The sequence below is a fragment of the Cygnus olor genome, chromosome Z, assembly GCF_009769625.2.
Source record: "Cygnus olor isolate bCygOlo1 chromosome Z, bCygOlo1.pri.v2, whole genome shotgun sequence".
Classification (NCBI taxonomy): Eukaryota; Metazoa; Chordata; class Aves; order Anseriformes; family Anatidae; genus Cygnus; species Cygnus olor.
The window spans coordinates 40709105-40781193 of NC_049198.1; the positions used below are offsets into that span (position 1 = coordinate 40709105).

General features: G+C 37.7%; 1 long non-coding RNA gene across 1 annotated transcript; it reads left to right on the forward strand.

The window, feature by feature from the left end:
* The first annotated feature begins 27575 nt into the window (after window positions 1-27575).
* Window positions 27576-56183, forward strand: LOC121062048. Its single transcript, XR_005815382.1, has 3 exons — window positions 27576-27703; window positions 29864-29933; window positions 56078-56183. It is a non-coding gene; the product is annotated as an uncharacterized LOC121062048 (long non-coding RNA).
* The last annotated feature ends 15906 nt before the right edge of the window (window positions 56184-72089 follow it).

A 72089-nucleotide genomic window follows, 5' to 3' on the forward strand; every position in this document is an offset into this window, starting at 1 on the left:
AGCAAGGCCTTTGACACGTTATTCTCCTGGAGAAACCGGCAGTCCCTGGATTGCACAGGTACACTTTTAGCTGGGTTAAAAACTGGCTGGATGGCTGGGCCCAGAGAGTGGTGGTGAATGGAGTGAAATCACCAATGGTGTCACCAGTGGTGTTCCTTAGGGGTCAGTGTTGGGCCCATCCTCTTCAATATCTTTATTGATGATTTGGATGAGGGAAGTGAGTGCACCCTCAGTAAGTTTGCAGATGACACCAAGCTGGGGCGAAGTGTCAATCTGCCGGAGGGTAGGAAGGCTCTGCAGAGGGTCCTGGACAGATTGGGTGGATGGGCAGAGGCCAGCGAGATGAGGTTCAACATGGCTAAGTGCTGGGTCCTGCACTTTGGCCACAACAACCCCATGCAATGCTACAGGTTTGGGGCAGAGTGGCTCAAAAGATGTTCAGAGGAAAAGGACCAGTGGGAGTTTGGCAATGCTCACCTGAACATGAGCTGGCAGTGTGCCCAGGTGGCCAACAAGGCCAACGGCATCCTGGCTTGTATCAGGAATAGTGTAGCCAGCAGGACCAGGGGGGTGATTTTCCCCTGTACTCAGCTCTGATGAGGCCACACCTCGAGTACTGTGTTCAGTTCTGGGCCCCTCACTACAAGAAAGACATTGAGGCCCTGGAGCATGTCCAGAGAAGGGCTACGAAGCTGGAGAAGGGCCTGGAACACAAGTCCTGTGAGAAACGGCTGAGGGAACTGGGGTTGTTTAGTCTGGGGAAGAGGAGGCTCAGGGGAGACCTTATTGCTCTGTACAACTACCTGAAAGGAAGTTGTGGAGAGCTGGGGGTCAGCCTCTTCTCACAGAAAACTAGCAATAGTTCTAGAGGGAATGGCCTCGAGTTGCACCAGGGGAGGTTCAGGTTGGAAATGAGGAGACGTTTCTTCTCAGAAAGAGTAGTCAGGCATTGGAACGGGTTGTCCAGGGAAGTGATGGAGTCAGTGTCTGTGGGGGTGTTTAAGGAAAGACTGAATGTGGTACTTAGGGACATTGTTTAGTGGGTGGCATTGATAGTAGGGTGATGGTTGGACCAGATGATATTGGAGGTCTTTTCCAACCTTAACGATTCTATGATTCTACAAATCTAGAGAACTAGATGTCATGTAAAAACACACTTAGCAAAACTCTGGAATTGCTGAGATGAATCCACCAACAAGAAAGAACCTTTTGCTGAAAGGTTCCAGGTAAAGTCAACAGAAATGATGTGGCAGAAACTTATCATGAAAATACATTGTTCTAAGAGTTGTCAGAACAGTAGGAGCAAACATTTTCGCACCACTAATGTCCTGTCTAAAACATTGTGTACCTTAAAAAACACCACTGCAAACAATAAAGGACAAATGGAACTCTTATACTGGTGTGTCCATATTTTAAACTAGTATGTGTGCCTAAGTAATCCCTACAGAAAGGCCAGGCAAATGAAAAGTTTCCTGACTTACATTTGTTGTGGTTTAACCCCACTGGCTAAGCACCACACAGCCATTTGCTCACCCTCCCCACTCCCTCTCTGGGATGGAGGAGGGAATCAGGAAAAAAAAGGAAGCCTGTGGATTGAGATAAAGACAGTTTATTAGGACAGAAAAGAAAAGAAAATAATAATAATGATAATAGTAATACTAATAATAATGTGTACGAAACAAGTGATGCACAATGCAATTGCTCATCACCCACTGACCCCAGCCTATCCCCAAGCATCCGCCCCCCCCCACCCTGGCTAGCCACCCCTATATATTGTTTAGCATGATGCCAGATGGTATGGAATACCCCTTTGGCCAGTTTGGGTCAGCTGTCCTGGGTCTGTCCCCTCCCAGCTCCTGCTGCACCCCTAGCCTGCCCGCTGGCAGGAGAGAGCAAGAAGCTGAAAAGTCCTTGGCTTGGTGTAAGCACTGCTCTGTAACAATTAAAACATCAGCATGTTATTAGCACTCTTCTCATCCTAATCCAAAACATAGCACCCTACCAGCTACTAGGAGGAAAATTAACTCTATCATAGCCGAAACCAGGACAACATTCCAGAGACTTCAGAAAATGTCTTGGCTACACCTTTATATTGAACTCATATTTTCGTTTTTCCTTTGAGTAAAAGTGTTGAGAGCTGTTTAAATGAAATGAACATTAATGGTTATGTTGGGGGACAGCGATTGTCCTTCATGTATTCCCACTTCCACCATGCTTAAAGACAGCTCAAAGGTCCTTTATTTTTGTTTGTGAGACAGTGTCCTGTTTGGCCTTGGAGAAATGCAGAACAAGAAGTAATGGCTACAGCCTGTAGCGATTTCAAACCAGAAGGAAGTCACACATTTCTAATAATGAGGGTGATTAATGATTTTGCCAAAACACAAGTTATGTTTCAGTTAGATGTAAATTAATGGGCTGAATGCATAAGTAACTAGATGGAATTTAAAACTGTGTGATGTACAGGAGGTGAGGTGAGATGAGATGATCTGGTGGTTCCTTCTGTCTGTGTTTCTTCAGAGACATAAAGCTAACAATTGGGGCATGACTTCTGAGATAATTTTGTGCTTCTTTCCTTGAACTCCTTTCTTCTCTGTCCATGGTGTCTTGCAAAATAACATCTCCCACTTTTTGCAATAATGGATTCCTCATCTGATTCTTTTCCCAAGGCATCACAACACTTGGAAGTGGGTGACATTTATTTTCCCTGCCTTCCTTCAAGGATCATGCCACATGCCAGCCAGTGCTAACCAATGATCCTGCCAAACTGCCTGTTACCACTTGTTGGCTTTCATAACACTGAACCAGATGTTCTAGCAGCAATGTATTGTCTCTCAGCATGCATCATTTCCTGAGACACTTAGCCAAGAAAGTTTAGGACATAAGTAGGTAGAAACCTACTGGCTGCTCCCCACTACTCTGTGATGTTTCATTAATTCCACAAAGATGACTGAGATCCTTGTGCCATGCAATGTTTAAAGCTTGCATTATTTTCAGGTCTAAGTGACCGAAAATTCAGGTGCCAGGAGTCAATTTCCAGCAAAAGAAGAGTAAATAATGTGGTTGTGTAGCACTGCAGTTGATTTCTTTGTATTAGGCAAGAAAATAGCAGGCAAAATTTATCTACTCCCATAAAAAATAAAATAATTAAAAAAAATGTAGCTCATTTATTGATGAAAAAGCCCAAAGGCATGATGGCTCTCAGAATTTGGGGCTCTGTCTACCTTCTGCTCTCAGATTCAAACTAGGATGAGATCATAAGAACAGCAAATTGAGTAAGAGAACGAAAAAGAAACTCTTGAGAGAAGGTATTGATGATTTTCTGGTCCAGATGCTTTAAGTTTTTGCAGAAGTCATCTTCTTTGGTCTGCAATTTTGAGTGAGATAAAAAGTTGTTTGATTTACAGTTCACCTTAATGAAAGCCAGATAATCTTTTCCCACAGCAATCAAGAGAGAAAGGAGAGCTTGAGAGGTGTACATTTTAGAGCAAAGCCTTCCATCAAGTTGGCAGGATATGTGTGTGAGCTGCTGGCCATATTGATATTTCATGCATTGTCAATGGATGAGGGACATCTTTATGAAGAATCTTTTTTCCTATTTGCCTTTGTTTATCAGTGTTCCATAGTCCCTTTAGGAAAGAGCTCTCATATCTACCTTTTTCCAGATATTTGCCTGAAGCTGATCAAAACTGGAATGGTAGTTCCCAGTTTCTCATGGAGTCTGTCCTTCCTTACACATGGCTCCAGTCCAGTGAAAATACTGCAGGAACATGTGTGATAGATGTCACTGAGCTAGCTCATTTGTTTGCGAAGACTGTTTCCATAGGGTCTTTCTCTATGCAGATCTGAAGATGCAGTCTGGTCCTGACTCTCTAGCTAGTCAGAATACAATTCTTCAAATTAATTGATCTCATTTCCTGCCAGGCTTCTGTGCTTATTAGCCAATGTGATGCCAGCTGTAGTTCCTTAAGTACATCAGAAACAAAGGGCTATTATTTCTGGCTAAATTCTGGTAGGCTCATTACCTTCTGCTTCTTTTAAAATTCCCTCTGCAATTATACTTGATAAGATTATTTGTCCTTTTTTTTTTTTTTTTTTTTTTTTTTTTTTTTTTTTTTTTTACCTTCCTTGCACTGGTTTATGTATAGCTGTGCTCTGTGTGTCATCTTCCACGCCAGAAGTGGCTGCATTTCAGCAACAAAGAAAGTCAGCTCTCTATTTTGTGGGGACTTATAAGTGGTTTTGAAATCATTTTGAGCTTTGCCTTTGAAGTTTGCCAGAATTATCATCATCCATATACAATCAATTTATAAGGTCTGCCCCATGTTTTGGACTGCTTGAATGAGAGGTGTTGTATAAAGGTCGTTAGTTGCAGATGGTGTTTCTGGAGGTGGCTGTGTAAGACATATAGAAGAGTGAGCCTTTTAGATGAGGGTAGCCAGCAGTCTCTTAGCTGACAAATTAACTTCTCCACCAAGAAGTCAGTACAGTGTGTCCCAAGAGAAGATATCCCTCCCTTGCAACACATGGATTTGTTTCCCCCTATTAAAAGATATTTTTAAGTAAAACATAATATAATGCCTGAATTAGATTTTGCAAGAATGAGGCACACCATGAGTAATCATATTGCTTCAGGCATGATGGATGCTGCTTTGTGCAACATTATTTTCTTGAGCTGCATGGACTGTGTACAGGAGCACAATGTAATCTATAATTGAACTAAACCATGTGAAAGGGTTTGTTACAAGGCTAATATGGTAATGAGTATAATGTAGGAATTTGCTAAATATATATATATATATATATATGAATATATTTATTGCCTTTTGGGTGGCTGGAGGATAAAAAAGGGGGGAGAAGAATCCTCATTAAGTGTGTTTTTGAGCTGGATAGTGTACCCTCACCCCTTTCTTTAGACAATTTCCGTGCTGTCAGATAGCAGTCTGCAGTTGTGGTGCTCGAGGTTGAACTGGCCGGAGCGACTGCTCGGGAGGCAGCAGAGGGCAGTGCAGAGCTAAGGCTGACACTGCAACCTGAACCGTGGCAGTAAATTTTCCTTGTTATTAAATAAAATCATAGGGCTAATTTAGCCTCAGAGGAAATTAAACTGCTAATTGCATGTATATAAACCACTGAAAATGGGCCCAGTTGTTGCACCAAAAGAAAAAAAAATGAAACCACCAAACTTTGTTGTTTGTATTTAAAATATGTAATTATGGTAACGGGCAGGACTTTGAGGAAATTTTGTAAGGGTTTTATTCACGTGCATGCCTGTGTGTGTGTATGTGCATGTGCGTGTGTGTTTATAAGATTGTGTGTCTGTATGAGAGAATAATCTAACCATTTCCACAGCCCATCTCCTGCTGAGTAAACAATAGTGCTTTTTTTCTCTTTCATTTATCCAAGCCAATGTCTTTATAAATGCTGGATAATATGCCCTTGGGTAACATAAGGGCAAAGCTCTAATTGAATCAGGTCAAGACTCCACACATTATCTCTGATAGCACTTTTTAAAATGTAGCTTCCTCTGTCAGATCATCTGCCTCTGAATCACTGTATTGGAGGTAATTCTGACGTTAAGAAATTAGCACTGGGGATCTTATAAATATACAGTTGGAAGAATTATTGGTTGGTGATGTCAAGCTTGCACTGATCTGTTAATAATCCTGATAGATGTTAAAAACCATCTCAGCAAGATCAGTTAGATGTCTTATGACTTCTAAATGTGTCTAAGCCATAAAGAAGGATAAACATCTAGTGTTTTAGATCACTGGAAAGTCTTTAGTAGCATGAAACGCCTATTCCCTTTGTATGTTTCTTCCTTTAAAATAATTGAAAACCACAGTCCAGAGGAACAGAACAGATAATGTTTTACTGCATGCTTCAGATTTAGCAGCCTGGATAAAAAGTTAGTCATTAAAAAACAATTGGGCATTCACCCGTGCATCAGTGTTGTGAAGTTTTGATAATTGGCACCTGCTTCCAAACAAAAATGATTGAAGATATCCTCCTCTCCTCACAGTGGCAGACGACTTTCAGCACTTACATTCTGATTTTCCTGTATGTCTCCATTAATGCCTCTGGCAGTTTCATGCCTGGAAAGATCTGCAGTTTGTATGTATAAGCAGAGCTGAAGACCCATACTGAAAATGCTTTAAAAATGTTAAAATACATTGTGTTTTCATGGACTAACCAATCCATTCTTTGGATGACCAATGTCATGCAGTTTAGTCACTCTAGGAACTAGAGACAAATCCCATCAGCACTGTAAAATCATCAGGATTATTTCTTAGATTAAAAGATTAACATTTAAGTCTTTTGCTCTCAGGTTGAGAAATTTTGTCATCTGAGAAAAAAAGAGAAAGAAAAATTGGCCTATGCCCAGACTGAATTCTGGAGGTACGTCTCTCACTTATATATATTTTTCAGTTTATTCGTCTAAGTCTTTTAAAGGTTTCTTGAAAAGATAATAATGATCCATTTTACTTATTCATCAAGAGCTTTGAACTGAAGGCTTTTTTCCAGAGTATATAGTTAGAGCATTAAGGGCAGTATGGGTAGAACAGCCAATCAGAGTAATGAGTCTCCACTGCTAGAGAAAGCGAGATTAATCTAAATCAAATACTTTCCACTATGGCAATTTTAACTAATTCCCTCATGAAAGTACAAGAGATATGTGAAACCCCTACAGTCAGCATAAACCTCCTGGTAGGGCTAGACAGGTAATACCTTTTAAGCTTGTTAATGTCTTATCCTGCTGGTTTCTACAACTTACTCAAAGAATAGCTGAGTACTTCTCAACCTGTCATTACAGAGGAAAGCAACTTTCAGCACGGAGGTGGAAAGAGCAATGCTGTGTTTTATATATCATGGTTTGATAATGCTGGCATGGCTGTTGCTGTCTGGACTGGTGTAATTAATACCCTTGTTAGTTTTCCCAATATATTTGTAATATTTAGATAGAAATACAGAAATACTCAGGGAAGAAATTCTAAAAAAAAAAAAAAAAATTATTTATTTATTCATCTATTTGTCAAAGGTTTCTGTTAAAGTTATCCAGGCTTAAAGTCGGGATATCTCTTCACAAAGGGATCTATATGTGCACCCAGCCTATGGAGTAAGGAGTGTTTTGTGTGAAGAAGATGGAAGTGCTACCTTGCAAACTGAGCTAATCCAGCTGCAGCTCATTCTATTTTTGCTGGAGGCACAATTTCTCTCTGGCTATGATAACGCTTTGCCATAACAAAATGCATACTTCTTCATTCTTTTAACAATCAGTATTTTATGAACTCTGTGCACTAGTCTCAGCAGATGCACAACAGCAACGGTTGAGCTGTAGTGATTTACATCAGCTGAGAATCTGTCTTTTTCCCTCTGAGGCTCCTCTGATCATTGTTAAATAAAGACTCAGATAGAAAACCTGTAATATTAACACACTGAAAAGTTTTTGCAAATCTGAACATTACGAATGAGGGAACAGGAGAGAAGAAAGTTTAAAGAATATACTCAGTATCATGCACCCAGCAAAATTAAGAACCTATGCTTGCTCTCACAATTTTCCCTATTGCAGAGAAAGTTAGTTGGGGTGCCTGTCCAGAAGAGACACAGGGAACATGAGAAACGAAATAAAAATAAAAGGTGCTGCTTTCACCTAGGTAGAAGCTTGTCGTCTGCATTGTTTTGTTGTAGTTGTTGCATTTTTTGGTTTGTTTGTTTTTTAAATTGGTTCGTCTCCTGTCCTGCCACAATAGAAGAACTCCCTGGTGGCTCTTCTGCTGTTTCTATGGTGTCTCTTTGCTAATAAAAGCTGCTGGGGCAATATATAGAGCCACCACAGAAGTGCACAAATACTTGTTTACATGTTGCTTCAGGTTTAAAAAGGAAATAGAGAAATTATTTGCTCCTATTAGCAATGAATGATGCTATCCCTAGGTTCTCTGGCTATGTTTTTATGGTACAAATGTAACTGGAGTAGAGCATTAAGGAGCTGTTTTTGTTTTTCTTGCTGTCTTTGCCAGAGAGTGTCTCATGCTCCAAAAGAAACTCTGTTACAGACACTTCGATAATAATAGTACAGAACTTCTGTGCTAAAAGAAAAGGTATTATTAAGCACCTAGCAATTTAGCAAAGTAAACTCTCAACTACTAGATAGTGTATCAGTGTTTTGCACAAGAAAAGATTAAGGCTTAAAATTGTGAGAGAATTTTTGTCTCTATCAACCTGCCTGATTCTTGCAAAAGTGTGAAATAAATTAATCTTTGCCTCTTGGAGGCCATGACTAGACAGTATGTATAGTGGGAACAATTCTAAGACTTTAACCTATTGATAAAAGTATATTCCAATGAATTAATGCCATATCTCCCTCCTTACTAAGTAAAAGTATTCATAAATATGTGAACATATTGGTACCATTTAAATACAACGTATTTTCTCAAATGTCCACCACTAATTTCTCCCTTTGCCTTATAAATGCTTTCAGGTATAGCCTGCTTAAAAAGTAGACATGGTTTTGAAACAGACTTAAACCAGAAGTTTAAATCGATAAACAATCTGGTTGAGAAAAGCTTCAGAGAAAATCTGAAGTTTATATGAAAGGAAGGTATCAACAACCAGGTACTGAAAATCTTCAAAATAATGTTGCTTCCTTGGGTAACCTGTGGTTTTGGATGATGAATTCCCTGGACTCAACATATTAATTCCTGTATGTATCTTGGTTTCTGGTCTCAGAGTTCTCTGAGAAAAACTGAATCCTTCCACTTAGCTGCTTGGTCCAGTCTGCTGTGAAATACCTTAAAAAACAATCAGTAACATTTTTTTCCTCCCAGCACCCTGGTACACTGGTGATCATGCCACGGTATTGCATAAGGAGAGTTGAGTTAGGTGGAGCTGCAGTATTCACTTCATACACCTCACCTATGTCGTGGTATCAACCTCCTTCATTCCTCTCAGGCTAGCTGAAGCGAACTATTATTTAGGAGCCCATAACACCTCATAAATGGCTCATTCAGTAAAAGGCTGAAATATGTTCTTCCAAACAGCTATGGGCAAATCACTACACAGGAGAGAAAGACCAGGACATATTCATGTGTATTTCATTTCAGTAAGAAACACAGGAAGAAAAATTAGGTGAATCCAAGTGGAAAAAGATAATTTAACATAAGAGGACATCTCCTTCTGCATGTCAGATAATATTGCAGGGTAAGAGAAACAAAAACTGTAAAACTATATGTCTTTTTGTACAGATAATGCTTATTTATGCTGTTAGACTACATGTAACTTTGCTAATGGAGAAAACTAGCTAATAGAAAAGACTCATAGCAAAATGACAAAAACTTTAGTTTGTATAAGGTCCATTGCAGAGAAAACATTACTTTCCATTTTTAATCACAGAATTCAGGATGAGTCAGAGTTAACTTATACAATGTTAAAGACTATGGAATAGATTAGTTTTACAGAAATATTTCAAGGTAGATGTAACATTTCTTGGAAAAAAAGACATATACAAAATAAATAAATTAATAAATAAATAATTACAGGTACCTATTCTGCCAAAAGGTGTTTGCAGGCTTGAGAAAGAAATTTGCATAGTTTACAATAATCGTCTTATAATCTGAATATTTTCAAAAAATAAAAATAAAAAATAACATCTTCCTATGACATCAGTATCAATCATTATCTTTTTTTATTTACCATAATAAAGCTACACCTATTTGTTATGTGGCATATAAAGGTGGCCAGCTGGGTCCTTCAGATTACTGATCCTTCAGACAATGTAGAAAGTGTGCTCTCAGGATATGTCCAAAGGTTCCTTAAACTGTATCAAAACTCTCATGCTTTCAATAGCAAAACATGAGAAACAGACTGATAAATTTGAGTCTGTGAGAGGGAATATAGGTCTCCAGTGAAATATTTATTTAATTCATTCAATTTTCTTACATTTGCCTATGAGCTATCTTCTGGTCAGGATTATATCTTTGCTAATTTGAAAACCCAGGAAGAAGGATTTCTTTCTTTTTACACCTGTGCAAACTCCTAAATATTTTGGCATCTATGATTTTCTGAGGTTTTACTGCATCCAAGACAATAGAGTACTGCATTCATCTTTAAGACAAACATCAATGACCTAGAATTTTATTGTTCGTTAGAATTCCTAAATGAAATCTCCATCTCACTGGTTGTGCTTGCCCTTTTTAGTTAGATAATTCTTGGGGACAGTTTTTGGAGAGTGAATTGTGAGCACAAATGCAGATACTGGTCTTGGGTTTTGCATTCCTGACCATATCTTCTGCTGAAACCTCATGAGGGGTTAGGTGACTGTTGGATTCTGCTTCCACTCTTCTGGACATTTTCCTCTCTGATATAACAGATAAAACCTCATGGTTGTATGATGGTAATTTCATATTCTGGTAATTTCAGATGATAAAATTAACCCCAAAGGCAGAAATGATACTGTAATATAATGTTAAGTAGGGTTAACCTGTATAAGGATGGAAAGATCATGTTTGCTTCTGAAACCTTACCAAGCGTGCACAGGTACAGCCATGTATATTCCAACAGCCTTTCAGCAGCCATGGCTTTTGTCCCAAGGGCAATGAAAACAGAGGCCCTGGCTGGCACCTAGTGTATGACAAAGAGAACAGCTTCCTCTTGTGTCTGCCCCTGCATGAGTGCTGCCCCGAGACCACTGGTCACCTACTTCCCAACTGTCTGAATCTACAGCCTGTTTCAGTGCCCATACATACTCTGTTCTCCAGACGCCCTCACCTCTCTGAGCCCAGAGAACAAATATCTATTGTATAGTGCAAAACTAAATTCCTGCAGTCAAGCATAAAAATATTTCCTATTATTGAGTGTAAGCAAACCATCTCACACTCAAAAAGGTGAGATTGGTGATAATGCGTAAGTTATGAAATCCATCCCATGCATGAAAGTACTAGAGAGGCTACTAAACCAGCAGAAAATATGAAATTATATTTAAATTTGATCAATGTTCATCATTTGTAAAGTATGATAAGTTAATTTCAAACTAATAAAGATGAGAGGTAGATTTCTCACATCTTGTTTACTGAGAAAAAAAGGAGAAAAAAGACCTTCCCCCAAATATTGTGAATCTTAGTTCCTATTCCTGTCACTAACATTGTCATTCCCAACACTGTATTTTACATCCACTGATGTTCTTTCTCTGTCCATCATGATCTAATTATTGTCAAGCCAAATGTCTCATGTTGGCCATTGATGAGGTGGAGGGTTTTTATCATCTCTAAGTTTTCTCCAGACTTAGAAACCATAGACAAGCTTGGATATCATAGAATCATACAACCATAGAATCATTAAGGTTGGAAGAGACCTTCAAGATCATCTGGTCTAACCATCACCCTTCTACCAATGTCACCCTCTAAACCATGTCCCTAAGTGCCAGGTCCAACGTTTCCTTGAACACCCACAGGGATGGTGACTCCACCACTTCCCTACCTCCATGGGCAACCTGTTCCAATGCCTGACTGCTCTTTCTGAGAAGAAATGTCTGCATTGTAAATGAGGGATCTGCATGTCTTTTTTGTTTTTGTGTTTGCTTTTTTTTTTCTTTTTGAGACATATGTGGCATAAACATGTCATTGTAGGCCATGACAAGTAATTTGATAGGCAACGTAAGCTGTAAAACTTAGGGCATCCCTGCATTGTACATGACGTAGCTGTGATCCTCTTAGGATTCTGGACATATGCCTCTAAGGTTAATGTAGTAGAGACGACCAAAGGTAGGCACAGTAATCAGGAGGCTGTAACACACAGGATAACCACAAAACAATAGAGATGAATAAAAAGGTATTTCAATACGAACATAAATTCAATTCTAGCTAGATCTGTTTGTAAATGAAAAATATGGTGTGGAAAAGATGACTTATGTAATAGTTTACTTTCTGAAGCCATGGAAATAGAGTTGTTTTTATTTCTATGTCACACACACCAGATTAAACCTTCCCTGTCACAGACTGATAAAAAATAGTATGAAGATGGATTACTGACTGCAATGATTGGGATGCACCTGGGCAGACAGAGAGAAATAAAGCATGCAAATTAAAATAAATAAATAAATAAAAATTAATCTCTATATATACATATATATTCCAAATACAGAATAAAACTATTCTTCAGGAAATTACCTAACTGAGATGTGAACTGTTTGATTCAGGAGAGAGGAAGAGAAAAGAGGATGGCTCTCTGTAGCCTGGGTCCATAGATGTGTCTGAAGCTTTGGAGTATTCAGGTATTCAGTGCTGTGGGGAATTGGGGATAACTGAGCCAAATTCCTCCCCCTTCATATTCTCAGCAAGGGAAGCAAGACTCAGGAACTGGGTGAGTGAAACTACCTGGAGAAAGATGGATGGATATGAAGGCAAGCTATCATTCTCTATATTCAGAAGATAAATTTGTATCTTTTGATCATAAAGTATAACTTTTGTTCTTTTTTTTTTTTTTCCACAGCAAATATATATACATATATCTATGAAAATCCAAAGCATGCAACTATTTTCAGTGTTCACAGGAGCAAATGTGTGAATTATAGTTTGTATTCTTTCACCATAACCTGGAAAATGTTGACTTTGGGGGAATATTTTCTCTTTTTATTTTCTCTGGCAAAAACCTTTCTAATTATGCTTTTTTCTAACTTCCCTGTCTGCATAGCTTCATATTCCAGAAAAGCAGTGTTTTGCCTACAGTTTTAAATTGCAGAAAATCTGTAGGTTTTTTTTTTTTTTTTTTTTTTTTGACAGAATTGTGGCTTAGAGAACTAAATTACTTTACTAAATTACTTTTCCTAAGGTTACATAAGAAGCCTTTGACAAAGCCAGAAACATAAATGACAGTTCATGAGTCTGTTCAGTGTCTCAACCACAGGACAATCCTTCCTGTCCCACATTGCATCTGTTAAAGAGTAGTAATTAATTGTAGTATCCTAGCTTACCAAAAGCACTAAATAAATAAATAAAAAGCATATTTCCTGAATGATTGAAATCCCAACTTTCAGTCTCAGTGGATAAATATGATGCGCATCACCTTACTCTGAGTAGTTTTATCAGGCATGATTGATTTGATAATAGGTGGGTTTCATTTTAATATCAGTGACAATGGAGGTAGAGGGGAATAAGAAAGTGGTACAGTATATCAGGTATTTAACAAAGACAGCCTGAAAATCAATAATAATCCTTCACTGGTGGCTGAAATTTTCAGACAACTTAAGCAGACGAATGGCATATAATGTCACTCAGTAGTATTAGTCTATTCATAGGCTCACTCTTCCGGTAAATGAGAACTGTTGTTGATTAAAAAGCCATTCTAGGAATGCCCACCAACATATTAAGTAGTTCTCATCTTCCCAACGGAGTGAAAGTATTCTTTATTATTATTATTATTATCATCATCATCATCATCATCATCATCATCATCACCATCCATTATTCTGCACTGTTGATCTCTATACACTTTGCTTTACCTTTCTAACTTCCAAGGATCACTCAGCATGAAATTTTGAATTCTATGTCCCACTGGTCCCATGTGACCATCAGTCTCTGCAGGTGGTGGACTGCTCAGGTGTCAAATCTTCCTCTTATCACAAGCTAGGCTCTACTCTGGGACATTATTTAAGGCATTTAGAGAGCCTCCATTGTAACATTTCATATTTCTGAGTGGAAGTGTTGTCTAAGGTATCCAATGAGGTAAAGGACAAATATTTTTCTCCTTTTGCACATGAAAAATTGAGACAAAGATCTACAGAGGGACTCACTCAAACACTTTTTTTGTCTCTTTTTACAATCCCAGTGAAAATGTCTGACACAAGAAAACCAGTGAAATTATATGTTTAAAAAAGGAGACACTTCCATCTAAAATCAAACACAAAGTATCAGAAATCTGTTCTGCTATTCTAGTAATAATTCAGGGTGTTTATAAGCTGCAAGTATGTTTTTAGTGTTTTGTTTTGAATACTGGAATGTGATCATAGAAGATAAAATTTCACAGAAGGAATTCCCAAATTGCAATTGGCTTTACTAATTACAAACAAGTTCCTCACCCAGGTTCAGGATGTCCTGGAACTATGAGAGCCATAAGCATTTTACAAGATGAAATTTAATCATTAAGCTCTTTGTCTATCAAGGGCATAAAAGCCATGCGTATTTTCATTAGCTTTATATAGTCTTGTTGATTTCAGTTAGATTGCTTGCACAAATGAAGTTACACAGAGTTGTAAGTTTTTGATGATCAGGACCACTGGGAAAAGACATGGCATATAGAATGCAATGGGAAACGTATAATGAGGCAAAGGTGAAGTTGGCAGTGTGTAATAACAATAGATGACAATAGATGTAGTTATGGACAAGTAGGTTGCAAGTTTCATTTTTCTCCAATAAATAACTATCCATCAATGATTTTTTTCCTAGCAGTCTGGCTGTTATCATTCAGGAACTCATTGAATAAAGTAGGTATTCCTGAATAGGTTAAAAAAAAATGTAGGTATCATTCATTTATATGAGTGAAGCATAAAACTCTGCAGAGATAGACAAAGAGAAAGAACAAAGTATTATTATGATGTCTGTAAATTGGAATGAAAGCAGGGATTGGGTAATGCAATTTGGATTGTTTCATATTTAATTAACTAACAGTTGATTGAAAAATTATGCCTGAGGTAAAATAGTACCAGGTATTCAACATCTCCAGTACTCTGACTACTTTTAGAATATCCTTGTCTGACTGAAGTCAGGAAATAAAAAGCAATGCTTTTGGATTATATTTTTTTCTGACACTCCTTTTTATTGATCATAGTTCATTATGAGATTTTTTTCTACTGTTCAAATTTGCTTGTCCACCTCCAATGTCGATTTGCTAGTTTCCCTTGTGATTTATCGATAGCAGCTGCCAGCCAGGAGGTTATTATAGTTCAAGTGGAATTAATGTGGCGAAGGAGGTCTATGGGCTCAATGAGCAGAAAGATAGGATTGACTTATTACCCAGGAGATGGTGGTCTCACCCCCATGCAATGAATTCAGAATCAAGTTGCTCTGACAGCAAAAGGCCAGATTAGTGCTACCTGTATTTTTCCTACCAGCTCTAAACCTTTCACAAACAATACATTCAGTATTACTGACTCAAGGGGAAAACAAAAAAAAGAGACTTCAACTGTTCATTGACCTGACCTCATCGTGTATAGAACAGGGTAAGAAAAAGACACTTATAACAACAGTATATTAAAAATGAAGTGTGCTGAAGGAAGTGCTGAAACGAGTCAGGTGTTTTGTGAACCACTGGCTTATTTTGTAGTTATATTGGGAGACAGGAGCAAAATCCAGATTGCTCATTAATTTTTATTTATTTATTTATTTATAAATAAACACAACAGGTCAAAATATAGTAAATCAGATTCAAACTGCAAGCAACATCATATGTGGCTTAACTCAACTGAATGTGGTTACCAATGATTTACAAATCTGAAACGTAATAAAAAAAAAATGTGTTTCTGATGAGTGTTGGAGACCATGCACGAAACAAAGACAAAACACCACAGAAAAAAATGATCAACAGTTTTTCGCCTCTGCACATGGGAAAGAGGTCCATGGCTCTTAAAAAATCTAAAAAGGATAGTTGCTCACATGCGGACAAGTTGTACTCTCACCTCCTTGCGAGAGGGGTGCTGGTAATTTGCATGCTGAAGATCCCAGGTGTCTGTCTTTCCTGCTGTTTAGAGGGAATGGTTTCTTCTTGTTGGCATTATCTTTCCTCTGTGCCTCTGAATGAACAAGCTTGGTGGTACTCAGGAAAACTGAGAGGTAGAAGGTGATAACCTATATCTTGGTTATGTGTAACTCAGATTCCTACCAACCCTCTGCAATGAGTACAAAACCAGTACTTGGAAAAGGAAACGCTTCTTTTATCTGTTTAGGATGTGTATGTGCTGCTGGCTGGCCAAATCGAAAGAGAAGGATTTTCCCCCAGAACATGACAGCATCTTTCTCTCTGTCCAGATGCCAATTTTCATGACACCTGTAGGATCAAGTACCTTGATACTCAAACCTGTTGACCAGTTTCAATTATATTTGACAGAAGAATATAAAAGTTATTAGAAAAGAGCAACTAGACGGGAGGACAGAGAGTAAAACTGAAAAATGTGGAATCCTAAAGAACGATACAATGTCTGCTGTAAGCACACATGAATTTTCAGGATATAAAAATAATTAAGCAAGGGCATAAATCAATAAGTTGACAATAAATACTGTGGTGGCTCTTTTTCTTTGAGAAATGAGGAATAGATGAGGCAGCATGAGTAGTAGTAGTAATCTACTCTCCTCTAGTTTTTTTCCTAAGAAAGGGATTATACTTCATTATGCAATTTCCAAACCATCACAAGCATAACAAATTACTCTCAGATAAAAATCTTCTCTCTATCATTAGAAGATTGAATCTGGGGAATTAAACTGATGAGCTTAATTGTAATCCACCTATCCCCCATTTCTGGGTCCTGGATAATTGGAATAACAAGGAGTTCAAACTCCTTCCCGTTTTCTCGAAAGCACAGAGAATAGATTGTCAGCAGGAAGGTATTCTGCTGTAAAAATCCAGTCTTAATCATTGAATCTGAATATCCACCCCACATTTTCACATAACAAAAATTAAGGGAAGTTGGAAAAAGTAGATTTTACCATTTCATTAATATTTGAACTGTGTTTATATACTGCTGTATTACCTGAGATGGGCATGGTAAAATAACAGAACAGTTCATTTTAATTTAAAAATAAAAATAAATAAAAAGGGAGGGAATAAAATCAGCTTATCCTGGACCTTAAAGTACTGGGAATCTTTCAAAGAATATCTGTTGATTGCCACTATGTGAGCCGCTCAGCTCAGCTCAGCTCAGCTCAGCTCAGCTATGTAGCTGTTAAAGTTTGACATGACTTCAGAGGAGTCTCAAGGAATAAGTTGTAGAACCAATTACTGGAAAACGAAAGAAAAGAGATGAAGATGAAAGTGAACTGACAATGATGGTAGTACATGTCACAAGGCATACTGTGATAAGAAATAAAAGAAACACTTATTTGAGAAATAATTGCAAGAAGAGTTGTATCAGAGTAAAATGGGGGTTATTTTATGAAGACTAGCAAAATTATGGTACAACTTCATAAAAAAGTGAGGTGTATCTGCATAACAACTTCTCTTATGTCCTGATTTAGGTAAATGCTAGTTGCAGTTGCAATGAATTAATAGTTAGTTATAGGAACAATAAGGTAACAGTCTTTTGGTATTGTGTGTTTCAAAAGAAACACCCTTTACCTCAAGATGGGCTGAAAAATCAGTCCAAGATAGTGGAGGACTTTTATCTGGCTGTTGTCACAAGGACTAATTCTTCACTAATGCATTTCTTGCACCATACATTCCCCAGCTGGCATGCTGTGGTTTCTGTTTACTTGATTCAGAAACAATTTTTATAATCCTACAGTCCTCATACATAATCCTGTTCTCAACTTAAGTGTTTCTTGATTGTATTGGATGTTATCACATCCTATTGATTGTCTGTGTATGCAGGTATCTCCAGCGGGTGTTCATCCTTTTGTAATTAACAGCTTATTTGGTACAATGGTTAATGGATGTCAGGAGGTGTGGTTTCTTTTGTCATTGGGTTTGGGTGGATTTTTGTCCCATGTAATATCACTCTTTTAATTAGTTCTAGATATTAGTATGTATTAACAATTTTGTCATATTCATCTATATTTCATGTTTGTATTTGATTAACTTTACTTAGGGTTATGATTTTTTTGAGATGTATTTTCTCTTCATTTTGGAAGAGTCATAAACCATTTCACTTATTTGGACATTCCTGGTTTGTTAAGGAACGCATGTTCTCTATTAGAATTCAATGTAAGATCTCAACCAAATTTCTCAAACTTTGAAAAACAACTAGTTTATTTATTTATTTATTTATTATTGTTATATTTATTTTGAAGCAACTGATTGGTTATGTTACGGCTATGTTAACTATGCACCTTCTCATGCTTGCACAGATTTTGCCTGGGCAAAATTCTCTTGCAGCTGATTTCAGATCCTGCCAATGGTTACAAAAATCTGTATCTACTAAGCTCAAAATACCACAGGCCTATTTTATTTATTTATTTATTTTTGGGTGGAAATCCAAGTGCAACCATGCTTTATTCATTAATTAATAAGAAAAATAATGGATATATCCTAAAACACCAAATGTTTTACCTGTAAAAAAAAAAAAAAAGTTAAAAAAAAAAAGAAATGTATTCTTTATTTATTTTTGGTTTTGACTTTTTAGGAAATGCCATCTAATACAGTTGAAAATAACTATGTTCTGTGAGAGCTAATATATTCCTTTTTATTATCATTATTATTTTATTACTTTTAATAGAAAATAAAATGTTATTTGGGACTCTCACAATCTCATGATTTTAGACCTGAAATCTTAAGAAAATTATCAAATATTTCAACGCTGACAATAAATTAATGAAATTTGGAAACATTGTGGAAACATACAATGGGCAAATTTTCCATGTTTTATCATCATTTCTACATTTGTTCACTTCTGAACAGCTGCCAGTGTCATAGGCAGACAAAGTGCTTTTCTTATTCACACAGGTCAAGTCTGTGGCTGGTGCAAATCAAAGTCAAACAAAAGGGCACTTTATACCAGTTTTATAATGTATTTGCAAATAAATACTGTTGATATCACTGGCATTGATTTAATTTTCTCAGTGTTTACAAGAAAACTTTTGTAAAAATATGGTAAAGTAAAAAATAAAGTTTTAGTCTTAGCTTCTGTAAGTTAAATTTTGAGAGTGCCACAAGAGAATAAATCACATCAGAATAGATTGATTTTCTTTGAAAATATCCCTGCAGAACATCAGGATGGGCCATAACACTGCTTGTATTCAAGTCATTGACATCAGTACGAAAAAGATCTTGTTCAAGAGGTTTTAAATATAATGATCATATTGTCAACCTTTTTAATGTAAATTTCATGACAAGTTGAGCTTTGCAGCAAATGCTGTCTTGTCAAATCCATTTCTTGAAATATATGTTAAGCAAATGCATTTTTGTTGTGTAGAAGGAGCATCCCAGGAATTAATGAAACTCTTCTTTCTCCGTTCCTTTTGATTTAAAGCACTAGCCTTTGCTGGTGCTGAAATGGTAACTGAAGAGTGTATTGCAGGTAATGGGTTAAATGATATAGGCTAGTAACATCCTGAAAAAGTTTGAATGTTATGATGTTTAACTCAGGAAGGCAAAGCACTGACCTCATGGCTTCATCCATCCACAGCAGCACAGGTTCAGAAATTCCTTTTGGTGAATAGTAAATTATATTCTGTCTAGATCTTGAGCCAGCTGTTAATACTGAAATTCATGACTTGTCATAGGCTTGTGAATGCCTCATATGTTCTATTCACTCAGTGCTTCATTTTCTGAGACTGGAGCTAAATGCATCTTTCTCCTAGCTCCTTGTAAACTAGTGTCTGCTAGTCATGTTTGTGGGTTGACCTTTCTAGTTTGGCATGTTTCTCTATATTTGTTTTCCTTATTATATATATATATATATATATATATTATTGAATTTGGCCACACTGCTGCTGAATCGTGATTGGTCATACATGGAGGTGTTTCTCTTTTTTAAATATAGAATGGGTTTCACTGACTTGCTTTTTGTCTCTGTGGGTTTTTTTCAGCCCATCTCTTTCTGTATGTGCTCAAAAGATATGTTTGTTATTACACCACTGCCTTCACAGAGAAGTTGATTTTCCTTTCCCTGATACATGAGAAAGCGGGACAGTAACCTGTACTTTGATTTTCCCACATTATCATCTGATCTGCTGACTATATTGTACATCTGCTTACCCTTGGAGGTGGACATCCTTAGGAGCTCATTAGAGCAAGAGGTAACAGAGTTCATGAATCCTACAACATGCAGTGACTGAATAATGTTAATACTTGAAACACTCTGTCTTGTTCTCTAATAAAAATATTCCCACAAGGAACTGAATATTCAAATTTGTTACTGCTTTAGGTCTTGAACATGCAGAGACTGAAGGAATAGCAAAAAAATATTGGCTTCCACCGCAGGATCAGATTTTTAATAACAATTCTGTGACTAGGTAGGTTATGCGAAAGGGTTAAGTAATTTGGAGTTAATAGGTGAGCAAATATAGAAGAAAAAGTAGTGTTCCCATGAAAAAGTGGTGTGGCCCATGCTAAATTTAGATGGTGGTGTTCTAATTTGTGCTGAACATTGCAGATACATACTACCTTTGTATTTTATTGCTATTTAATAGTCTATGGCTCCTTAATTTTTAGTGTTCTGAGCACATTTAGGGGGCTACAAAAAGTACTACATAAGAATACAAATTCATGAATTTTAATTTTTCTGTAATATTCCAATACACAAACACTAATTAGCTGAATTTAAGCTCAAACTCTTTCCTAAAGAGCTTTAGCTCTTTCCTAACCCAGTAAAGTGTGGAAAGCATGGAAGCAAATGTCATTTCAGACCCATGAGCAGTCCTATTTACCAAAAAAAAAAAAAAAAAAAAAAAAAAAAAAAAAAAAGTGACCTCTAATGTTCTTCCATAAGAATTTTGTAGTATTGTCTGTACCATTCACCACTTCTTCCCATTTTCTCATCTCCTTTTAGATTTCTTTCCTTCAAAATGCTAATAAGAATAGCAATCCCTGATACATTTAGTGAAGAACACCAAGAAAAAAATGTTAACCAAAAAAAGAACAAAATAAAGGTGAACTAGAAGTGAGTAATTGACTTCAGTGGCCAATCACTTCTTCATAGTGTGCCACCCACCACCAGTATTTTGCTTATTCCTATGAGAATTCCTTTGGAATAATTACTTGCTTCCTGCAGCTATGAAGTACCTAACACATGGATAAAAAAGAGGAGAGGAGAGGAGAGGAGAGGAGAGGAGAGGAGAGGAGAGGAGAGGAGAGGAGAGGAGAGGAGAGGAGAGGAGAGGAGAGGAGAGGATCAGTAAATCAATGTGTTTAACAGAATTACTGAACTGCTGGTAAATGTGAATGTGATATCTGACATAACTTCTTATTTAACTAATTCATTTCAGCCCCTGTAAAATAATAGCCTGCTGATTTTTAAACAAACTGCAGAATTTGAAATATTCTGGAAAAAATATACTGTTATGAGTGTGAATTTTCTTGCAACAGATCTTACAGCCAAGTTTAATTTTAATGTTAGAATGATTTGAAAATGAATCTAGGCGTTCTAGATACGGAAGGCATGGTATGAAATTAGAAAAAGACACAACAACTTATTTTCTTCTGGTAGTGAAAAAAATAAGTAAGGTAGTGGTGAGACATCACAGGCTGTCAAATCATGTCATCTGATCCATGAGGTAGTATCAAAGTACATGCATATTCACTGGCTCATTCTCTGTTCGCAAGCATGGTGCTTAGTTAGATTAATGGAAATTGAATGGAATGACAAAGTGTGAAATCATACTTAAAATCTGATATTAATTTGGATCCTAAATACCTCAGACTGGGGAGAAAGATATGACACAAAATGAGGAATTACGGGGGTTGGGGAATGGAATTTACCAAGACATGAAAATAGCATTATATATAGCATATTAATTAGTTATCTTTATGAAAGCTGACATTAATTTCCAAATTAACTTCCAGTTTTGTAAGTATTGCTGAGCACCCCAGTTTGTTCTGGCTGCTTAACTGGATTCGTTTTCTTCCAGCATTAGATCCACTGTTCTCCGCCATTTTAATGTGAAAAGCTCATTGTCAATGACAGCAAAATAATAGCTATGGCATGTCAAACTATATGTTTTACATTTTTGTTAGTAAATGTAAGAAGAGAGGAAAGAAAGAGAGAACAAAGCCTTCAGAAATCACTAATGAAGGAACTGGCATGCAGTATTTACTGGCTTACATATAAGTAATGAATTTCTTGTCCATTATGAAGAGGAAAGATAATTAACAAGCCAAAGGTTTTTGCTGTGGGTTCCCCCTTTTCAGCACACACTGCCAAGATCTTCTCAGCTAATTTAAAGTACCACTCGCAACATAGGTGAATGATATTTTCATTAGTGTTAAGGAATAGGATATTTAAAAAGTTACCTCTAACACTTTTTATGGATTTTTGCCAAGTGTCATCACATTCATTACAAAATTAGGATCGGTAAGACCAACTGGAATGAACAAAGCAGGAAATGTACGAGATCTTTAAAAACTGCTGCAAAGAACTATCTGTGTTAAAAGGAGGTTTTCTTCACTTAACAGATTTGATGAAATTACCTGATGTTTAATGGTCTGGAAACAAGTCAAGATTAAGTCATTAAAGATTCAGGTCACAATACAATAATAAACTGTAGACATAACTGCACTAGTTTCAAAGTGTTTATGCAGACTTGTCTTTAAATGGTAAGTATTATAGTTTCTGGTTTAGGGAGCTATGACTCCTCTCTTTTACCTAAATGAAGAGATTTTTTTTCTGTTTTCTCGAAATTCCATAATGTCTATAGCTGTATGAAGAGAACAATAATAATAGTGGCAGCCTTGGCCATATTTTGTAGCCTTCAGGAAGAGGAGGTGTTTGGGTGATCAGGTCATCCAATTGAATATATCCAGGTACTTAGTCTAATCACCATGCTATATGTACCTAGTGAACCTAGTCTAAGTGCAAGGTGTTGCTCCTGGGATAGAACAAAGGGGAATGGTTTTAAACTAAAAGAAGGGAGATTTTGATTACAAGGAAATTTTTCACTCAGAGTGTGGTGAGGCACTGGAACAGGTTATCCAGAGAAGTTGTGAATGCCCCATCCCTATAGCTGTTCAAGACCAGGTTGGACGAGGCCTTGGGCAACCTGATCTAGTGGGTGGCATCCCTGCCCATGACATGGGGGATCAAACTAGATAATCTTTCAGGTCCCTTCCAATACAAGCCATTCTATGATTCTATGATTCTATGTAGATGAATAGTATCACATCTTTCACCTGTGGGTATTATCTAACAGGACAGTAGCCACAGCAGTATTTCTGGAGTCACTGTTTTAAAAGCAAAAGAACAATACCGAAAAACACAGCTCCTGAATCTCTCTTTTCTGGAAACGTTTTGAAGAATGCCCAGTTTGAGAATTCTGAACAAGCTTTGGTAGAGAAAAAATGTCCCGAAGACCAAGGATAAAACAGTGTTTACAGAAGAACATTCATAATTTTTTCTGCTCATGACTTAAATACCTGTAGACATTAACATTTTAAGCTTGGAAATAAGTTTAAAGGTTGCATACCTATTTTTTTCCTAAATTCTATTTACACATTAAAGCCAACTTTGTATTATAGCTCTCATCTCTGTCTACACTGGTCTTTTACTTCTAGAATGGGGATAAGCGTACTTTTTGCCTCAATGGGATGTGTGCATGACCTCATGAAGTATAGTTCTTAATTCCTACATTGTTGGATCATGTAGCTACCTAAATTCAGTTCTGCATTCACCTCCCGTTGACAATACAAAATTGCAAGTGATCAAAATTCTCAGAACAAAGATAGAACGAAAGCTTTAATGGAAAAACATACTTTTTGTGAATTCAAATACTGTTTTAATTGACAGAAGTAATGAAAAGAGCTTTACTTCTAGTTCTTAAGATAATATCTGCTTATTTATCTGCCCATAGCTGCACAGGTGGCTGTCTGAAAACAATTTCATTTCTAATTTTTTTTGTGGTACCACTCAGTGGCTCTTCTGGCAGACTTCTCTCCGATCTGATATATTCACACATAGTTCTGTACAAAGATATATACATGTGGGAGGACAAAGACCTCTGCTATGATAGGAGCAGACACAGTGTTGAGTAAGGCCAGCAGGAAACTGATACTCCAGAGCAAGGGATGTCCCTCACACCTACAGGAGCTCCAGTGAAAGATAAGCACACAGTTAGATCCTTGTCAGCTACCCTGAATAGGGCAGTTCAAGGATGTGACATCCTGGTGCAGAAGGTGCAGCACTGGCTCATGGTGAAGGTGCTTAGAAAGGCTCTGATAGTCCATACTTCACATCCTTTTATGGTCAGTCCTGATTGTAGGGATTGCATAGTCCTTCATCCCAGAGAAATGGGATGACAAGACTGCACTGTGGTCCAGTTGTGACCTACAGTTTGTAGAGCAGGTAAGAGAGGCCCTGAATGCAAGGGACAAAAAGGGCAGATACCAAGTCTATGCTTCTGTGGTGGTTCTCCATACAACATCCCACATGCATAGAGTAGGAGATCCTCATAGCTGTAGCCTCATTGGCTTTGCTCTCAACAGCAGAAGAATGCAGGGAGAGGTTGACAGGAGGTGATGTACCTTTTTACATAGCTTGCTTGCATGTTCACAAGATGCCCACAGGGCAGGTAGATAGGTGAATTGCTTGTGAGTTGGACAATGACCCAAAAAGGGTCAGCCCCACTGCCATAGTGTGCACTAACTCACATGAAGTACAGATGAAAACTTTTGCCTCAAGGTGCCCTAATCTGAATACTAAGAACGTCATTTAGTTCATGTGCACTCCTTCCTGAGAATGAATAACCAACAATCAGTCTAACTTCAGTATCTTGTATGGGATTTTCTACACTATAGAATCTACTCCATATTATGTGGTGGTAGATCAACCCCCAGAAATAGAAATCCATAATATAGTGTCTGAGGTGTTATTCCAACAATTTTAGTTCAAGTTAGCGGAAGTGGGCAGAAGTCGAAACTTTTCAACACAAAAAGAGAGTCTGATTATATAAATAAGTTGTATGGCCACACGAACTAAATAGAGACTGAAATTCTAATTCTTTATATATTTCATCCAATGATTGGAGTTTTACACCATTTCTATCAAAAAGAGGTTTTCTATTTTACAGTTTCATTGTAAAAATAAAATTTCATATTCTCAGGCTTTAGATCCTTTTATAAAACAGTAAAAGTATACCTAATGAAATCTCCATACACATTACAATCTATCCATAAAAACTCCATATGACAAAACCAATAAATATACAGAAAGAACTGTGCACCATCCCTTTTTCCCATGAGTTCCCTGAGAGATGCTCTTGAGTAGCACTTTTGAATATCAGAACAGTTACTGAGGTACCTGTACTAGGGTTTTTGAAGTCAGTCTTTTTTTTTTTTTTAGATATTTGAAATGTAAAAAAAATAAGGTTTTTCATATTTAGTCATAAAATATTCTTCCAAAAATCAGGTAGAAAAAGACTTTTGGTGAGAAAGAGAAGTTTAAAAGCCATTGCATGGGTGAAAGAATACAAATTAAAAGGCATCAGTCTAAATTACAGATGCATTCAGGATAGTCTTAGTTGAAACCATGAAGTTCAGAGTGCTTTAAATAATTTAAAAATATTGAACTGAGTTTTCACATTTCATGGATAAGTGGTATTCTGAAATTAAGTTGTAATTTCACGAATGCATTGATCAAGCTTAGTTGATGCTGCCTACAAAATCCCATATTCCTCCTCACGTCATCTATTTACTCTTACCATGATGTTGACTAGAAGACTAGCCTAGTGAAAACAAATCATTATTTCTCAACCACTGATCTGTCTCACTACTCAGCAAGAAAGAGATGAGCAGCCAAGAAAGGAAAGTGTTTTTGACTACTTGCTGACTTGCATTATTTTTTCAAACTATGGCCTTAGCAAATTTTGGGATAGCTGCAGCTTTCTCTGAACTGATTCAGAACTAAAGTACTTCAATAGATATTTTGTCTGCTTCTTCTCCACTCCACTGAAGGAACTCTGAACCCAAACACTCATCTACTTCTCTCAGTGATATCAACTCATCTCATGTCAGATGTTTTGCAATTATACATATATAACAAGAGAAAGTAGTATTTAAAGCTCTAGGCAAACATCAGATTTCAAACTTCAGACATCAGACCTGTGCATTTTTGCTCTGTATTAAAAAAGAGATTATTTAAGTTTTTTAATGAGAATGTGAATTTTTATTTTTCAACCATGTTGAACAAAAATATAGCTGGAGGGGGCTTTAAGAAATACTTACTTATGGGCAGAGATAAAAACTGTGAAAAATTGCAGGCCTCAAAATTGAATTTTCCAGGGAGTCATGAATATGCAAAGACTAGTAAATATAATGAAAACTGTTTTCTATATTAACTGTAGCCCAGTGTTACCCAAAAGCTTTCTGTAATATAAAAACACTAGTACATGAAGAAGAGAATATCACACTTTTTTTTTAGACAATCAATGACAATAACATTTGTGAAGAAAATGTCTATATTTCTCAGGTTTGTAGTGCTCTTGAATGCTCATTCAAGACAATTGCATGGAAGGTTTATTTCTACTGTCCTCGTGCCCCAGACAGCTTTCTGTTTCTTCTTTTGCATGTGGTGATATTTAAGCTTCCCTTTTTTTTTTTTTTCTTTACTTTGCAAAATAGCATGGTGTTGTTTTCCTTTCATTTATTTGTTTGTTTTCTGTCTAATTTTCTGTCTAAGCGATGGCAGAAAGTATAAAGTAGTTTTTTCTACTAAGCTATCTCTACATGATCATTTCTCCTGAACTAGTTGATCTCATCCTGGGGAAGAATCAGTTTAGGAGAATTCCCGCCCCTCTAAAGAAAGAAGCTGAGGACTGTTGCCAAGTGTGACAGAGATCATCTCAGTGGACCAAGTAGCCTACTTCCTTCTCTGTGCTTTTCCCCTAAATGTAGGATGGTCAGAAGACTTTTGTAGAGAGGCTGCTGTGCTTAAATGGTCACAGCAGTTCTAGATGCTTCCTTTAAAACGGATCTGTGCAGTGGTGTTTTTTCCATAGCAAAGCAAAATTCAATCACTCAGTCCCTTTATATTTGCCATTCAAATTTTCCTCTGTCCTAGTGCAAGCTGAAATCTTTTCTGGTTTCACAACTTCTGTACTGTTGGATCTGTTCCTGGAGCTACTTCCATGAATGGATTTGTTGTAGTGCAGGACTTTACAAGGCCTGAATTGGGTGTTTGTGCATGGTGAAGGGAAAGAGCTACTATTTTCTTAAAGTACTGTAAATCAATGTGGCACTTTCATTTCATGACATTAAATGAGATCTGTGTATTAAGAAAATGTACAATGTATTTGAGAAACCAAGTTTGTATGATTGCTATGTATAAGTACAATGACTTTAAATAGGTGTATCAAGTAAATGCATCAGTGCTTTGTTTAAAAAATATTTAAAGAGACAAATCTAGATGATAACAAAAATAATCATCTTCTTTATTTTGAATGTGCAATATTGCATCCCTTTCACTGTAAAGAAAGCAAGGATGACGAGTTGTTGTGCTTCCCCATCTAGTTCACTTCCTGCGGTCGAGTGTAGGTGCCTATAACTGCACTCATGTGAGCTTCTCCATGCTGGTTTAGATGACCCAATCTGAGCTTCTCCTCTCTGAGTGCTGATGGTAGCTCAAGCCTGACCTTGAACAAGATCTGGTGGATAATGGTGAAAGAGTAATTATTGGCCTTGTCACAGTTCATGCTCAGCTATTGTGCTCTAAGCATGAATCCCACTTTGGGAATACCTTAAAACAACAGCAAGGTTGATATGGAGATTTGCACTGTACTGATCTTTTCCTTCCTTGTCTGCTGGACCACGTTTTCAAGTGGAGGTATTTCCTTATAATAAGAACTCTGAACATATGGAGCATATGGTAAGTCTACAGGCTACTATATAAGAATGTATTGCTAGTTAAAATTTAGAGGTGCTTGAACCTAAAACTCATTATTAATTAGCAGGATGTACCAGTTAAACTTAAACGCCTTGGAAATATGTCTTCCATTTTAGAAATATAGTCTTTGTACATTGCTGATTTCTTTTGGGGGCTTGAATTTTTTTTTAGGGGTGGAGCTAACCAACCATATTTTTAGCAGTATTGTAAATTCATGCATTGAACTTATTCAATTAATAGTTGTTTTAATGGATTGGACAATTCTATCATAACTTGAATTTTTATTCATTTTTTCCACATTAAACAATCTCTTAAGAGGATTTCACTTGAGTTAGAATATTTAAATTACTGTGCAATAAATCTATTCTTTAAATGAGTTTATTCATTTTTTTAAGGTATTAATTAGAACAGTTTGTGGAAGTGATAGATACAGCAAATGGATAAAGTAGTGTCCAGGCAAAAGGTTAAGGATTTTCTGTCATTATATGAAATGAAGCTCTTTCTAGAGACACCTCATTAATGGAAAAAACTTCCTCTTTTACATGCACCAACAAGAAGTTCATTACTCAGTGAACCTCTGCTTATCAGGGATTATTAGTTCTATTTTCTTTTAAGAGAGAATTTATCCTCTAGTAACTAACATGTCCATGCCTATGGTATGATCTTAGTGATGTGAAATAGTCATGAATTCACATTGTTTAGCCAACAGATTTCCTCACTGGACAGAATGGGAGGGTGGAAAAGTAAAGGACAACATCAGTAGAGAGACAGATGAACTTTCGAAGTGAAAAAAAAATCTTGCAAATTTAATTTGCAGACTGGGAATGGAAATGTCATTGCCTCACTCAGAGGGTTAATCACTTTCTAATTTAAACTGGCAAATTTTATAATGACACTGTGAAATTAGCAGCATTTTATTGTGTTAATTATCTGCAGGACACTACATCATTTCTTCCAATAAATGTAAATGAGATTGCCTCTCCTAGGACAATATAGAGGCAAGGTGAATTTTTATTGGCTATTTACTGGATTTGAGACAAATTGATACTCTCCACACCCCACCCCTCCCTTAAGTAAAGCGCATTCAGTACGGTTTACTGTGCTACCTGTTTTTCTGTGCATTTTTAGTCAATAAACTATACAGTGGGATTTTAAAGGTCATTATAATTCCTTGCTGTTTGAGCTAATTTTCACTTAAGGCAAAGCTGAAGGTAAAAATCACAACAGCTGTATTAGAACTAAGATGTGGGATTGTAGAGTTTAAGTATATCAATAATTGATTTTTTTTTTTTGACAGACTCAGGATGTTTACTAGCATGTGGTTTTGTCAAAACAGACAAGAGAGTGCCTTTCCAGTAGGCCTGTCACTCAGCATGCTCGATGCTGCAATGTTAGGCAATGCAAAGAATGACAAAAGAGGAATTTAAAAAACTACACTAAGAGGCAAATACGTGGAGAGTTCTGCTTTTACTTAGACATTTTTAGATTATGACACAACAGAAAATATGGGTTTTGTACTAACAAATGTGAAACTAAAGTAACATTCCCTTTCTGAATATACAGTTTTCTTCACCCAAAATATATAAAGATTAATTATGGTTGTTAGGTGATCTGGTTGGCATGCTTTCATGTATATACATGTATCTTCACCATTAAATCAAGATCCACACTCATAAAATCTGTATGAACAAGTCAATGGAAATACTAAAATTTTCCATGATGGGACTCATGAAGTTTCTGAACCTTTGACTGTTTATCTGATCCTTCTGGCTACCATTATTTTCAATTCATGTTAAGAATAGCTAAAAAAAAATCAGAAACAAAAAATCTACCAATCAAAGAATGAGAGAGTGCATTGATAGCACAGTCCCTAAAAGAGTTTGGTGCATTTCTAAAGCACAATCACTTCCCTCCAAATCGCTGTCTTTATGTGATGCCACGGAAATATGACTCCATAGGTTTGCCTGATTACTTAGTAATGCTGCCTTGACACTCACTGCACTCTGAGCAAAGACACCTCTAAGCATAGATGCTAAACAGCCTAAGATTTGAATGTGCTGTCTGCTAATAATACTCGTGATTGCTTTATTGATTGCTTATGATAATAATGGCTGGTCACGAGTCTTTTGTGATCTCTTTCAGGTGTCACTACACAGGGAAGCATTTCCCAAATTGCTGTGCTGTTTAGGATGGCTGCACTACACTCATCTAGGTGGGTCATGGCTCACTGTGCCTGGTTCCTTGGGAATAACCTCCTTAAGCCTTTTCCCCTTGAAAGCATCTGTAAGCAGCTGAAGGTCATGATTGTTCACTCGGAAGATCAATATACCATTAAATTGTGACAAAAAGCACTACCAGACTATTAAGTCCTCAGTCATAACCTCGATAATCTTGATAAAATGATGAACTATTTTAACCTCACGGTGACTGTTACACTCTTTGCTGGGTTGAAAACTGGCTGGATGGCAGGGCTCAGAAAGTAGCGGTGAAATGAGTGAAATCCAGCTAGTGACCAATCACAAGTGGTGTTCCCCAGGGGTCAGTGTTGGGGCCCATCCTCTTTAATATCTTTATTGATGATTTGGATGAGGGAATTGAGTGCACCCTCAGTAGGTTTGCAGATGACACCAAGTTGTGGAGGAAGTGTCAATCTGCCGGAGGGTATGAAGGCCCTGCAGAGGGACCTGGACAGGTTGGATTGGCAGGCAGAGGCCAGTGGGATGAGGTTCAACATGGCTAAGTGCTGGGTCCTGCACTTTGGCCACAACAACCCCATGCAATGCTACAGGTTTGGGGCAGTGTGGCTTGAAAGCTGTGCAGAGGAAAAAATCTGGAAGTGTTGGGTGATGCTTCCCTGAACATGAGCCGGCAGTGTGCCCAGGTGGCCAACAAGGCCAACGGCATCCTGGCTTGTATCAGGAATAGTGTAGCCAGCAGGACCAGGGGGGTGATTTTCCCCTGTACTCAGCTCTGATGAGGCCACACCTCGAGTACTGTGTTCAGTTTTGGGTCCCTCACTACAAGAAAGACATTGAGGCCCTGGAGCATGTCCAGAGAAGGGCTACGAAGCTGGAGAAGGGCCTGGAACACAAGTCCTGTGAGAAACGGCTGAGGGAATTGGGATTGTTTAGTCTGGGGAAGAGGAGGCTCAGGGGAGACCTTATTGCTCTGTACAACTACCTGAAAGGAAGGTGTGTGGAGCTGGGGGGTCAGCCTCTTCTCACAGATAACTAGTGATAGGACTAGAGGGAATGGCCTCAAGTTGTGCCAAGGGAGGTTTAGGTTGGAAATGAGGAGACATTTCTTCTCAGAAAGAGTAGTCAGGCATTGGAACGGGTTGTCCAGGGAAGTGATGGAGTCAGTGTCTGTGGGGGTGTTTAAGGAAGGACTGGATGTGGTGCTTAGGGACATTGTTTAGTGGGTGGCATTGGTAGTAGGGTGATGGTTGGACCAGGTGATCTTGGAGGTCTTTTCCAACCTTAATGATTCTATGATTTGCTTGAAAACCCAGCCCATTAAGAGAACATTGAGAAAAACTATGGAAATGCTGCCTTTCATACATTTTTGCCCTAAAAAATACACCTTATTTGCTTTCCACCCTTACCTATAAGAGTTAGAGTCGTATGATTTGGCTAATCCTTGGTACAAAAAGGACAGGGATCTCCTGGAAAGAGTCCAGCGGAGGGCCACAAAGATGATATGGGGTCTGGAGCATCTTCCCTATGAGGAAAGGCTGAGAGACCTGGGTCTGTTCAGCCTTGAGAAAAGAAGACTGAGAGGGGATCTTATTAGCATTTACATATGCCTTAAGCATGGGAGACAGATGGATTTCGCCAACCTCTTTTCAGTGGTTTGTGGGGACAGGACAAGGGGCAATGGACAAAAAAATGGATCACAGGAAGTTCTGCACCAGTATGCCAAAGATGTTCTTCACAGTGAGGGTGATGGAGCACTGGAACAGGCTGCCCAGGGAGGTTGTGGAGTCTCCTTCTCTGGAGATATTCAAGGCCTGTCTGGATGCCTAATTGGGCAACCTGCTCTAAGGAACCTACTTTGGCAGGAAGGTTGGACCCAATGATCTCTTAGGGTCCCTTCCAACCCCTACAATTCTGTGATTCTGTGATAATACCACTCAAAACAGTGGTTGGACATGAGGTTCAACAGGAGCCTTTTTTATATATCTCCTAGTTCTGGGCTAATTTCCCATTTTTTTGAGGTCTGCTGTTAATAAAGTAACGTCTTTACAAAAGAATTAGAAAAGTGTGCTGTCAACACCTGAAGATGTGTTGCGATAAAGATTTTTCTGGGTGAAGAAGAAGCCGCTGTAGGGGAAAAATGCCACAGCTTTACCTACTTGCAAAATCCAACTGTGGCTGATGCAAAAAGAAATGCAAATAAGACCCATTCATTATTTCTGTCTATGATGGTATACCAAAACGTAGCTTATTAGACAAGATACTAGGCAGCCCACTCTCAATACAGTTGTATCAAATAAGTCCCCAAATGAGAAAACAAACATCTGAAAACTGCCAGATGTTCTGGCAGCCAAGGAAAAGCCCACTCAGTATGAGCTTTAGCCACTAGACCTCCCTACTCAGTTCTCCCTTGATACGTTATTAGCCTAAATGTAGGAAAGGGTAGGAAACAACAAAGCTTCAGGTCAATTATGCTTCCACTGGTCTAATGGTGTATCATATGTAAAGAAACTGCCTAAAATCTCCTGGCTGTATCCTAGGTACTTTCTTAGATACTTTAATTAGGAAAAGAGACCCTGTTTTAACAGTATTAACAACCTCATCTAATTTATCTTCAGTTTTGTTAAAGGATAGAAAGAAGCAGATTTTAATTTCATTTGCACTTCCCTGACTTTTCTAGTATTTCAGGTCGTCCATCCTTTTATCCCACTACAATGCTAAGGTTTCCTAGGGCATATAAGCCTTCCCATTAGTAAGGTGCAGTTCTTGAGGAAGAGAGAAGAATGGAGTCTAAAATGGCCTTTTGCAATTCATTAAGCAGCAACATAACAATGAATTAAGACACAGAATATATACACTTTCTGCTAATATGGAAGACAGTGTCACAGAAAGTCCAGGATCTGCCATAAGCAGAGGGTCTGCACCATATGCAGTGGTACCCCGTGGAAGAGATGACTAGAATTTAGTGGTCTGAACTCTAACCAACATTGCATCTCTCTTTTTTTTTTTTTTCTCTTTTTTTTTCTTTTTTTTTCTTTTTTCTTATTTGAATACACAATGGCTTATCTAGTTCTCAAACTGACAAATTAAACCAGAAAGTAACAACACACTAGCCAAAAAAAAAAAAATAAAGAATTATTTGTGATAATTCTTATGTACTACCATTACAGTTGGTATGCCTATTGTAACTGCTAGACTCTGAATTAACTATACGAATCTTGTATTTAAGTTATTTAAATGTCTAAAAGAACTAATCACAAGGATGTTTTATTTCTGCTTCTATGGTAGCCTCATAATCATATTTTAAATTATGTTGTTATTTTGCAAAGTCCTCTTGAAATCTCTCAACAGCATGTCAAGTCAAGTATCTGGCATTGGATTGTTTCTACAGAGAACGCTTTTGTCTACAAATGTTAGCAACCAAATCACATAACAGTGTGCAGCATTGGTCTCTACTGCTTCAGTGCATACATGAAGCAGTTTTAAAAGACTTATTACTTGTTTACTTGTCCTTTCTTTCAATCAGTGCAAGCAGGCAATTGTGAATGAGCACTTAAAAGTGTAAATTTATGCCATTCTGTACTTTCATGAACCAGAGTATATTAAAACTTGCCTAAAAAGAGAAAAATATTTATGTTTGTATTTGGAGAGCTGACATGCCAATTTAACTAAACAATTTTTTTCATAAAGAAAACAAATAAGCCTCAAACTCTGTCCTTAGAGAATATTTCTGTAGGTCACAAGTAATGGAAAACGCAGTTTAAAACACTCCATATGATCTTAAAATAACTGTTGTCATTGGCTAATATAGGAAAAAATTACTGCTTTGCATGACTTAAAACTTATGCGCTATTTTACAGAAAGTCTTATTGCACTAATACTTCCCAGTCAGGAAACAAAATATGTCCTGCTGTATCAGTGCTGTGGGAATGCAGACAATGACACTACCTTGTATCATAACACTCAAAACTTAACACAATGAAGTCAGAGCATTTAAGGCTATATTGTCAACGTTTTATCCTACTGTAATTGTTGGACCTTCCTCTATTTGTCCCACGTCTTCCTGTAGAATTCTACATTTGAGTCTTGGTCTCAAAAAGATGATATTTTCAGTTAGACAATAAAGTAAAAATTAGCATGAAATGGAAAATGGTTATGTACTGATAAACAGATCCCTCTTCTGCTCATAACACATTTCTATCACTATGAGTTCAAACAATAGTATTATTATAAAAAATGTACAAGAATACACTTTTACAACTTGTTAAAGCAGAATCAAATAATACTTTGAATACATATTTTGTTGACTCCATTATATCAATGAGCTCTGTGTATAGCCATGCAAACTAGCATTCATTTCCTTAAATAAGATGTTTGCATTGTTTTTACTGTTTAGACTAAGAATGTCATTCTGACTCTCGCATAACAAGGCTGCTTGTGCCAAGTTATTTGCTTATTGTCTCTGAACTGTTGGCCATCATGCAAAACAAAGCTGTCCTGTCCAACTGTAACTTCTTCCCTGAAAGTACACCATCACCTTAAATTTCTCTTAAATTTCTCTTTCCCCCAGCTGCCCCTATTTTTCTGGAATTTGATGAGGTCATAGGTAGAGAGGAAGAACATTTGCTGCCAGTTCCCTGTTCTTGATGGAAGATCACAGGACCTTTGATCCTGCTGTTCTGCAATGGACAGATGAGGGTCAGGCCAGTATGTTTAGCATGTGCTGGTTCCCTTCTGTGTCCTCTACTTCCCTAATGCATAATAGGAGGAAACATAACTAGGGCATTTTTGACCCAGAAGGAAAAGGAGGCAGTGGCAAGAGAATAAAGTAAAGGAGTGTGAATTGCATAACAGAGCTGTCTTTTTTTTTTTTTTTTTGGCAACTTCTCACCTAGACAAATAGCCAGCTAGGAAGATAGTATGACACCACTGATGAATAACTGAATGGAAATAGGTAGAATGATCTTTAGGACTATGTCTGTTATATGTGATTTATTTCAATGCTGTTGATTTTTGGCTGAACAAATTCTTGTTGACCGTCTTTTTAGTAGTAAGCAAATCTCAGGGTGTTCATAATTCTGCAATTACTATGAAAACCTCTGTGGTGTGAGTGTCAAGCAGAAAGTTAGACAAAACAGTATAATTTGTTGTTGTTTTCTACTTTGCTTCAAAAATAAAAGGCAGGTTGTTTCTACATGGAAGCTTCTGAGTGCTCTCATTCCAAAACTCAGAGCTTTATTGGTATCTGGTTTAGGTATAAAAAGCATGTGTGTGCATGGAATAAAAATTGAAGAAATTAGAGAAGATACTAATTTATTTTTTATCTAAACTTTCCCAAGTTTTTACATTAATTCTTTCTTTATTTTTGATATCACTTTGTAATATAAGAAATTGTGCACTGGAGAAAAAAGAATTATTTAATTACTCTATTTTTCTTTCATTGAAGACATTCAATTAAAATTCAATTTCATTCTTTTTTTTTTTCACCTGTTCTTTTTAAGACAAATTGAATTAAAAGTTTATCTATTTCACTATATTCGTAACTACAGTTTACCAAAGATGTATTTCGTAACCTTTTCTACATTGCTAAACAAGATTTGAGACAGAAAATAGTTCCCTTAATACAACATAACATTACCACACCCCTCCCCCCAAAAAACTGTGTGCAGCTTCTTGTTTTTGAGACATTAAAATAATTATTATAGTAACTAAAAAAACTGCTGACTAGGTACAGAATTTGAATTCTTACAAATGCTGATTGGATCTCTAATGAGCTAAAAGTGCGTATTTGAAAATTGGCTATTTCTGAGAAAAGTAATTAGCAAAAAATATGTAGCTGTATGTATGTTAGCTAAGTGTAGAACAACACTAAGAGGATCAATGCTGCAACTGGGGATATATGCTGTGTGATAATATCACTATGTTGCTCTTTGTTTACTTAGAAGTGCAGGGTCTGACTGGTAAAGCAGGTGGATTTCATTGACAAGCGGCTGTTATCTAGCTCGTAGTGGGCTTGTTCCCAGCCCATTGGAAAACCATTGAGCCATGTGGGAAAAATATGCATGATTAGAGCTCTACTCAGCAGAGCGCCAGGTTTGAATAACAGTAATAGAGGTCAGGTCCAAGATTCATTTACTGAGCTGTGAAGTAAAGCTCGCCTGATTTCTGCTCTACCCTGTATTATATATGGGCGAGTTGCTTCAGTTAAATTAAGAAATGATTCAAATAATCACCACTTCCTTCTAACCAAACAACTAATATTTGAAGAAATATCCTTATCACAAAAGAACAATTGGTTCCTAGCTTGATGCCTCTGGAAGAACTGTGGAGCGACTAAGTATAGGAATATAATATTTTATAAATAACATGCACAGGAACCTATATTTGGCCTATATCTAACCTAAATCTAGTCTACTGCTAGCCTACAACAGAATGGAATTGAATAGAATAACACCTTGAGTTGGAAGGAAACCACAAGGATCATCCAATCCAACTCCTATTATAATCTTCCAGTTTACACACTTTACGCAGGAACCATGCCACTTTTCTAAAATGCAGATATTTTGGGGCTTGAATGTAGTCCTGATGCTACTGTCCATTAGGCTAACTATTAAATGTCTCATTTTCGCTCTAGTCATTCTTGTTGCAATTCTCTGCATCTTTTCTATTTCTGCTACTTCCTATTGGAAGCAACCAGATATAACAGTTTTAAGAGTGAGGGCATATTGCCACTTTATATAATAGCATCATAATATTTACCCATTTCTTAGTGCAACCTAAAATTCCATTGGCTTTTTTTTTTTTTTAAACCTTTGTAACTCATTGAGAAGGAGTTTTCATTACGCAGTCCCAAATTGTGCTTAGTTGTTATAAGGTTGGCTCCATTTACTAACTACTTAATATTTAGCGGCTCAGGACTTTTTTTGCCCTTTCAGCATGTGCTGCCTTGTGAGCTTCTGTATCTACTATTGTATTGAATAAACACATATGTCCAATCTAATAGAAAAAAAAAAAAAAAAGCAGAAAGGGTCTCCTTCAAGTTAGGGAGATTGCCTTAGGCAAATGTTTTGGGAACAATTGTTAATCGTCTGAATGAGAAAAAAAAAAGTGTGCCTAGATAAAAATGTTCATTATTTGTTGTTCACTGTTTTACTGTTTACTCCATTGATGGAGTATGAAAAAATATTATAAGCCTTAGACAACCAGCAAAATATCACATATAACAATTAGTCATACCAGCATTCACTTGAATCACTTAATAAACTAGAAATTATTCATCTAAACTATGTAACAAATATAAATATGTATTACAGTAGGCAAAACAAGCACCTATTTGCAAGTTATTCATTAATTGGTGTTTTTCTAAAATTACAAAAATGCTTCTGAAATAGATTGACAAGTTCTAATTTTACCTTCCTTCTTATATGCTTCTTGTTTCTCTTCTTGAAGTTTTGGTTTCACATTTAAGCATCAGGATAACACATGTAAATTTACATCCAGATGTTCCAAAAGTATGCACTAATTCCCTAAACCTCTGTTTTTCAAATCAGTATAACTGTCAGTGCTTATAACCTCTAGAAATCAAGCCTTACATGAATCGCATGAACACGACAGAAAAACTGAGCCTTTTTAACTTCATAAGCTTAATGCTGGAATAATTGTGTCTGAATCTAGGGAGAAAATAGGTTAGTGTAAAACACATGCTAAATAAAAGGGTTGTTCAACACATTTTGCTAATAGAATTATTCCAAAAAACTTTTCTCTAAAAAGGTTGAGGAAGGTGGATATGCAGACCACATCAGATGGATCAGTCCATGTAAACAGCAAATTAGAAGACTATTTATAAGACAAATTATAAGACAATATTTCCTTTTCTATTTTAGTTGTAGGAGAATGCAACCTCAGGCATGAAATGAGCATGCAAACTAGCATAGTGAATCACAACTGAAGTGTGGCAAATCTGAAAACTAAATGTAAAACCGAAAAGAATCATCACAAGTATAAAATGTTAGACGTCTTCCTGAAATGCATAAGAGTATGTTAAGTTCTGTCCAGGTAGAAGTGGTTTGTATAATGGGGTTAATATGAGACAACAAGTAATACTGAAGCCAGTATATTGTAGCACATTCAGAGCAAGGGACTCAAAGGCCAAGTTAAACTTTTATAAAAGTAGTAAGAGACAGTCAGGGAAGCCTGTGTGATGAAGTCAGTTGAGAGGACTTGCAAAGGCACAACATATGAAGGGAATTAAACAACAAAACCAACAAACACACAAACAAGACCTACCAAGCAGTGAAATCAAAGGCTGGCTTTTATGTGCAAAAATAAATAATATTAAGTGAGAAAGAAATAGAAGCTGGAGGCAAAAAAATGTAAGAAATAAGGATGCCAGGTAAGGAAAAAGACTAAGCTATCTATATTTGGATTTGAGAGTCCAGACAAAGAAAATAACTTTTGCTAAGATAATATGTTCAAAGAATGCAGATAGATATTCTAAATATTTGAGGGAAAGTTTCATAGGGACAGAAACAGGGAAATGTAGAATAACTATAATCTTCTATTTATACAGCAACCTGTATTACAAGTGCTGCTAAAGTGTTCTTGATTTTTTTTCCAAATCAGTGTGCCTGTGTACGTGCATACAAGCGTATGACTGCACAAATCGCTTAAATGCAGAAAGCAGCGGAGCGGAACAGAGCAGCTGTTTAGAACTGCACAGCAACAAGACATGGCACTTTAGGACAGGAAGTAAAGGAGAACACAGCATCCAACTGAAGCTGCAGAAGGGATTTTATGTCAACAGAATGCAATTACCAAAACTGGAGTATTTCCAGGACAATAGAACTAGCATAAGGGGATAATCATTATTGCCTGAAATTGAATATAATAAAGAAATTATTTAGACAGAGATAACTTGTTCAGAAAAGGGAACAAAATGAGATGGCAAAAGAAATTGGAAAGGGTTGTAAAAGGCATGATCTCCTAACAATGAGAGATTGCAGATATAAACTAGGTCATACTGAATAAAGGATATGAATCAAGCAGTTCTATGGACGTTGAAATGATTTGATCTTTTATACTATAAAGAAGGGTAAGAATTACAGCCCAACCTTTCTCTCCTCACTCATTCCATGAACTATGGATGTATGAGAGAGAAAAACAGCATCTGGCTAATAAAAAAGATCTGATTCTTGCCATAGCCATGAGTAATGCATGGATATGTGATGGTAGACTCAGAGGCAGGATCTCTGCAAAACAACCACAAGCTGTTAAAGTTTGTCATTAGATCTTTAGACAACCCCTGCTCACATCTTGAATTTTTCTGTGTGAATTTCAGGACAAGAAAACACTGGAAAAACAAAAGTTTAAGATTTAGAAGTTTACAAGATTAAATGATTGTCTGTTGCTTATCTTTTCAACAGATAAGCTAGAGCTATAAAAACTATTAAAGCAACAACAGCAAAAAAATGGAACGTACACTTTCTTCATGTATCTCATAAATTTTTTTCAACCACTTTGTCAATGGATAAAATAGAGGCCCAATTTCTCAGCTGCTGTAACTGTTCATAGTATCTCCACTGTTAATTTAATTGAATTGAGGGCCCAGATGGGGCATTTAACTATGTGCTTCATTCTGCCTGTGCAGGCAGCATTGTAAATGCACCTTTCAATGGAGTGTGTGATTAGAAAGGATTGATAATACATGCATGGTGTTACCCTACAATACCAGAGAAAAAATGTCATAAGATTTGCTAAAGTTGATGAGCTGTGATCTTTCAGAGTCATAACAGAAATCACCCTTTCCTGAGATGTTTTGTGTTATTTTGCTTTACGTTTTAATTCTTTGAAATCTTAAGTAACTTTTATGAAAGTGATCATCAGAAGAGGAAAAAAAAAAAAAGAGAGAGAGAGAGAGAGAGAGAGAAAATCAACACAGAGGGCTCTCCATGATGTATTTGACTTAATTAAACATAAATCAGCTTGAGCTCACACAATGTGGTCATGCTTAACATATCTGAAAGAACTGTTTGAGTAAGTATCTGAAAGGCTTGACAGACGGAAAGCTATGGGCATACTTTACCTGGATTTTAGCGAAAGCTCTTGATACAATGCCATACAGGAATCTAATCCACCAGCTAATCATTAAATTTATTATGAGGTGAGCTACTTGACTGGATTAAGCCCCGGTGTGTGAGTTGATTTGGTTTAGGGTACAAAGACTAGTGGAATTTAGCAAAGAAACAGGCTCACAAGGATGTGGCACTCCGTCTCTTTCCTTGACCCTGTGATGGAGATTAAAGAGAGTGAAGAACATCAAATTAAGATTGAATTTCACCTTTATGCTGGCATGCTATGCTTCTTTCGTGGAGGCATAAAAATATTTTCTTGAAATCAAAATTAATGAATTAGTCTTGATTTTTCACAAAACATATATTTGTTGTTTTCAGTAACAAAATTTCCTTGAAAACAGCCTATTTATACTGAAACAGCTGGTACTTCACTACAAAGTAATGTTTTGTTTTCTTTTTTAAACAAACAACAAAAAAAAACCCCAATGTGAATAAAAATATATTTATTAAATACTATATTTTTTCATTGTGATTGCTCTAATTTATTTTTCTGTTACAGTTATACACTTTTCCCAGTGGATCTCTCACAGATCAGGTTTAGCAGGCATAGCTATCGTAAGTGTTATATGTGAGTTTTATACATCTGCAGAAAAGCATACATGAAGTTAAATATACTTCCAAAAGTATGTTTCTATTTTTGGAGTGTGTATGGCTTCATTGAACTAGTGAATATTCAAGGCAGGACTTAGTTATTTTGCAAGTTAATGCAGTCCTTCAAGCTTACTGCTGTGAAGGTGTTAATGGAGATTCATACTGCATTATGCTGCTCTTCATCTTAATTTTAGATGTTTCCAGAGATCACCATATTTCAGTAGGATCCTCATCACTTTCATGTCAATATATTGTCCCCCTCTTAATGATATATGGAGATATAAATGGCAAGCCTATATGTAATCAGCATGAATTTCTGTAGATTTTCCTGTGATTCAGTGAACTGTTTCCACTGTCCTTGCTTGTTGGCTAGCTGGTAATGCTGTTGTACGGCACTACTCCTGTGAAAGTTGTACTACTGCTCAGTCCAGACTTTATTTTGAACAGACACACGATTTTCATTTTCTGCCTGTATAAATCACATCAACCCCTGGCAAAAAAACAAAGGAACATGAATGTGGTTAAAGTTTTTTGTTTCATGCATTCATGGTACCTTCCACATTCCTTTGGGTTCAGATTCTGCCCAGTTTGCCTAACCAAAATAGAGCTCATCCATTAGTCTGTGATAATTATTCATTTCCAGTGACCTTCAGTAATTAATTGTGTCATGTAATGTCAGCTCCTGGGGTAATGATAAAAAGAGGTTTCAGAAGTGGTTAATTCTTTAAATTATCAGTACAGTGTTTCTTTTTATATGAAGGAGAGACAATATGGAAACAGATTTAAGTATGTTACATACTCTCTGTCCTTTCTTTTATAACCCCAGTTTTTAAAAAGGGAAAAAAAGGAAGACTTGGTAAATTACAGACTAGTCAGTCTCACCTCTGTGCCTGGCAAGATCATGAAGCAGATCCTCCTGAAAGCTATGCTAAAGCACAAGGGAAACAAAGAGGTTACTGGTGACAGGCAACATGGCTTCATCATGCAAGATTGTGCCTGACAAATTTGGTGGCATTCTGCAATGGGGTTACAGCATTGTTGGGTAAGGGATGAGCAACTGATGTTACCCTACCTGGACTTGTGCAAAGCATTTTTCATGGTCCCTCATGACATCCTTGTTTTTAAAATGGGGAGAAATTGATTTGACAGAGGGACCATAGAGTGTATAAAGAATTTGCTGGATACTCACATTCAAAGAGTTGCACTGACAATGACAAGAAGTGTTCCTCAAGGGTCAGTACTGGGACCGGCACTGTTTAACGTCTTTTTCGGTGACATGGACAGTGGGACTGAGTGCGCTCTCAGCAAGTTTGTCGATGACACCTAGCTGTGTGGTGTGGTTGACACGCTGGAGGGAAGGAATGTCATCCAGAGGGACCTGGACAGGCTTGAGAGGTGGGCCTGTGTGAACTGCATGAAGGTCAACAAAGCCAAGTACAAGGTCCAAGCAGAAATACAGGCTGGGTGAAGAATGGATTGAGAATAGGCCTGAGGAGAAGGACTTAGTGATGGTTTTTGATGAGAAGCTCAACATGAGCCAGCAATGTGTTCTTGTAGCCCAGAAGGCCAACTGTATCCTGGTCTGCATCAAAAGAGGCATGGCCAGCAGGTCAAGGGATGTGATTCTCCCCCTCTACTCTGCTCTCATGAGTCCCACCCGGAGCACTGTGTTCAGCTCTGGGGCCCCCAGCACAAGAAGGGCATGGACCTATTAGAATGATTCCAGAGGAGAGCCACAGAGGTGATCAAGAGGCTGGAACACCTCTCCTATGAAAAGAGGCTGAGGGAGTAGGGGTTGTTCGGTGTGGAGAAGAGAAGGCTCTGGGGAGACCTTACAGCATCCTTCCAATACCTAAAGGGGGCCTACAGGAAAGCTGGGGAGGGACTATTAGTCACAGAGTATAGTGATATGACAAGGGGTAATAGTTGTACACTGTTAGGGTACAACAATCTTATCTTTAGATAAGATATTGGGAAGAAATTCTTCACTCTGATGGTGGTCAGGTACGGGAACAGGCTGCCCAGAGAAGCTGTGGATGCCCCATAGTTGGAAGTGCTCGAGGCCAGGATGAATGGGGCTTTGAGCAACCTGGTCTAGTGGGAGGTGTCCCTGCCAATGGCAGGAGGGTTGGAACCAGGTGATCTTTCCTGTCCCTTCCAACCCAAACCATTCTGTGATTCTATGATTCTGTGATGTTATACATTAGGTGTTTATGGAGATATAACAAAGAGAAACAGAGAAAAAAAAAAAAAAAAAAAGAAAATCAAAATTATAACGTTTGCATGACATGTTTGAAGATAGGATCCAAAATAAATATCAACATGGAATCCATTTCTGATCCCCAGCAAATTTCAGGGTTTCACTTGTCTTTAATAATACGGCAGAGCTTTTTGCAGTTTGCAGGACGTGGCTATCACTTAAAAATTTTCTTCTCCTAAAATATAGGTGTGCTTGAATCCTGCTGACTCTGAAGCACTTGTTTTGTGCTATTCTGTTGCCTTCATATTGATAGGTCAGGAAAGAAAAAGGCAAAGCATGCTAACTCTAACCAAACATCTGTGCCTAATGCCGTGTTCTGTAACCTGTTACAGGTGGCCACTGACAGAGCACTGAAGCAATCAGGTATTGCATCTGAGGACACTGTCCTCTGTAAGGTCACCCATGGATCCTGTAGTAGTCTTTCTTACATGGTGGGATTTATTCAGTGTTTATGTGCTGTAAGCATAACTCCTGCAGGAGAAACACTTTCTGATATCAGGACTTGGCAGAAAAAACTCACTCACCTGTAGAATTATTAAACAAGTCCTCAGTCTTACTTATTTATTGCTGACACCCGCAGTTCTCCTTCTTCCTCTTTCTTGACTGGCAAATAGACCTTTCTACAGAACATGAGCCTTGCAATTCTTTTTAGTGTTGGAAGCACATATGTTTTATTCAGTTCTTATATCTTTGCCCAGAGCACAAAGCAAGTCCTTAATAATTTAGTCTTACAGATGACTCAGAATCATCATATCCCAGGCTTACCCTTAAACCAAAGCTATTCATGGTCTGAACTTAGTATTATAGCTTTTAAATTCATAACTTTGGGAGAAGACTGTACTTATAAAAGCACATCGTATATATTTCTGTGCTAAATGTCAAACTATTAAGGTTTATATTTCCTAACTTTTCCAAAGATAGGGGAAATACAACTTAGTTGCTATACTTCACAGGGCTGAGAAAGCCCAAGAATAGTTTTTGTGATTTCAACCTCTCTGCTGTAGTCTTCCTAATGCTGCAAGAAAATTACTTCAAAGTACTCTTTTGACAGTCGTTCTTGGATACACAGCAATTACTGTCATGCATTTTATGCAATCAACCTATAGCGTCTGGGTGTGTATCCCTACTGTGGGGTCCAGGAGTCAGTCTCACAGTTTCATCAGAGAGGATGACTCCTTCAGAGCTGCTCTGCCAGAAATATCTTTGAATAGATAATTCATTCTCTTCTGGTGTAAATCTCTAACAGTAGCCAATTCTGTAGTCATTAGGGAAATGCAGAAAAAACATAGTGCTCAAACCATGCAACTTCTTCAATGGAATGACATATCTTTCTGATCCCAGGTAGTGATCTGTTTATGCCCTGAATCCTGAAGATTATTCTTTTTTTATCTACCACGCATACCTGCAGATATTACTCTTATCATGTGACCTTCTAATAACATTTAGAAATATTCTGAAGTGTTCACTTTAGTCTCTTTAGATTAATAATAATTAATAGTAACAATTATTAATAATTCATCCATTTGCAAATATTAACAAGCAATGAGTTCTACAGATCAATAATGTGTCTGATTTAAAAGAGGGAGAAATCCTATCTAGTAGCAAGCAGTAAGTTTGGTAGCAAATTTCTGGAGGATTGGAGGTATCGTTTCTGATTTGCTCCTTATCTTGAAAAGTCTTGGGGATGCACTGTAGAAAGATTACAATCACGATCCTTCACCAATGCCTGAATCTTTGGTGAACAGCTGACTTTAGCTTTATATATTCATAACCTGGCAAAATCAATTCTGTTTAATCTTTCTGTTGCATACTAACAAGTTTTCTCAAGGTACCTGATGTGCTTTTGTATCAGTGCAATCTCACAGGAACAAAACTAAATGAATTAAGAAAATCTATTTTAAATTTGAACAAAACTGGATGTTCATGTTGCATAATAGTGGATGTCTTATGTAAATATAGCTAAAGGAAAGGACAAATGCAAAGAGAGATTCCTTTTTTTAAAGGCATCTTCCTCTGCTTGCACAGGTGTGAAAATACCCTATTTAAAGAGAAACAGCAAAGCTCCTAGTAAGACAGACTGCCTTCATAAAATGTCTCATTAAACCGTGAGAGGATCTAGGCAGGTGCTGGAGTGCCTAATTTTGACCATGCACATGACTGATAGGGCTCAGACACCTGGGGCTATAGCAAGCCTGGACTTTTTTGCTTGGTAGATAATGACTGTCCCCTATTTTGTCAGTACAATTTTGCCTACATTCAGATGAAACAATCTTCAGAGCACGATGATGTCTTGGTTGACTACCAGAAGTTCTACTTTCCTCCTGTTGTATAAAAGATTTTGTGTCACAATGTGATGAAAACATTTTGTTTTGAAAGCAAGAAACCATTTGTTAGCTAAGTCTTGCACTAGATTTTGGTTCATAGCAGAATGATTTGATTTTGCTTCAGTAGACATCATGAATAACTAGACCTTTTATTCAGACAGAATAAAATCAACAAACCACAGTAAGGCCACTTTCTCAGCCAGATCAGGATGAAGGACAAAGGAACTCTGAAAGAACAGAACTAAAATCAGGTCTCTCATTCATCTTTGGTAGGGAAACCATCACAGAAATGTCACAGAATGTGGCTTGCTCTCAGCAGCTGATCTAAAGAACAAAACAAGTAAATTTCTTGCACTTACATTATCCTGGTCTAAGCTGATCAGTGGGTTACTTAATATATGTTTATTAAGGTGATGTTATAGGTAACCCCCCAATATGGACATACTGCTTTGCTGAGAACATGCTTTGGCCACTATCAAAAATGATTTGTGAGTTGTCTTTGGGTGGTGTTGCCCAGTGTTAATCTTATCTGACATTAGACAAATTGACTGGTAGGATCCTTGCAGAGTTGTCAGCACCTCAGCATGATAATCAGGGATGTGAAGTGCTGCCTGTGTTCGTATTCACCCAAGTGCAGAGGTGTGCAGTATGATAACCAAACATTACTCACGCAAATATGCCACGTCACTCAAAGACATTTTTGTTAAAGACTGGCTTGATGAGTAGATGGTAAAGAAATACCATGCAAGGACCATCCTTATTTCTAGGTTGAACGGAAATAATAATAAGAAATTACCTAGCTCTTTTTATTAAGCCTTTGCTTATTGATCTCTAAGCAGTTCATAAATTTAGTTCCCTTTTATTGTCTCAGTTTCACAGTAATGAAATGCACTATCAGACAAACCTGCTATTATTTCTAATTCATTGTGCAATTCTCTGTAACTGTGTTTACCTTTTAACTATAGGTAAACCAAAACTAGTACCATACTGTCTGAGGGTCTATACATTTATTTTATCATTGCTGTTGTATCCTTAGATTCACTTGCTGCAGCATGACCATTTTCCTGGGTGCCATACAAACACAGAGTTAGAGACTTCTCTCCTAAGAACTGAAGTTTTTTTAAAAATGTTTATAAAATAAAACCAGGAATAGTTGGCAGCTGTGCTGTGTCTTCCCCAAGCCAAGATGTTAGACCAAACATCTCCTTTCTTGTGTATAGAAACAGAAGTGTAGTTTGAGAGAACACAATTTTCAATGAGATTAAGATGTATATATGTATTAAAAAAAAAAAAATAAAAACAGTCAATCAAAATATATGTAGATGTGAAGCCAGCAGAAGGCTGAGTGACAAAAAGCCTGATTTTCTTCCTGTGGCCTTTCCAGGAGAAAGAGCTAAACCAAGAGCTTAAATGAATGTCTTTAAATGAATATGTTTCTATTTGTTAGCATTCATTTTCTTTACAGTTTCTTACAGTAATTTTTTAGAAAACAGTTTATATTTTGAAGAAAAGGTGACATATGCTTGCTATGTACCAGATAAGAACTGGAATTAGCATATTTGTTGCTTGTCCCTGGAAACTTGAGATCAAACACTAACTTAGATCAAAAACAAAAGTGGGCTTGGTGGCAAAGTTCTGAGCATGATCTAATAAGGTCATTTCAGAGTAAGGCAACAAAATGCATCACTGTATAAAATTTCATTTGTAAGACCTGATTATTAAACAAACTGATTACTTTCTTTGACTTTTGGATCTCCTTCAATATGTTGGAAGTGTGGTTTAATTGCCTAATCATAGGTGCAGATATAGTAGGGTATCTTAGTTTAGGATTTGATCCCTGTTCATCACAGCAACAAATGCATTATGCGTGCTGGTAAACATAAGAAGTTGGACCTTGAATACTCTGTTTTTTGCTGGCATGTTCTAACTTACGCAGATAAAACAGCAAGGGGAATGATACAAAGCACATAAAGCGGAAAGGGGAATGATACAAAGCAGCTGGCTGTTTCTGTTACCCCTAGTTCAGACTGGGGCTGACCTAGGGGTAAAATCTATGGGAAAATCTGTCTGCTAACTGTTATGTGGATGTGCATGCTTGTACATATGTGTGTCTGTGTGTAGTTAAGAACAGAATTATTTAGCAAATGTTGCAAGTTATTATTGTATATTTACTTACACTTGTTCATTTTTACTCACACCCAAATGGATGTACGGGTATCTGGATATGTACGTGCATACAGTCACGTTGTGACACCTAAATGAGATGCAGTGTCAGGGAACATGTAAATGCAGTAATGCAGCTATTCCTAACAATATGTACAAGAGAAAAATCAATGATATATAATCCTAAAAAAAAAATCTAAGGGCAGCGTTCTCTAATACTCAACTATTTCTTTGTCCATTTTTGACAAACTATTAAAACTTTAAAGATCCAAACATTAAGTATCCAAAGATTTAGATTTTAATAAATATGAAACCAAAATGAGAATAACTAATTTTTGACAAATATTAGGAAAGATTTTTGTTTAAAAGAGGGAAAGTTTAAATAAACAAATAAAAATCCTTTCTAGATGGCTTTCAAAACTTGGCTTTTTCTTTCTTTCTTTTTCTTTCTTTCTTTCTTTCTTTCTTTCTTTCTTTCTTTCTTTCTTTCTTTCTTTCTTTCTTTCTTTTTCTTCTGGGAATGTATTTTATCGTCTGTCAGTTTTGCCCTATGATATGTCCTCTTAAATTGGATCTGTAAGCCCTTCATAAAGTTTAATAAATCTTCAGCATTTCACCCTAAGGAAATTATATTAAAAACCTTCAAATGTGAAGTTGGGCCCGCAGACACACAGCACTGGGAATTATATCACCATAATCAGCTTGTAATGAAAGCCTCTGTCGCTGTTCTCTCCCAATCATAATCTGCCTGTCTTTATGAAAAAAGGGGGGTTTGTCTGGGTTCATCTGCAAGCTTTAATTGGAAGATGTCTTCATTTCATTCCAGCCTACTGGGATAATAACTCAGCCCCATGTTTAAACACAGGCCCTTGCCGCTGATATTTTTTCATTTAGTAAAGCATGTCTCTTTAAATGATTTAGCAAATCACCATGAATGCCAAGGCGGGATGATTGGCAGCTCATTGGTGGTGCACCATTTGCATGACATTTGTTCTTCAGCCTGGAAAGCTGCGGCAGGTAAACAAGCAGGCCCTGTACCGACTCCCTGTGAGTCCTTCCCTGTTTATTTTCTCATAATCAAATGACATTTATGGAGAGGCAAATGCAGCTGCACATATATGGAGAAAAAATGCAATCAGGCCAAACATGATGACTTCATTCAGGTGATATTTTGATTAGAGAAAGGACATTTTTATGGCATAGGGTTTCTTGCAAAGAAGTCGGTCAAATTCCATTTTACAATCTCTATTTTTTTAATATAAAGGTTAGATTCAAATAATTGATTGCATTCGATGGCACTGTGAGTGTTTCAATAGAATATATAGAAGTATGGAGTTCTGAAAATTGTAGGGATTCTCTTCTGCATTATTCTGAGTAAAAATATTTTCTAGGGGTAAATCTCTCTTTTTCTACATAAAGCTGTTCCATTGCATCACTGTAGCTTTTTCCTAAAAGAGATTTCAGAAAGGAAGGTTATTTCTGAAGTTAAACATTTTAAACTTATTTCCTAGCATATCATGGTGTCAGGAGACTTGGCAGAGAACAAATTGAAAGATTAAAAAATATATGTAATATACAACATGTATATACATATATATTGCATCATTTGGTGTTTGTACTACAACTGATAGCATTCTGCTGCTACAGAAGTTTCACTTCTATTTCAAAAGTACTTTGGAAACAGAAATAAAAAATAGCAATTACTGAGCATGGAGAGGGGAGTACTGTGAGCTGGATGCAGCTACCTTAAGTGGCTATGCTTAGTTGCTTAGTTTTTTGGTAAAGAAGTACTTCCTCATCCATTTGCTGAAGGAGGTAGACCTCTGCGTTTGCCAAGTTTTCTGAAGATTTTAAGTGAGAGGCACCGTGGAATTTGATAGAGCCTTCAGTGGCTGTATAAGAGGAGAAACAGGGTCATAACCATATAGTACCCACACAGCTTGACCCAGAAAAGTTGTGAGTAGAAGGCAGAATTTTTTAGCCACATACCAATTATTTTGAAGCAGTATTTAGGTGTAAAGCTTGGGGTTTTGTGAGAGGTATAGGGAGGGAAAGGGGAAGGGGACTGTAGTGTGTTCTATATTTAAAAGGTTGTTAATTGTTTGAAAACCTACTGACAAATGTCCCAGAAGATGTTGATAGGGCTCAACCTGTTCTGAAAACTTGGCTATAGACTAAGAGAAAAACTTGCTTTGGCAGAAAGGAAAGAAAATATGTTCCATAGAATTGTTTTCATCTTATCTTTCCTCAGAAGAAATTGTGTTCACATATTTTTGTGCTCACTCTCTACTCTTTTTGGACAGACAAACTCTTACAACTCTAAAACAGCATGTAAGTATTGTTATTTCAATATTCAGGGCTGAAGTGACTGTCATTTACTGCAGCAGACTTTAAGTAGGCACTAAATAATCTGTAGACAGCACCCAAAATCAGACTTGCTAATTGGGCTAATAGGCTTTCCTGTATAATTCCTGTGCAGTGGTCCCCATACAGAGCAGGGGACTACTGCTTAGGCACTAGCTTTATTTCCTAGCATCTCAGGCTTATGAGTTTTTACACAGAACAACTGGGTTCAGTGTGGGAAAACACAATATATAGAGTGCATCCTGAATTGGAAAGGAATCACTAATGTGGCTCAAGAAATTGCTGGACCAGGTAACCAGAAGGAGAGCTGGAATAACAATTGTGCAGAGGTAATTGGCCCTGCAATTGGAGCTGAGGTGAGAGAGAGAATGGGAAATACTGAATCTCTGCTTGGTAGCTGGAAAACTGTGAGAGAAAGAGGGCAGGGATCTACAGAGAAGCAAATGTGACAGCAAAACTGATGAATCGGGGTGTCACTTGGGTAGCCTGGCTCTGTCTAATCCAGTGGTGAGATGGCAACTCAGTTGCAGGGTTTGTGAGGGATGAAGGTGCTGAGAATCACTGCTCAAAGGGGATGTGACTTGGGAGACCAACTTCAGTTGCTGCCAAAGGAAGACCACTAAATCAGAGAGTGGGGACAGTGAGAAAAAATAATTAGAATTGCCAGTAGTTGCTAGCTATAATCATTTGCAGACAACAGAGGTAGCCTAACAGGCAGGACTCAGGAAGACAGGAAAGCAAGGACCTCCTTGCCTGTTCTTCCTTAGTTATGCATTAAAATTAGCTGCCACATTTCCAAATGTTTTACATAATGTGTTCTTTCAAAACTCTTGAAGGAGTTGGTGAATCATTAGATTTGGAAAAAGAAAAAAAAAAAAACAACAACAACAATAACAAACCCAAACCACACCTCACTCTTATTTAGGGATCTTTCAAAAAACGTAATGCAGCTGTCTATGCTTCCTGTTTTATCATTCTGATTTTGAATTTTAGGCAGAAAGAAATGCTTTAGCTTGTGTGGCTATTATCAAATTAAGGTATAGGTTGTCTAATTTACTTCTGCTACTTGCTTTACCAGAAGCTTGATGGTGCATGTGATTTTAATTGCTAATACTTTCTTTCTTTTTAATTCATTACTCTAAGAAGAATCATGTGAATAGTTGTGAAAAGATATTCATATGAAATAAGGATAAGAGCCTACAAATTACTTCTGCTTAAGGATATTTTCAAGCTGTGGAAATCTGAAGGCACTTGCAAAATTAGTAAGTTTAAAGATAAAAATTCCACCCCCACAGCCTCTTTATGCCACTTCACCCCATACAGGTGACAGGAAAAATAATTTCTGGAAAAATCTGTGAATACAAGAAATCCATCTGGCAGTTGTCATGACTTCAGTGCAGGGGTCAGGATACTGGCGAAACTGTTCAGGTTACCCTTTTTATTATTAGCCTTCCAGACTGCAATGAGCAGAAAAGTCTTGTAGAGAGCTGAGTAAGCATCAACTTAGTGTTTGACAAGACTGACAAGACAGTCTCCCTGGAGTTGTTTTACTCGTTGTGTGAATCCACTTTGCCTTCTCAGGTCAAACCCTAGAGAACATCAAAAGATCATTATTATCTTTGCTTGCTGTGTGAATGAACGTTTTGTTCTCAAAGATATTTGGAGAATGGCTGCTACTATTTCTCCATTCACATGTGCACAATGTCTGCTGTTTTCTATTTATTATGCATAAAAATAACTTTGCTTGGCCACGGCAAAGAAAAATACCCCTAGCGTAAAGAATATACTCAGCAGAACTAATAAAATACAAATGAAAATTAGGCAGTGTGCAAGCAACACAGATTTAATCCTGTTTTTCAGACTATACAGTAAACAGACATTCAGAAATCACTCTATAACTAGAAATTTGGGAGCTAAATGTATGTTGCATAGTAACTGCTGGCAACGATTTGACTGCCTCCTGCAGGAAGAATGCACATCTTGAAACACAGTCAAGATGAAGTGTCTGTGATGTGGGATAGGACTGTCTATGGCATCGTATAGGTTTGGATCAAATTCAAATATTTTCCAAAGATTAGGGATAATTGGATTAGAAGATCACTTTTCAATTCTCTTGAGATGATGTCCAGATTTGGTCAAAACTTCTCCAGAGAGGGGGTAGTGAGAAAGGGAGGAGGCCAAAAGGGGAAGGGGAAAGGGATAAAAGAAAAGGAAAAGGAAAAGGAGAAGGGGAAATGGTGAAGTGGGGAGGGGGAAATGAGAATCGTGGAAGGGAAGAGGCTGGGCAAAGGGGAAAATGGGAAAGGGAAAGAGAGGGTGAGGGTGAGGGTGAGTGGAAGGGGGAGAGAGGGAGGGAGGAAGAGAGGGAGGGAGGGAGGGAGGTAGGGAGGAAAAGAGGGTACTTGTAAGTTCATGTTCTATTTCCTATTTCTCTCTAAGGAGAACAGGATTGTCCTCTTCCAGTTTTACGAGGAACAGTAAAAAAAAAAAAAAAAAGATATCTTTTTTAATTTTGTTAAATCTTCTGTCTCTCAGAGACATTAAAAACCAGTACTGCAAACTGAATTTTAAAGAAGGTTCATTAAAGAAACTGATTCATAAAGAAAAGAAAAAACTTTTTACAATTTTAGTACTTCATTTTGAAAATCTCATTGAACTAGGTTTGCTGTTGTTTGCAACTGGAATTCTTTTCATTCAAGGTACCCATTTTCCCCCCAGAATTTATGTATTGGAATAATTTTCAATATTACTTTTTGTTAAAACGTTGTGGACAGAGTTCTGTGTAAGATGATTTCTCTGAAATTTCAATGAATGTAAAAAGGAGAGTACAAACTCTCACAACATAAGTGACTGAAACAATACAAGTATATCTCTACTGTTAGGCTTTATTGTAAAAGATATGAAAATTGGATTTAATAATCACATAGGTATTTCTGTTCTAAATATACGAGATCCCAGTAATCGATTTTCTATTCTCTAAATTTTTATAACAATGACTACTTTTTTGTCATGAAATTTTGTATTCTATGAGTAATCTCAGCTTCTATATGTTTTCTGATGAAGAAAATGTGTCTCACTGTTCTCATTTTGTGAAAGCAGTGGATGACCATGTGCAGAAAGGATAAGGATGGCAATGAAAAAAAATACTAAAAGACTTACTTTTTCTTCTGGAAATACGTTTGAAAAGGAAGAGATTTTATAATGTTATAATGTAGAAATAGTTCCCAGGGTCCAGTTTTAGCTGGAATTCTTTGAATGTTTTAGTCAGCTAAAAATCATGATGAAATAAAAAATATTCATAGTCTGCAAACAATTCATATTCTTTTGATAGAGATGCTAGATGCATTTCAGGCATTCTACAGAGTACAAGGTCATATATCCTTTTTAACTTATCATGGTATAATTTGAACACAAGACAGAGAGTCGAGGAGATTGGCAGTGGCACTGTCTGGTCTGATCTGTTCATAGTAAATAAAGCTGCTCAGGGATGTTCTACTGAAATATTTTTTTAATTGAAAAAAGAATTATCAGACAAAAGATTTATCATTTTTCATGCATTTTTAACCAAACTCTGTCTGAAATGTAAGAAATAGACTTTGGCAGGATAATATTTCAACAGCATACCACAAGATGTCTGGTAGTGACATCATCTAAAACATGGAAAATTCTGGTACCAGTTCCCATATCCTAGACAGGTAGTCTAAGCTGTTTCTTCATCTTAGGCATATTATTCTCTGCTTGTTATAATAGAGCTATTCCCCTCTCCTAACTAAGCACTGAAAGAAGAAGGGACTTCTGTTTGCTGTCATTTCTTCACCAATAGACTTCACAATCAGTCTTCCTTCCCGTTTCTCTTTGGTCCTGTGGTTACTTATTCATACGGATTAGAACAGTTTCAAGAGAGAAGTCTGAGGACAATTTTTCTCCTTCATATCATAACCCTAATGAAAAGAGGCTCATGTACAGGTCATAAAGCTGAATTTAGGTGGCTGAGGTTGAAGACTTTGGATGGTCCAAGGCAGAGCAGAGCCTGGGATTCAAGTCTTTGTACCCAGCAACACGTTGATGAGTGGATTCACTTCCTCTCATATCTTGAAGGGTGTGAGTTTCACAAGCTGAAGAACAAGAAAATATTTGAAACATCTATACTGCAGCAGTTCAAAATATATCAGTGAACTTCCTGGTGATATGTGGTTGACCCTCTACTATTAGAAATCAAGCCTAGTGTGAAATGCAGTGCATAACATTTGCTTAGTCATTTATCTATTTCTTCACTACAGTTTGAGCCACAGTAAACCCATCCATTTTTTCATAGTGATTCGGTATGAATAGTTGGAAAACAATATATGCTGCACTATAGACCCACTCACTTTTATTGCTTGTTTGAAACCACTTCACAGATGTTATACTCTACTTATGTACAGAGGCAGAATCAAATAGAGAAACCTGGTTTGTGTTACCTTCTGACTAAGAAAACTGTGTTAGAACCACATTAAAGTCTCTCTGTCTCCATTTGAATCACTGTAACCATGTTCAGACAGAGAAGATAAAGAGAAACAGGGAAGCACTGTTCATTTCCAGAAATGGAGTGAATAAGCAAGTTAATTCAAAACATGGGCAATAAGAAAAAATAATCTGTAACAAACCTTTTTATAGAAAAAGAGAATTTTGGATTCTGGAGCGCTGTGTTCAACTCTGGGTCCCCCAGCACAAGAAGGGCATGGACCTATTAGAATGATTCCAGAGGAGAGCCACAGAGGTGATCAAGAGGCTGGAACACCTCTCCTATGAAAAGAGGCTGAGGGAGTAGGGGTTGTTCGGTGTGGAGAAGAGAAGGCTCTGGGGAGACCTTACAGCATCCTTCCAATACCTAAAGAGGGCCTACAGGAAAGCTGGGGAGGGACTATTAGTCACAGAGTATAGTGATATGACAAGGGGTAATAGTTGTACACTGTTAGGGTACAACAATCTTATCTTTAGATAAGATATTGGGAAGAAATTCTTCACTCTGATGGTTGTCAGGTACAGGAACAGGCTGCCCAGAGAAGCTGTGGATGCCCCATAGTTGGAAGTGCTCGAGGCCAGGATGAATGGGGCTTTGAGCAACCTGGTCTAGTGGGAGGTGTCCCTGCCAATGGCAGTGGGGTTGGAACTAGATGATCTTTCCTGTCCCTTCCAACCCAAACCATTCTACGATTCTATGATTTGCTGATCACAGAATCATTAAGTTTGGAAAAGACCTCCAAGATTATCTGGTCCAACCATCACCCTACCACCAATGCCACCCACTAAACCTTGTCTCTAAGCACCATGTCCAATCTGTCCTTAAACACCCGCAGGGACGGCAACTCCGCCACCTCCCTGGGCAACCTGTTCCAATGCCTGACTACTCTTTCTGAGAAGAAATGTCTGTTCATTTCCAACCTAAACATCCCCTGGTGCAACCTGAGGCCATTCCCTCTATTCCTATTGTTAGTTATCTGTGAGGAGAGGCTGACCCCCAGCTCCACACAACTTCTTTTCAGGTAGTTGTACAGAGCAATAAGGTCTCCCCTGAGCCTCCTCTTCTCCAGACTAAACAGCCTCAGTTCCCTCTGCTACTCCTCATAGGACTTGTGTCCCAGGCCCTAACTGCAGTCTACCAAATTTCTTAAGGTCACCAGCACTGATGATTCCCACAGTGCTGGATTTGGCAGCTGTAACTATGCTGTGTTTTTTGAGGGTGTTGTTTCAATACCTGTGCCATATAAGCTAGGATCACAGAATGGTAGAACCATAGAATCATTTAGGTTGGAAAAGACCTCTAAGATCTTAATGTCCAACTGCTGCTACTGTAGCGCTGTTGAGTCTAATCTATGTGGGTTCTGGTCTAAATACTGCCCCAGGCAGGGTCTTTGGTGTCCTCCTGTCCCCAGCACACAGCAGCATGCATGGGCCTCCACTGGATGTTGCGTGGCCCCAGACATCTAGCTGACCCACTCTGTGATGTGATGATGGGGCTTGTCTCATGTTCTGCCCCTTCATGTTCTGGGTAGGACACAGGGAGATGGAAGCACTGGGAACTCTTGTGCAGATACGGGCGGGAGGGTGCCTGGAAAGGATGGATAAAACAGCTTCCCAAGAGAGAGAAAGGTAGAGGACATTTAAACACAGAGTAGGGAAGAGAACAGAGGAGAGAAGAATGAAATTTGGGGAGGAATACGGATGTGCTAGTTGTACAGACAGATCATCATTAGATGATGCTGGATGGTAAAATCACCATTGTAAATACCCATACATTTGCAGCCTCAGTAATAATCTGCTGTTTCATGGTGATTCCTTATTCCCAGAGGCAGCCATAGTGTGAAGCAGCTGGTCAGCAATAACAGCTTATCTTCATAAATAAGCCATCACCACTGATGAAGAGGTGCTCCTACATCCTCACAGCTGATGGATGGGGACAGCTTGCTCCAAGTAGTAATTAGTTACTACCTTGAGCTAGACAACACTGATCCCACCAGCAGAAATGTGTTCCTGATGGTAAGGATCAAAAACTTTTGTCTGAATTTTCCCGGAGTTCAGTGCTTTGTGGGTGCATCCTTCTTCCTTAGCACCCACAAAATCCTCAATAATACACTGATGGTATTGATTTGCCTGGGCTTTCTCTCTGCCTGGCACAGCCATTTAAGTTAACCTGTGCGACTTAGCTGTGAAATGGACTGGAAGCACTCTCACAGTCAGTTACCAGGTAACAGCTGAGAGGAGGCAAGGATCAGCTTCCCAAATAGTTTCCATATGCAAGTCTTCTGGGTAAAAGGTCTGGGACATTCCCAAGAAAGCTGATTTAAGTCTTGAGGTCTGAGTGTTGGTATACTTCATTGGTGACTGTAATTACCCTGTGCTCAAGCTCCCAGTTATCATTTTAGTTTCAAGAACGTTTGCCATGTGGATGCTTGGAGTAGCAAGACTTATATTTCAGCTCACAGGCATATTGTGGCCATGCAAACATGCTTAAGCATTTGTCCTGAAATTCCCCCTGCCCAGTCCAGTAATTCTTCATGGTTTCAGCATTTTAATTCAATAGTTACAATAGTGCAAACCAACTCCACCTCACAGACAAAGCCACTTGCACATGCCTTTTGTACTGTAAGTCCACACACCAGGTCTCTTTCCTTGCAATATTTTTATCCAGATTGCCTTAATGACACAGACCACTGGTTCATACAGCTTTATGTATTCCACCTCTGTACAGTGTTAATTTATATTAATGGAGAAAAGGTACGAGTTCTGTTAAATAAAAATTTGGTTCTGTATGCTCAAATTTTTTACTCTAAAATTCATCTATGCCTAAAGGAAGGAAATGTTTCACCAATTTTCTTGTTTTACAGGAAAACGACATTATGTAACAGAGTTTGTCCTGCAGGACATGAAGAATTTTAAACTGCTGAAGCTGCAATTTCTCTGTGGTGATTCCAGGATGAAACTAAGAGCAGCTGCTCTCATACAGAACTTTGATACTATTTTCTATCAACAGGAATATAAAGTAAAAAGAAATGACTGAAAAATTATTGAGTAGACAACTCTAATGCTATTGACTCTAATCTAGCAGATGATGTAAAATGGAGTACTAATAAATCAATTTATATGTTATGCAAGATGAATTGGAATGATCTGAAATTTACTAGCTGCCCTCTTGTCTTTATTGAAAAAAAAAAAAAGAGAGGTAAGTTATGGCAGGCTGTGAGATTTTAAATACCTCTGTTTCTATGTAGTTTTTATTATTTCCTCTGTTTTTGCCACAGCAGTGACCCCATGCTACCATATGTCTTTTCTGGTATATTGTGTTCTGCAGGTGACTCATTTTCCAGCAGGACTGTCAGTAACTACTACTACTAAAGCAGTTACATTCATTTCCAGTGTACTTTATGTCTACTGAAGGACAGGAAAATGATATCTCTACTACCCTCTTCATTTTCCAGTGTGACACTCTACTTCCACTTTGTTTTTGCCCACAGAATATGTGAAAACTTGCTTATTCTTGCTGGAGTAATTACAGGATGGTTTGATTATCCAAGGTACCAAAGGTACAGGGTAGGAACAGGAACCACCCTTCAGTTCTCTGGCATAAGGTGGTGCTGCATAGGGTGATGTGTGACACACTTTCCAAAGGAGTGTGCTGGTGAACTCCTAAATCTTCTGCTGTTTCTCAGTGTTATTTTCCAGCCTGCCAGTGCTGATATCAGTGACAATATCTTGGTGTGCTCCCCAACCTGCATAACCACATCTAAATCAGTTTGGTTGTGGTTCATGATGACACTGGGAGGTAAACAGATTAGGATCAAACATTTTTAACAAAAAACAGTGCTCAGTAGGCATGCAAGCTTCCTGTTAAATTCAGTCCTTACACTTTATAGCAGTAATACATAGGCAATAATATTTGGTTCACTATTAGTTGTTGTTGTTGCTGTTGTTGTTGTTGGTTTTTCCATAAAAAGAATAGTCAGTTTTTGGCTTCATGTGTAACACAGTGTCCTGAGGAGCATTTCTGCACTTCTTTTCTGCCTTACCGCCTGGCTTTAATTTCTTATACTCTCTACATCACATTTTATCGTAAACAGAACCAAATGTCTTGCCATTTAAGAAAAATGTGAACAATTTTGTTTGACGGGAATTTTGGAGAAATTTTAGGTTAGGTGGTAGTGTCCATTTTACAGAACATCTGTGTTCTCTTTCAGAGGAGGTAGGCAACTAATGTTCTATAGTGAACATAAGTTTCTGCACTGATAAATCTACTCTCTCAAAACAAAGCAAAACAAAACAAACAAACAAACAGAAAAAAAAGAAGAAGAAAACCCTGCATGGCTCTTTATTATAGCAAGAATTAGAAGAATGCCAAGAACAGTGAAGGCACTATGACACAGAAGCTAGTGTCTTCTTAATACAGAGCTCTAGACATAGAAGCATGCTGGATGCCAAAGACAAGGTTATGTTGACATGACTGCTTATTATGTTCACTTCATTTTCTTTATTTGGTCTGCAGAAATAATCTATGACAATGGACTAGCAAAATATTAGCATGCTATTGAGAGAAATGCACAAAATATGTCCCTCAATTGAATAGTCAAATTGGGTTGGTTTTGCTATTATGGAGGTAAAGAGCAAATTAAGTCATGAGAATATTTGGACTGCTTTCTGAGACAAAAATACTAGGCCATTTCTAAGAAAAAACAATCTCAAAGTAAGCCAAGCTACTGATATGTCTAACCCCAGTGTAAAACACCCACCTAAAAAAACGTACCCCTGCCTCTGCCAATCATAGAGACTGTGTCTACATATACATATCAAACAGCTTTTCAATTTTCAAGCAGGGTTTATTTGCATCTATTATGTGATATTTTGCAGCTTCAGGCCACCCAGATCAGTTTATTTTCCACTGCCTAATAGTATCTTGAAGTGCCTAGGTAGTCTTTTGATTAGTCAGCTTTCTTAATCCTTTTGAACAATTAATTCTGAAGACATTTTAGACTGCTCTGTTATAAATTGCCTCCAGACCTCCACTTTCTTTGTATAATATGCTCAATTACCTTTTTATTTGTTTGTTTGATTTACTTTTGGCTAGGTGGAATTTGTGGTTTTGAAGGACCATAATGTATTAATTTGGAAAAGGCGTTTTTCTTCTAGAGGGCAAAGTGGGAAATTTTGGACAATGCTTTTTCTTTCTCTGTTTAGGTTTACGTGGAATACAGTAGGAATGAATGACAAACTGCTGTTCAAAGTAATGTGGGCCTGCCCATGGATACAAGGCCTTGTAAGTAGTTAACTAATATTTTAGGACGTTCTTTGAATCATTAGACTAAGTAGATAGCTGTCAACAGATAAAAATACATATTGGCAGATAAATCATTAGAGATTTTGAAACTTTTTAAAGTAAATTTGAAAATTTGCACCATTTTTAACTGTGAGGGTTGCACGTAATAGAAATTGAGTGAAATTGAATCTGTCTGGGACACCATCTTTAAGTACAGGGTTTTATGTATGACCTGAATGGCCCACATATGGTCCAGCTCATGCTGTGGTCCCAGAACCTGGCTGAAAAACACCATCCCACCAGCACCCAGCATCAAGCTTCAAAGACCAGTTCATATGGAATTGTAGCTCCTAGAATAGTGAGGTAGGCAAGCACTTCTCTTAGTTTTCTTGTGACAAGATTTCAAGATTTCCTCAGTTTACTAAAACCAGCCAGTCTGAAGAAGCATTATCAATGACTTGGAGTAGAAGACTTTTGCTGTAATTAGATGAGAAAGAACTTTTTCTGGGCTAGTGCTGTAAAGGAGAATTCTTTCTAACAATAAAAAAAAAAAAAAAAAAAAAAAAAAAAAAAAAAGCTTATTGTGCATCCATTTCACAGCAAAATTAGACATTTAAATATTCAAAGGACTCTCATCCATTTTTTTGTTTGTTTGTTTGTTTTCTTTCTTGCCTTAACTGTTTTTACAGTCTTCTTCTTATAGGACACTGTTGGCTAATCAAAATGATCATCTTTGTTGTCTGTTCACTTTCTGCACATCCTGTGTACTCACATTGTTTAATCACAGGACAAGCTCGATTTTCTCAACTTCAGCAACCAACTAAATCTCCATAATCAGCTTCATCTGACTACTTTAAGTAGCAGAAATCCATAATGAGGATCTAAATGTTTTAAATAAGGGATCAGAATGGTTCCATATTAAGAATTCTTGAGAACTTGAGTGTTGGGTGGTTTTTTTTTTTTTTTTTTGTTTGTTTGTTTGTTTGTTTTTCATTCAGTAAATTGTTTTTAAAATTAACACTACATCTACATAATTGAAAAATGAGTTCTCAAAGTGTGGGAAATGGTAACTTTTTCTGCTTCTGGAATAATTATATGGGTATATATTCTGATATGGTTCTAATTATATTATCCTATAATTTTCCCTGGAGCCACTGCCCAGAAGCTAAGGATCACTGCAGTTTTCAATGTTGTTCTCTCCTCTGAAAGAAGGTAAAACTAGACTGACCTGTACAAAACCTGTAACAGAAAATAATCTCACTAAACCAAAATCTGTATGGTATATGTAATTCTATATCTATGGAGATGATGAAAGGATAAATCATTTAATATTTTGCTAGTGAAAGGTACTCAGGGACCATACTAACATGATCAATATATGAAATCTAAAGGACAGATGTCAACACTAAATAACCTTTTCAAGTCACAGGACTTCTGTCCTCTGGATGACCATGTGTGAAGACGAATTGCCACATGATGGAACTAATGTATTCCACTGTTTCTTGCATTCCACATATTCTACCGAAGTTAAGACCATGTGTTCAGAGAATAAAAACTGCCAGAGCAAAAGTTAGTCACAGAAATGTAATCAGTTTTTCTCTCAAAGGACACCTATCTCATGCTGTTGACTCCCTGGAGGGTTGAGAGGCCTTGCAGACGGGTCTAGATAGATTGGAGCGTGGAGCAATCATCAGCAGCATGAAGTTCAGCAAAGGAGAATGCCAGGCGCTGCACTAGGGACAGAGTAATGCTGGTCACAAGTACAGATTGGGAGATGAGAGGCTGGAGATCAGCTCAGCAGAAAGGGATCTAGGGGTGCTGGTGACAGTGTGCTCAACACGAGCCAGCAGTGTGCCCTGGCAGCCAAGAGTGCAAACCTCATTATGGGGTGCATTAAACACAGCATAACCAGCTGGTCAAAAGATGTGATTCCCCTGCTATACTTGAAGTTGGTGCCTCATCAACTTGAATATTGCATGCAGTTCTGGGCCCCACAATATAAAAAGGATGTTAAGATACTTGAGAATATCCAGAAGAGGCCTACAAATCTGGTAAAACAGCTGGAAGGCATGTCCTTAGAGGAGAGGCTGAGGACACCTGGATTGTCCAGTTTGGAGAAGAGGATGCTGAGACACAAGCACTTTGCTCTTTACAACTTCCTGAGGAGGGGAAGTGGAGAGGGAGGTGTCAGTCTCTACGCCCTGGGAACCAATGACAGGATGCATAGGAAGGACACAAAGCTGCACCAGGGGAGGTTTGGACTGGACATTAGGAAAAATTTCTTTATGTGAGGATGGTCAAACACTGGAACAGGCTAGAACACCCAGAACACCTAGAACACTTAAGAGAAGGGATTGATGCCCCATGCCTGTCAGTGTTCAAGGGACATTTGCATAATGCCCTCAATAATATGCTTTAACATTTGGTTAGCCCTGAAGTGGTCAGACACTTGGACTTCATCTTTGTAGGTCCCTTCCAGCTCAACTATTCTTATTGTATTGTACCATACTGTACCGTATCGTATCGCATCTTATTATATTTTATTGTATCATATCGTATCCTACCCTGTCCTGTCCTATCCTGTACTATCTGTTGGTGCTTTTCAGGATAAACCATGGTTTAGTGACTTCATCTGGAAGATGGATGAAACAAAGTTTTGAAAGAAAAGAAAAGAAAAGATGGTCCTCTTGAGGCAGATGGATGTTCTTCAGGGAATGTCTTACTCTATGCTTCTCCCAATAAATTTGTATGTGATCCTGGGCAAGATTTTTAAATCAGTTTCTGCAGGGGTTTAATTGAGTATGTTACTCATTTTCTTATACTAATTTAAGATTCCTAGGGCTTGATTTATAGAAATGCTGAGCACTCACATCCACAACTGAAATCAATAGAACTTGAATTTTGAAAAAGCTGTATACTGTGGAAAAAGCAAGACATTCTGTTTTAAGTTGCTTACACTATACTGATGGACACTTTGATCATTTTGCCTCTACTGTCCATGTATCCTGATTTTTTCATTGTAAAATCCATATGGTAATCATAGCAACAGCTGTGGTACTCTATGAAATAATAAAATAATTAGGTCAGACTTTCAAGAAGGTCAAAACCCAAAAATGTATATTAGAAATATCTTAAAAGACTTTTTTGTAAATGTCTCACCTAGATTTTGAAGCTTTAGAAATACCCTATAATATTGAAAAAAAATGTTGATAAAATTAATTTAAATAAGAGTTTTCAAATATTTTCATTTGAAACACAAATTCTACAAGACAGTCTCAGCTCTGTGTCTGGCAAGATCTTGGAACAGATCCTACATGGAACTATGCTAAGGCACATGGAAAATAATGAGATGATTGGTGACAGTCAACATGGCTTCTCTAAAGGCAGGCTGTGCCTGACAAATTTAGTGGTCTTCTACAATGGGGTTACAGCATTGGTGGAGAGGGGAAGAGCAACTCTTGTCATTTACCTGGACTTGTACAAAGCACTTGACACTGTCCCGCATGATATCCCTGTGTCTAAAATGTAGAGTCAGTGGCTCAATGTTGAGGTGGAGAACAGTTACAATAAGAGTTCTTCAGGGCTCAGTACTGGGACCGACAATATTTGACATCTTTCTCAGTGACATGGACAGTAGGATTGAATGCACCCTCAGCAAGTTTGCCGATGACACCAAGCTGTGCCGTGCAGCTGACATGCAGGAGGGATGGGATGCCATTCAGAGAGACCTGGACAGGCTGGAGAGGTGGGCCTGGGTGAACCTCATGAGGTTCAACAAGGCCAAGTGCAAAGTCCTGCACCTGGGTGGGGGCAATCCCCAGAGCAAATACAGGCTGGTTGGAGAATGGATTGAGAGCAGCCCTGAGGAGAAGTACTTGGGGATGTTGTTTGATAAGAAGCTCAACATGAGCCAGCAATGTGTTCTTGCAGCCCAGAAATCCAACTGTCTCCTGGGTTGTATCAAAAGAAGCGTGGCCAGGAGGTCAAGGAAAGTAATTCTCCCTACTCCACTCTGAGTACTGAGTTTCTTACTCCCTATTCTACTCTGAGAAGGGAGTTTCCTACTAGCTCTCTGCTCTCATGAGACCCCCCTTGGAGTACTGTATTCAACCCTGAGGCCCCAGTACAAGAAGGACATGGACCTATTAGAATTCAAGTCCAGAGGAGGGCCACAAAGATGATCAAGGGGCTCTCTATGAAAAGAGGTTGAGGAAATAGGGGTTTTTCAGCCTGCAGAAGAGAAGTCTCCAGGGAGACCTTACAGTGGCCTTCCAATACCTTTAGGTATTAGGCTCTGAGGAAAGCTGGGGAGGGACTCTTAGTCAGGGAGTGGAGTAATAGAACAAGGCAGAATGGTCTTAAACTAAAAAAGGAGAGATCTAGATTACAGGGGAGGTTTAGATAAGATATTAGGAAGAAATTCTTCACCATGATGGTGGTCAGGTACTGGAATACATCGCCCAGGGAACTTGTGGATGCCCCATCCCCGGAGCTGTTCAAGACCATGTTGGATGAAGCCCTGGGCAACCTCATCTAGTGAGTGGCGTCCCTGCCCATGGCAGAGGAGATAAAACCAGATAATCTTTCAGGTCCCTTCCAACACAAGATGTTCTATGATTCTATGATTAGATATAAGGAAGAAATTCTTTACTCAGAGGGTGGTGATGCATTGGAACAGGTTGCCCTGAGAAGCTGTGGTTGCCCCATCCCTGGAAGTGTTCAAGGCCAGGATGAATGGGGCTTTGAGCAACCTGGTCTAGTGGGAGATGTCCCTGCCCATGGCAGGGGTGTTCAGATTAGATAATCTTCAAGGTCCCTTCCAACCCAAACCATTCTATGTTTTTATGATTCTTAGATAATTTGAAAATACAGAAAATGTTTTACATTGAAAATATTTCTCTTAGTAAACCCAAAATTCAAATGTTAGATTTTTAATAATTAATACAGTTTATTTTTAAATGTCTCTCAATGGAATGTTTGTGTTTCAAAATCTGAACTTTTACAAAGAAAATAAATTTTGACTAAAAGATTGTAGTCAGTTCTGGCATTATAATATCAAACAGCAATGCTGTGAAGTTATGAGTGTTTTTATTTTTAGGCCTTTATTTTACTTTCGTTGTTCTTACTTTTTGCTTTTTTAAAATGCTATGGTTGTGATGTGCTCTGTACTTCATAAAAGAGGATGGGATGTTCTCATGTGTTTGGCCATTTGTATTTTATCCCAACTCACCATGTAACCAAGGACTCTAGATACCACAGAGGTGTGTTCTTTAATGTTTGACTGTTTTAGATAGTGATGTTGTTTTTTTGTGAGAGGTTTCCTAGCTGCTCCTGTCCATTACAAGTTCAATTTAGTCACCTCCCACTCTGTCTCCCTGTATTATTTATGCTGATGTATTTTCCATCTGAATGGTGAATCCAACCGGGAAAATGATCAGCCAAACACCAGCCAGCTTTTTGGAACACTTGTAACCAAGTTTTCTTCCCTGATACTAGGCTGTGCAAATATGTTGTTGGAGTAATTGAGGGGCACTGGAGAGGGAATGGTGGCTGGAAAAATCAGCTAGATGTTGGACAGGGAAAATGGGGTAAGAAATGTTTCCTTAAACAAATGCCTATGTAACCTAGGCATGTGAGACAAGAACAGAACAAGAGATAGAGTCTTTCTAGGAATAAGGCTTACCAATTCTTTTAAATAATGGATTGCTTTAATGTCACACAGGAAAAAGAAATAAAAAGAAAGAAAAGAAAAAGAAAAAATATCGTTAGAGAACAGAGCTGTAAATACCCTCAAGCACTTTCATATGGAGAAGGGAAACAAAAACAAAACGAGAAGTCATTGGCAATATGAACCTCTACTGATTAAATTTGATCTTATGAGCTCTGCTGGGAAACACACAAATGTTACAGAGCAAACTTGCTTGAGAATAAGTTGCAGTGCTGAATACAGTTTACAACACTATGAAAGGTCTTATTAAGATAATGTAAAACAGCACTTGCAAAGACCGCTAATAACATACTCTATGTGTGTTATAAAACCAGCAAAAATGTAGAGTCCAGATGCCCTCAGACTCCTTTTACCTTAGTAAATATTAATGGTGCTTGTCACCTGGTAGGATTAAAATCTACAGGGATTTTTATTTATTTATTTATTTTATTGTCTGCATGTTAAATACCTTTTATCTCATAGTCCAAGGAAAGTTGCTTCCACAAAATTGTGGAATAATATTGTTTGATATTCAACATGTCCATCAGCATATTTTAATATTGTAATTTACCTTCTCCCCAGTAAAATATTTCTAATGGGCTGTACTGCAGTGTACAGCAAGTAGATAATCATTCTTCTTCAAAATGTACTAATGACATTGTATTACCCATAATTAAGAAAAGGAACTCATTTCAAGCACTGTTTATTTTACGGGGATTCATCACTTTCCTGTGGAATAAAACTCTTCTAGATTCTTCTAGATGTTAGACTGCAATTAATTTGGGGTCTGAGGTACCAAACACCAATGTCAGAAGAATGTGGGAGTTCTTAAAATGAGCTGGTCCTCTTCAAACATCAGTTCCAGTTGTCCCACATTCCTTCCTTTCTTTCAATGCAGTTATTCAGCCTATGTTCCAGTCAAACCCATTGGCAGTTTGCCTGCATAAGAGGACTGATCTCAGATGATGAGTTTGCAGTGCAGTCTACAGCATGACTCTAAAATTTGTGGATATAGTCCTAGCTTTGCTCCAATTGTTGTCTTTACTCAAGATAACATAAATAAAGTTTTAGCTGTGCATTAGCTGCCTGAAGCTGTAGTCCAGGTTCCAGGAAAGTTAGTGCAGCCTGCACAGGAAACCTATCTTACTGTTGCTACTGCCATACAAATTGTGCCTAAACTAGCCATAGGTATCTATGCATAAGCTACAGGCATGTTCTCCCACTGCAGTCTAGACAAGCTTCAGCTGCTAGAAGGAAAAAAATTCCAAGGAACATCTGGTTTTAATGCATCAGATGGTCTCAGCTGACAGAAGGTATTTGATGGCAGAACAAGGAAGAAGATGTGTGGGTAGGGAAAAAGACCGTGGTGAGAGAAAGATGAAATATAGTGTATTTAATATATACATATATATTTTATTGTATATTATATATGTGAGTATAGCATATATAGACAATTGGAGTACTTTAATTTTATTTAGCATTTCAATGTGCAAAAATAACAATAGTGAGAAATACATCTTCCAGAATTTTCACATCTTTTCTCTGAGATAATATGCACACAGAAGAGTGGAACATTTAATTTCTGACTCTGCTGTTTACTCCTTCTGGGATAGCTGGGAAGTAGCTTAACCTTGATCTGTCTGTAAGTTGAAAAGTTACAGTGAATTTTATGGGAAACGTGGCTAAGTTTACTTAATTTGGTAACATGCTTTTGATATCCCCAGTTTACATGCATTTGCATTACACGAGATAATGTAAAATCATAGGAGACATAAGATTTCATTGCCCTACCTAAGCATGACACAGTTCCTTTATTCTCTTTCTATTGCTTATTAGTAGAATTTCAAAAGGCAGCTGGTGACTTACTGTATTTGATGACCCTCCATGTAAGACACAAGACAAGCATGGTCAGAGATTATCCTGATCCAAAGAAATAACATTTAATACAAATTGTCAGAGAGAAATTCAAATTGTGTTTCTTCAGCTGAATTTCTGATCTGGACTCTGGTGTATTCATTCTAAAGGTCAATAAGTAAACTTTTAATGAATGTGTGAACAGTAACACATGGAAAAGTAGAATTCCTATCAATGCAGGCATATAGTCCTTTTCTTTACTGCATGAACTAGGCCACATCCAGCAGCACAGGTACAGAAATTACGCCTACTTGAGCCAGCAAAAGTTCCTGAGCCTCAGGAAAGATAAGTCTGTACAGAAAATGCAGCATCTCACACATCAGTTCTGTTGGTTTTCTTTTTCCATACAAGCTTTCATGGCAGAAAGTCCCAAAGTGCATTGCTGGATCAGCCAACTCTCGGGATGTTTTTGATAGTCCCATCCCTTTCCAAAGTCCCTGGATCACTGTTCCTGTTGTGAGCCTGGAGCTTCCAAAGACCTCTTTGCTGTCACTGAGCTGCAGGAACCTGGTAGGTGTTCCAGCCCTGAGGACTCCATGGCTCACCAACAACAGAGACTAGAGTCTAAGACATCTAAAACCTCTCATTTTATCAATTTCTAAATGAAAACAAAACACAAACAGAAAACACCTCTGATGTGCCAATGGACCTTACTAGGGGAGAAAACAAAATACCTCTTTGTGTGTGTGACTGTGATACCACAACCCTTATGCCAGGCTGGCACTTTAGGTATGGCCTAAAGAGCCTTATAAGTAAAAAATCTTTGTGCAACCCAACCTTTTTGGCTTAACTGAAGATTTTCTAGAATTCTCCAGCACCCTAACCTGTACCAGAATTTGAATAATAAAGACAAATATTCTGGAGGGGTAATCCAAAGGAAGCATTTTCCCTGCAACTGGAATAGTCTTGTGCTTACTTCCATTGAATTTAACTGAGTATCCCAGTGGCTGGGATTTTATTTTATTTCATTAATCTGAAGATTCTGCTGCATTCAGAGGAGAGAAAGAAGATGGCTTCTTAAAATTGGATACTGTTGATAAAGTGTGGAAAAGTTCTCTTCCTGAAAACAATAACCTACATCTAATGGTAAGAAATCACCAGCAAATTCCATTATGTTTGTGGACTTGACATGTGGTGCTTATTAAATGTAGGAACAAAGCCACTTTATACATCATAATGTTCACATTACAAATTCACTGTTCATAATGGTGCTGCAAGTGTGTATGCAATTTTTCTGAACTTATGAAATATATTTCTGACACCTCAGGTATTGATGTATGCATGTGTGATATTGTCCCAGTGCAGTAAGGGAGACTTAACTGATGTCTGCAAGATTTGATTTATTACAAGTAAATATGATTGCCTTCATAATCTGATTTTATTATGTTCGGGGCTCTCGCAGGTAAACTTTTAGTAGAAGGAAGAAGACCAGTTTTATTAAACCAGTCTATTTCTGCAAACCAAATTGTTTCTTGAAAAAAAAAAAAAAAAAAGTCAGGGAGGTGTAGGATAAAGGATAAATTTTTGATGCCAAACTTTGTTCCCTCAAATGAATATTTTGGAATACTGAAAGGTGTTTTCTGTCTGTTAGTCAAGAAGGCAGAGAACCGACCTGTTCATGTCATTGAACCTCTCTAAGATCAAGGTGAATACTGGTACTTGAATTTCTGTAGTTGCACTATTACTTGAATATTGCCTCAGAAGGCAATGATATAAAATGTGGTATCAGCTGCTAGAGTATTTCTTTTCCACTGTATGATACCAGAGCTGTGCAGAAGATATGTCATACATACTTATGTGCATCATTTAGCATTTTGTTGTTGTTGTTTGTTTTTGCAATATATGAGCTAGCAACATTGAAAATGATGTTTATTACCTGCAGGTGATACAAAATGACAAAATGACAAATAATTTTTTTCCCATGCTGATAAACCAACTAATGCTCATATTGTGTGCAGTCTTATTCCCCTTTGCAGGCTAAAAAGATTTTCTTCATATTGTCCAGTTATTCCGTGTAGAGCAAAGAATGTTTTACTCTCATTTATGTTAATGTAAATAATGAGCAACCCACTGAAGTGAGTATATTTGTGAGTATCTGGACTGGTTTTGTGTGACAAAGGTTTGGTAGCAGGGGGGCTGCAGGGGTGGCCTCTGTGAGCAGAGCCCAGCAGCTGCCCCATGTCAGGTCAGAGCCAGCTCCATCTGGCTCCAAAAGGGACCCACTGCTGGCCAGAGCCAAGCCAGTGAGCAACCCTGGTTGGTCTGGTTGGGAGAGCAGACTGAAGAAAAGGAAAAAAAAAACCTGCTGTGCAACATCAGCTGGGAGAGAGGAGTGCAAACCAGCCCTGCAGCCCCCAAGGTCAGTGCAGAAGGAGGGCAGGCACCAGAAGGCTTCAGGCAACAGAGGAGCCCACAATGGAGCAGGGTACATCAAGTGACTAACTGAAAGGGGTGTACAGCCAGTGTTTTAGCTGGAGAGCTAGTGGATGGATGCTCTCCCTAACGTCCATCCAGTACAAGCAGGCAGCAATTTAAAAGTTGTTTCATCAAAGCAATTGTTTGATCTGAGAGGATCTGTGATGACATGTTAGTTATTGTGAGACACACTTTCCCAGTAAGAATTTGATATTCTGGATGTGCATCCTGCTATATGATGCTGTCTGGTTGTGTGGCTTTCAGGACTCGTGCACTTTATGGCTCTAAGTGCTTATATTTCCAAATCTAGCATGATGTTTTAACTAGAAAAAAAAAATATGTGAAGACAGAACAGAAATATATATTTCAGGGAGTTGGCTTCTTTATTGTTTTGCTCATGTTTTAACAGAATGTAGTAACACGGTAAAAATTTCAGTTTGGCTTCTTTGAAGTGAACTGGGGCTTCTGTCCCACCTGATTACTCATTATCAGGCTCTCTTTCAAATGTGAAAATTGGCACAAAAGATTGAGATATTACCCACATCATCCAAAGGAAAATCTGCTTAGCCAATCTAATCACACTTTATGGCATTTCCTTATGGCACTAGTTCTAAAGGAAATTGAACCCTGTGCTTAAACTAAGAAAATCAAGATTGGAACAATATGATCAGACAAGTGTGTAGGTTTTAGAAAGGGAAAAGGAGTTCCTCTTTTGCATTGTTGCAGCTGTGGGTAGTAGGACAACTTCAAAAGAGTAGAGATAGTGAAGTTTTTTAGTGATGCAGCTTAATTTCTTTCTGTGTCCCTATATGCAACTCACTGCATTTTGCTACTCAACAATATTGTGTAGAGATGACTTTTTTTCTCACCTGTATTGATTGGTACTGTATTCGTGATCATTTTTTGCCAGAAATAACCTGCAGACCTATTTCCAGCAGATGTATTTGTCTGAGATTTGGCTTGATTATTGCCATTCCATTTTGCTGTCCTGTAAGTTGAAATGGTGGCAGCTAAGGCTCTATTGCTAAATCAGGGACAAAAGCCTAATTCTGTTTCATGGTAAGATTGTATGTGTTGCTTTTTAGGGAGTTAGTCTTACACCACAGCAAGTCCAGAATCACATTCAGAGAATGAAAAGATGTAAAACCCCAGATGTATAAATCTAAGGCACAAAAATTCCATCATATCCAGGGGACAGATGAACTCATTCCAGTAGCTCTCAGAAATGGACTAGGAAAAACACCACATTATTAATGTGCGTGTATGTGTGTGTTTGCTTGTATGAAATACATATTTAGACCTTGCCAGTGGGAAATAAAACCCAGCAATATATCTTTTTATTTCTTCAATGGTATTAATTTCTTCAGCAAAGGGTAACAAAAAGTTTAGTTATTCTGTAGACATAAGTCTCTGATATGGTATAAATATAATACGTGATGGTGGACAGTGTAATGGAATTTTATTTTCATCCAGTAGGGGTGACTGTACAGAATCCATTAGTGCCTTTGCTTTGCTCTGCTACCTGTGAGTTATGCAGTCATTCCTAACTCATGAAAATGAAGTATGCTGTCCTTCCCACCATCACAAGCCCTATATTTATGAACATACACAATGCAGAATATATTAATGTGTATGGTTTTGGCTTATCTGTGGGTCTTCAGGTACAAATGCATACATGTGTGCGAACATATACAATATGTTCATGAATAGGTCTTAATGAGTGTCTATGCATCCATAATTATACAGGTTTGAGGGCACCATTTCTAGAATATGAATGAATAACTTAAACTGAATATATGCCAAAAGATGTGTTTTTACAGGGAACACAGCCAGCAGGTACTTGCCAATACATGAACAAAGACAACACTTTCTCTTCTAAACACTCAAATTGAAAAATTTGGAATGTCACATAATGCAAATGACACGCAGAGTCATAACAACACATTATTATCATTTATATTACTTCATTTCATGACACAATCACTGACAAATTGAAAGCAAAATGACAATAGCATCGTGAATCTCTCTTTCTCCCCCCTCTAAATTTTTTTTGGTAAATAGAATCTTGGCTAACGTATGAAAGAATTTATCATTTCTTCATTTGGTAATTTCTTGTGACTTAAAACACTGTGTGACAGGAGATTTTTTAACACCAAAAACAAACTGTTTGAATAGAAATAAAATTGTTCTCTGCAAGGTGCTTGTTCCTTGTCAATCTAGTACTTTTCATGTGCACTAAATTCACTTGAAGAGAAGAGTCCATGGGAATTATATGTGAGTTCTTGAGGTGATTTGCTGTGCCTGTTTTTGAATTTATCTACGAAATATTAACCTCTTTCATAACATTTGAACACAACAGATATTTGATAAAACAGTCTTCAGGATCCTGTTGCAGGATAAAAATGCTGTAGTAACGGTTTTCCATAAATGTGGCACTGTCCTTGTGGCAGTGTACTCCCCCTGCTCCGCCCTAACCTGACCTTTCACCTGTAACCCTGCTCAGGTGATAACCATCAGT